Below are 72,089 nucleotides of genomic sequence, written 5' to 3' on the forward strand. Positions count from 1 at the left end.
GGTTGAAGCACATGCGTTCGAGAAAGTAAGAGAGAAAGAAGTTATAGACTTCATCTGGGATCATATCATATGTCGATTTGGGATACCCGCCGAAATAGTGTGTGACAATGGGAAATAATTTATCGGTAGCAAAGTGATGAAATTCCTCGAAGACCACAAAATAAAAAGGATATTATCGACACCGTATCACCCTAGTGGGAACGGACAGGCCGAATCTACGAACAAGACTATCATTTAAAACCTAAAGAAAAGGTTGAACAACACTAAGGGAAAATGGAGAGAAATCCTACCCGAAGTTCTTTGGGCATATCGAACAACATCAAATCCAGTACGGGGGCAACCCCGTTCTCCTTAGTATATGGCTCTGAAGCCTTAATTCCAATCGAAGTCGGGGAACCCAGTGCCGGGTATCGATATACAACAGAAGAGTCAAATCACGAGGCTATGAATACTAGCCTCGAATTATTGGATGAAAAATGAGAAGCCGCTCTCGTCCAATTGGCCGTCCAAAAGCAGTGGATCGAAAGATACTATAATCGAATAACCAATGTTCGCCATTTTAAAATTGGGGACTTAGTGCTAAGGAAAATCACCCTCATCACCAGAAATCCAAACGAAGGAAAACTGGGTTCGAACTGGGAAGGACTGTATCAAGTACTCGAAAACGTCGGTAAAGGATCCCACCAACTCGGTATTATAAATGGCAAACAACTACCAAGCAATTGGAACGTGTCACAACTAAAACGATATTACTGCTAAGGTACGACCCTCCCATATTCATTTATATTTCAAAACTAACCCTTGCAGGAGTTCAATCAAGAACAAGGATGGATCATTCAACACGAAGCCTTAGGTCTGAAAGCACGCGTTGCACTCTTTTTTTCTTAGACCGGTTTTATCCCAAATGAGTTTTTCGTCAAGGTTTTTAATGAGACAACCATTAATCGTGCTAACTTAGAACAATTTAACAGTATCCGAGACCTCTTTACAATCAACCTCGAATACTGGTGGGGCATTATCCTCAAATATATCTAGTTCGATGCAAGAAAGTTATTTCATAACAACAGGGTTCCAATAGGAAAAATTGTAAGAGCCAAATGGTTAAAATGAACCATGCTCATGTAGATTGCTCAATCCCTGGTACAAAATATAAACACATGTATAACAACATGAAAAGAAACTTCTTTGCCTATATATCATGTCTCACAACCCATCCTCTATTTTATGATCTATTATGCAAACAGGCTCAAGAGCCGATGATTACCCCACAAATCAGGGACTGCCACTCTACCATTAAGCCTACGGGCTACTCTCACTTCGAGTTCGAGCAAGCACTCACTCGACTACTAAGCCTACGACATACTCTTATTTTGAGTTCGAGCAACTACTCACTCGACCATTAAGCCTACGGGCTACATTACTTCGAGTTCGAATCACTCACTCGATCATTAAGCCTACGGGCTACATTACTTCGAGTTCGAATCACTCACTCGACTAATAAAGCCTACGGGCTACATCACTTCGAGTTCGAGCAAGCACTCACTCGACTACTAAACCTATGGGCTACTCTTGTTTCGAGTTCGAGCAAATACTCACTCGACCATTAAGCCTGTGGGCTACATTACTTTGAGTTCGAATCACTCACTCGATCATTAAGCCTACGGGCTACATTACTTCGAGTTCGAATCACTCACTTGACTAATAAAGACTACGGGCTACATCACTTCGAGTTTGAGCAAGCACTCAATCGACTAATAAGACTACAGGCTACTCTTGTTTCGAGTTCGAGCAAATACTCCCTCGACCATTAAGCCTACGAGCTACATTACTTCGAGTTCAAATTACTCACTCGATCATTAAGCCTACAGGTTACATTACTTTGAGTTCGAATCACTCACTCGACTAATAAAGCCTACGGGCTACATCACTTCGAGTTCGAGGAAGCACTCACTCAACTACTAAGCCTACGGGCTACTCTTGTTTCAAGTTCGAGCAAATACTCACTCGACCATTAAGCCTGCAGGCTACATTACTTCGAGTTCGAATCACTCACTCGACTAATAAAGCCTACGGGCTACATCACTTCGAGTTTGAGCAAACACTCGCTCGACTACTAAGCCTACGAGCTACTCTTATTTTGAGTTCGAGAAAATACTCACTCGACCATTAAGCCTACGGGCTATATTACTTCGAGCTCGAATCACTCACTCGATCATTAAGCCTATGGGCTATATTACTTCGAGTTTGAATCACTCACTCGACTAATAAGCCTACGAGCAATATTACTTCAAGTTTGAGCAATCACTCACTCGACTACTAAGCCTACGGGCTACCTTATTTCGAGTTCGAGCAAGCACTCACTCAGTTATAAAGGCTACAAAGTCCAAATACGATCAAATCTCCTAAAGCCTTATGAAAATCTTCATAAGGCATGAATGAAATAAAATCTTCACGAGGCAGAGAATAAAACAGAGGAAAGTCGGGAAAAGAAAAGATCTTTATATTTATACAAGAATGTTTACAATGTCCGAACAGGACCATATACAAAAAACCAAAATGAAAACTAAGGGCTAAATTTCTTGGTTATCTACGGGGGCAGTCTCTGCTCCGTCGGGCTCCTCCCCACTCTCGGACCCGCTCTTGCTCCCATCATCATCATCATCAGCAGCATCACCATCATCGAAAGCCAAGGCTTCAACATCGGCTTCGAGCTCTTTAGCCCTTTTTATCTCTTCGGTGAGATCCAAACCTCGAGCATGGATCTCCTCGAGGGTCTCCCTCCGAGATCAGCACTTAGCAAGTTCAGCAACCCAATGTGCTTGAGTATTGGCGGTCTCGGCTGCCTCTCTTGCTTGTACCTGAGCAGTTTCAGCATTGGCCCGATAGACGGCCGCGAATGCATCCGCATCGACCTTTGCCTTTTCAGTGTCAGATTTGGCTTTGGCAAGTTCGGAGGCCAACCAAGCCTCGAGCTCCTCTATTCTTCTTGCTTGAACCGAGCTTTTCTCATTCATTCTTTGAAGTTGGTTTTCGACTGATGATAATTGGGCTCGAGCAGCCTCGTTCTCTGCAGCAAAGCAGTCCATACTTTATTTCCACTTCAAGGATTCCGCCTTATCACATCGACCTCCTCACAGAGTTTCTCGATCATCTCAAGTTTCTGCTACAGTAGTAAGACCGAACAATTAACCATCGTTCTGATATCGAGCCCATAGGCTTTTAATAGTATCATTACCTGCTCGGATAGATCGGTCTGATTTTGGTGAGCCTTGGCCAACTCAGCTCAGAGGTCTTTGATTTCCTCTCCCCTTTGCCCTAAGAGAATTTTAAGGGCGTTCCTCTCCTCCATGACCCGTTGAAGGTCGGCCTCGTATCGACGCAGCTCGGCTCGAGACTGAGAACATGCTTCTCGGTGAACTGCTGCGGCCTACGAAGAAAGAAGAAAAAAAATTAGAAAAGAATAGCAAACATGAAAGTGGTATCAACGAAGGGAGTTAGAGCTTACCCGATTTAGAGCTTGTTGCACTTCACAGAAAAGGCCCGACACATCATTAGGGCCAGCAACATCCTCGATACCAGTAAACAAATCACAGAAGGGGTCCTCCCTTTCATGAGATCGGTTTATCTCGAGGTCCCCCAAAGCTTGGGCTTCCCGAATCACCCCTTCGGAAAAGGCAGGGAGATTGGGCGAGTCTCCGATTACTATTGCCCCAAGCAACTCTCTTGGGGCGTTCTCCTCAGTTCGGAGAGCTTCAGGATCAGCCTCTTCTGATATACCCACGGTTTGTTGACTTTGGTGGGAAGCATCCTCGATCTCTAACAGTTCGGGGACTCTGCCTGAACCTTCCTCCAATATCTCAGTCCGAGGCGGAGCTTTATAAATCAACATCGACGCAGCTGCCTTTGGGGCATCGACGGTTTTCTTCATTCGGGCCACCAGCACGGACCCATTGTTTTCTTCTTCTTCCTCGTCTTCATCCCTTATACGCAGAACTGATTCCATCGTTAAAGGGATGGTATTCTTCCTTGGCTTACGAGCTATCCTCATCTTCGGTTTTGGATCTTCGGAAGCAGAGGCCATTTTTCTCTTATTATCCTTCACCAGTTTTGGAACAGAGATCGAAGCCTCTTCTTCGCCGAGCGGGGGCCTCAAAACTGCATCTTTGCCCACACCTACATACATGAAAATTGATTTAAGTATATAGAAAGCATCTCGTTCGAATTACCAAAGATGCGAGAAAGAGGCTTACCATGATTTTTGGCCTCCCATCGGCCCTTTGACAAATCGTGCCATGAGCGCTCAACATATGTGGAGGTCGAAGCTAGATCCCGTACCCAGTTCTTGAGGTCGGGAATTGCATCGGGCATCCCAGGAAGAACTGCATCACAAAAGGGGATATTGGTGAGAAAAGAAATAAAGGGGGCAAACTAGTAGGAGATAACAACAGAATTACACTTACGCTTCATGTTCCACTCCTCGGGAAATGGCATCTTTTCAGTCGGAATCAGGTCCGAAGTCTTCACTCGAACGAACCTGCCCATCCAGTCTCGATCCCTGTCCTCGTCTATGCTCGAGAACAGAACCTTGATAGCCCGACGCTAAAGGTTTATTAACCCGCCTCGAAAGAGGCAAGGGCAGTACAATCGAATGAGATGGTCGAGGGTGAAAGGCATCCCCTCGATTTTGTTCACGAAGTAACAGATCAAAATAACGATCCGCCAAAAAGAAGGATGGATCTGGCCTAGGGTTATTTGGTATTGACGGCAAAAATCAATAATAATAGGGTCGAGGGGACCTAACGTGAAAAGGTAAGTATACATACTTAAAAACCCTTTCACGTAAGTGGTGATATCTTCTTCAGAAGACGGGATTACTATTTCTTTGTTCTCCCAATTGCAATCTTTCTTTAGCTGTTTGAGGTGCCCTTCGGTTATCGAACACATATACCTCGATACTGGGTCACATCGGCCGGGAACCGACGAGCCTTTATCGACCTTAAAATCGGAGGTAAGAACACACGCCCCAGGAACGCACTCCTCAGGCCGTGGCTCCACCGGTGTTTTGTCGGCGACAGGTTATGAAGAAGAAACTTTTTCTTTCTGAGGAATGGTTTTTGATGTTTTCACCATTTTTGGATTTAAAGATCAAAAATACAAGGAGGTAACAAAGATTTGGTGTTTTTTGAAGAGAGATTTTGTAGTGAAAAAATCACAGATTTACAGATAAACGCAGAAGATGCAAGAAAGAACTTTATAAAATTTGGAGATTGGAGACGCAAAAGTGGAAAATGGTAAAGAATGAGGCTATTTATAGATTAAGCATCGTCGGTTCAGTATCAACAGTGGCCGACTATCGTCTGACACGCATTAAATGCCTTGAAAAACTAATCCGACGGGACATCTATCACGTGCGTCATGATCGAGCCCAATGTAAACGTCAACTTATATCTGATCGAGCCGTTGGGAAATCATATCGTTTCTCGCCACATCCTTCCCGAGAAACGAGGGGACTATTTGTATACAGTCGAAACTGATTTCGGCCTTCGTACGTCTAATCAAGATGGGAACATAATGGATCGAAGAAAGTCTTCATAATATCGAGATGAAATCCGAAGAAGGCACAAACGAGCTTCAAATTTCAGGTATAGATCAAATACCGAGCTCGAAGTCATTATCAAGCTCGGGTCTGAATCGAACTATGATGAGATGTGATGGAATCGAGCTTAAGGGTCAGGGGCCAACCAATACCGAGCCCAAGTCATTACCAGACCCCGAGTGAGCATCGACCTCAAACCCGCATCGAGCTCTAAAACTGGAAACCGACCAATACCGATTCCGATCAAGATCGAGTTCATAGACAAGAGCCGTTGCAGTCGCACTAAGGGAGAGAATCTCAGCGGGAAATTAGAGAAAAACTGATTTATCATGGGTTCCCCACTATATATTTTTAATTATATTTAAAGTAGGATCCCCCACTATAAAAAGGATGGCTATATTTCTATAAGGACGAAGTTTGACATACATTGTAACTAAGATATCATACACTCCTATATTGAACATTTATCCTTTTTTAGCTTCATAGATTGATCCATCTTGCTTAATCCATAAATCATCTTCTTTCCAACGTTGCTTATTTTTCATTCTCTACAGTCAACACTCGATATTTCTATTCATTCTTATGATTTGTGTCAAGTTATACCACATACCCTTAGAACTACGTACAAATTTAACTCTATCCATTTTTTGAGTAAACACGCCTCTAAATTACGGTGCTAAAACAAAGTTAATATTCACGCTCGACATCGTATACATATCCGGATAATCCTAGATGGCTCCATCAAAACTAAAAATAGTTATAGGTCAATCAACAGATCAGACCATTTTTTTTTCTACTTGAAAATATTTCATTTCTCCAATTGGTTTGATCAATATCAATGTTTTAGTTGATTTCTGGTCTATACTTACTGAAAAATATTTTATTTTTTAGTATATTTGAAGAAAAAAAGGTTCCAATTGTAACTATATCCAGTAGCAATTATGAAATGACCATTTCGATATGTAGTGGTGTAAGAAATAGGGTGTACATGGATCGGGTTGGTTCGGTTTTTATTTAAATCAAACCAAATCATTTATATCAGTTTGGATTGGTTTGGTTTTGTCGAATTTTTCGGGTTTTTTCGGATTTTTTTGTTACATGAATAATATGTCTATCTTACTTTGTTAAATTTTATAAATAAATATATTTTAATAAAAACTGAAAAAAATTGATAAACATATGATATATTAAAATATTCTTATGGGAGAATTTTCTTGATAACTCATAATAATATTGTCTGACAATAAATTTTCATTGATGTACACTTTCAAAGTTAACCGAATTTAATAATTAAACATAAAAATCAATATGATACCTAAATAATGATATGTTCTAATTAATTTTTAATTATTGAAATACCACTTCAAATTCGAAAAAATATAAGAATATAATATATCTTGAATTCTTGACATATGAATATGAAAAAACAAAGAGATTGACGCATTTCAATAACATTTTATAAGAAAGTGATTATACAACACATTATTTAAAATTAATAAAAATGGAGCACTTCATATTCTATATAATATTACATCCCATAATAGAACCCCAAATACTTTTTGACATTTTAAAAAAATATATATAAAGTCTTAAAAGTATATATAAAAATTATATATTTATATGTCGGTTTGGTTTGAGTTTTTTTACTCAATACCAAACTAGCCAAATCAAACCTTATTGGACTTTTTAATCTGTTTGGTTTGACATTTCGATTTGGTGCAGTTTTTCGGTTAGATGTGTACACCTCTCGTAAGAATTTCCCTTTTGCTATTTTCTTTTAAGAGTGAACAAATTCAAGTTAATATCTTCAAAAACAAGGTATCATAAGATCATCGAATCTTAATTGTGACCTACTCTTTTTCTAACCAATATGTGCAGAAAGAAAATTCAAATTACTATTAGAAAAGTATAGAGTCAACCAATATTTAGTGGACTAAATAGAAATCAACAATTAGGGGGGAGATTTTTCAAAACGGATATTATGGAAAAAAAGCGAAAGTCATTATCGTACATCTCATCAAGTATAATTTTACACGCAATTTCCAGTTAACTTGTTTTCTTTTTTCCAATAACTCAACTTCTGCTTACATATTTCATCATTCCTCAGCCTCCTCCCCCCCCCCCCCCCATTTTATACGCTGAATGGACAGACACCAGTGATGATATTACTTAACCAAATAAATAATATAAAACGTTTTTATTCTTTCTTAAACAAGATTACTTTAATCTCCAAAGTTTTAGGGACTTATGATTATTTTAGGGGTATTATCACTTTTTGATCGCGCCAGAAACTATTTACATTCAGTAGTAAAATTTATATAATTTTTGTATATAACATACATAATGTATATATATACAAAAAAATATACAAACAATATAAGAAAAATATTTTTTTGACTATTATTTTGAAAGCAACTGTACATTATCATTTTTCTATTATTTTATTCAATTGCCACAAAAAATATGCTTAGTTAGGTAAATTTGCATTCCCCAAACTAGTAGGAAGGATGTATTATCCCTCATCCTACTATTTGAAAGGACAAAGTGAATTATTACCTTTATGTTACTGCTTTCAACCAACCTTGGTTGTATTTTTTTTTTTTTTTTTTTTAAAAAAAAACACAAGCTTGTTTTTTTTAAGTCTTCGGGTAATTCATGCAACCATTTTTCACTATAATTAATTTGACTCAATTAATTTCCAGCACAAGTTTAGAAGTGTGGCCAATTAACAGAGCAAACAAGAACCATTTTTCTGATGGATGAATCCAATATGTAGAACAATTTTTTTTTTTTTTTTTAAAGATAGAGGAGTGTTGCATCTAATTATTTTGGACTCTAATTGAGAAGAAATGAGTGTCGCATGTAGAAAACTGTGAAAAGTAAAATATCTTTTCCACAAACCAGAATTTAAGAAAGTATCGACTAGTCTGCCGAGCGTGTTTATACAAAAGTATTTTGTTAATTTTGTCTATCATGGTTGATAGAATTGAGGTGAGAATGAGTAAACCAACTATAGTTAAACGGTACTGTTTATATAAAACACATGTAATGCGCTTATTATTAGGTAACGTCCACATTTTCTTGTTATAATTGATTTTTCTATTTCACGAAGAAAAAAAAAACATATTTATCATAATTGAGTTTTTCTTTTCCTAAAAGGAAAATATAATTCTTTCATATTTGGCTAGTCCCTTTTCTTGTAGGAAAAGGTTTGGAGTTCTATAAATTAAAGATCCGTCGTTCTCATTCAGCAACATCTACAATGTAACCATATGGGGTTTGAAAGTCGTGTTTAGGGGGAGAACTTTGTTTACCCGAAAAACGGATAGAGTTAAATTTGTATGTGGTTCTAAGGATATGTGGTATAGCTTAATACGAACCGTAAGGATGAATAGAAATATCTTATATGGATTGTAAAGAAAGCGACATAAACAAGATAGGAAAGAAGATGATTTTTAGGACTCAACACAATGGATCAATTAATGAAGCTCAAAAGAACAATTCTTGAATATGGAAGAATATAGTGCTTGAATTACCATGTAAGTAACAACTCTCCCTTTACAGAAATGATATCCATCCCCTTTATAGTAGAGAGATCTTACTTTAGATATAATTAAAAATACATAGTGGGAGACCCGCGATAAATCAGCGTTTCCACAATTCCTGCCAAGATTCTCTCCTCTAGTGGGATTACAACGGCTCTTGTCCATGAGCTCGATTCTGACTCGGATCCTTGAATTGATTCGGGGTCAATGTTGGTCGGTCTTTGGATCATAAGCTCGATAACTTTACTTTGCATCATAGTTCGATTTAGATTCGAGCTTGATAATGATATCGAGCTCGACATCGATCGATCCCTCGGGCTCGAAGCTTGTTTGTTCCATCTTCGGAACCCATCTCAAAGCCTTACTTCTATCCATCATGTTTCGAACTCGATCAATCGTACGAAGGCCGAAATCTAGTTCGACCGTATACAAATAGTCCCCTCGTTTCTCAGGAAAATATGGTGAGAAACGATATGATTTCTCAACGGCTCGATCAGTTTATAAGCTGACGTTTACATTGGGCTCGACCATGACGCACGTGATAGCTGTCCCGTCGATTTAGTCTTACAAGGTATTTAACGCATGTCAGACGGTGGTCGGCCACCGCTGATACTGAACCGCCATTGCTTTAACCTATAAATAACCATTTCCTTTATCATTTATCACTTTTACATCTTCAATCTTCCAAATTTCCCAAGTTCTTTTTCGTATTCTCTGAGTTAATTCACAAATCTGTAATTCCTCTTTGCAAAATTCTCCATCCAAATTACCAATTCTTTGTCACCTTCTTTAAATCCAAAATGGTGAAGACATCAAAAACCGTCCCCCAAAAAGAAAAAGCTTCTTCTTTCCAATCCGCCGCCGACAAAACACCGGTGGATCCTCGTCCTGAGGAGTGCGTTCTGGCGGCTTGTGTTAGGCTTAATGGTCGAGTGAGTGCTTGCTCGAACTCGAAATAAATGTGGCTCGTAGGCTTAGTAGTCGAGTGAATGTTTCGAACTCGAAGTAATGTAGCCCGTAGGCTTAATGGTCGAGTGAGTGCTTGCTCGAACTCAAAATAAAAGTAATCTGTAGGCTTATTAGTCGAGTGAATGATTCGAACTCGAAGTAATGTAGCCCGTAGGCGTAATGGTCGAGTGAGTGCTTGCTCGAACTCGGAATAAGAGTAGCCCGTAGGCTTATTAGTCGAGTGAATGATTCGAACTCGAAGTAATGTAGCCCGTAGGCGTAATGGTCGAGTGAGTGCTTGCTCGAACTCGAAATAAAAGTAGCTCGTAGGCTTAGTAGTCGAGTGAGCGCTTGCTCGAACTCGAAATAAAAGTAGCCCGTAGGCTTAGTAGTCCAGCAAATGATTCGAACTCGAAGTAATGTAGCCCGTAGGCGTAATAGTCGAGTAAGTGCTTGCTCGAACTCGGAATAAGAGTAGCCCGTAGGCTTATTAGTCAAGTGAATGATTCCAACTCGAAGTAATGTAGCCCGTAGGCTTAGTAGTCGAGCGAATGATTCACACTCGAAGTAATGTAGCCCGTAGGCGTAATGGTCGAGTGAGTGCTTGCTCGAACTCGAAATAAAAGTAGCCCGTAGGCTTAGTAGTCGAGTGAACGATTCGAACTCGAAGTAATGTAGCCCATAGGCGTAATGGTCGAGTGAGTGCATGCTCGAACTCGATCCTGTTTGCATAATAAATCTCGAAATAGAGAAATTATTCTTGGATATAAGATATCGGTAAAGAAGAGACCTTTCTTTGCAAGTCATTATACATGTGTTCATGTTTTGCGTCAGGGCTCGGGCCAACTACATGAGCATGGTTCGTTTTGACCATTTGGCTCTTACAACTTTTCCTGTCGAGACACTGTTGTCATGAAATAACGAAGTAACTTCCTTTGCACCAAACTTGATAATCATCACAGATATGTTCAATGATAATGCCCTCAGTATTCGAGGTTGATTGTAAAAAGGCCTAGGATACTTAGCAGTAGTATCGTTTTAGGCGTTGCACATTTCAATTGTTTGGTAGTTGACTGCCATTCTATCATACCGAGCTTGTAGGATTTCCGTTATATGGCCGGTATCGGTCTCTGATCGACCTTTGCTTGGTAGTTCTTTTAGTAACGGACCTAGAAATCAACTGGTCGTCTTCGACTCTTATTTTGGATTGATATCGATTGTGCGCATCTGTCCAAGTAATAGCTGGGTACTCAATCAGATTATGCTTCAGCCGCCGCGAAGCCATCGAGCTTCGCTCGTTTAGACCTTGAGTGAAAGCTTGAACAACCCAATCGTCTGTGAATGGTGGCAGATCCATTCGTTCCATTTGAAAACGAGATACGAACTCCCTTAGCATCTCGTTATCCTTTTGTATTACCTTGAACAGGTCCGACTTTCTAGTCTCGACCTTTATGGCTCCGGCATGTGCTTTTACGAAGCAATCTGCAAGCATAGCAAAAGAATCAATAGAGTTAGATGGTAAATTATGATACCATACCATTGCCCCATTTGACAGGGTTTCACCGAATTTTTTCAACAATACAGATTCGATCTCACCATCTTCTAGATCGTTTCATTTAATGGCACATGTGTAAGAGGTGACATGTTCGTTGGGGTCGGTCGTCCCATTTTACTTAGGAATTTCGGGCATGCGAAACTTCTTCGGGATTGGTTTAGGGGCCGCGCTCGGGGGGAAAGGCTTCTGTACGAATTTTTTGGAATCTAAATTTTTCATTATCGGGGGTGCCCCTGGGATTTTATCAACCCTGGAGTTGTACGCTTCCACTTTTTTGTTGTTTTCTTCGATCCGTTTTGTCAGTTCTTCGAGCATCTTAACAACTCCTGGATTAGTCCCCGATTCTTGCTCGTTTGACCTTGCTACAACTGGCTCTGTTCTGCGGGTGATCTCTCGGGGTGGAGTGGGCTCCGGTCTGCTCGCTACTTGCGTTCGACTCTGCAACTGAGCTATCACTACCTGTTGAGCTTGCAACATTTCGAAGATCGTATGCAAGCTGATTCCGTTTTCCTCAATATTGTGGGTGTCTCGAGGTGCAGATCGAGTGCCGCCATGAACACTATTTTCGGGGTCAGAATGTAGGTTCGCCTCGATGGCAACATGCGAATTGATATCTGTCGGCACTTCGATTCGAGCTCCAACGGCGTTGACACGTGATCTTTCGGTACTGGGCGTCAGGTTATTGTTCTCATCTTGAAGACCAGCTTCGTAGTCGGTAGGTGAAGCCATTTGATTGGTAGTTAGTCGTTGCTAATCTGAAATCCAAGATACTTTCGGAAACAGGCGCAAAACACAACAGTGTGTTTTCGCAGATTCGTATCAAATAACCACTGTTATCCTTAGCCCCACGGTGGGCGCCAAACTATTTACCTGAAAAACGGATAGAGTTAAATTTGTATGTGGTTCTAAGGATATGTGGTATAGCTTAATACGAACCGTAAGGATAAATAGAAATATCGAATATGGATTGTAAAGAAAGCGACATAAACAAGGTAGGAAAGAAGATGATTTTTAGAACTCAGCACAATGGATCAATTAATGAAGCTCAAAAGAACAATTCTTGAATATGGAAGAATATGGTGCTTGAATTACCATGTAAGTAAAAACTCTCCCTTTACATAAATGATACCCATCCCCTTTATAATAGAGAGATCTTACTTTAGATATAATTAAAAATATATAGTGGGAGACCCACGATAAATCAGCTTTTCCACAATTCCTGCCAAGATTTTCTCCTCTGGTGGGATTGCAACGGCTCTTGTCCATGAGCTCGATCTTGACTCGAGCTCGATTCTGACTCGGATCCTTGAATTGATTCGGGGTCAATGTTGGTCGGTCTCTGGATCATAAGCTCGATAACTTTACTTTGCATCATAGTTCGTTTTAGATATAGAGCTTGATAATGATATCGAGCTCGACATCGATCGGTCCCTCAGGCTCGAAGCTTGTTTGTTCCATCTTCGGAACTCATCTCAAAGCCTTACTTCGATCCATCATGTTTCGAACTCGATCAATCGTACGAAGGCCGAAATCTATTTCGGCCGTATACAAACTTTACGGGAGAAGTGTTAGTCTGTCATTTGTGTTTGCCTGTTCGTGAGATTGTTCTCTCAATATTTTTGTACTTCCTTTTTATTATAGTGGATTGCTCATCTCCGCCCGTGGACGTAGGTCAATTAGCCGAACCACATTAAATGTTTGTGTCTCTTTTAGTATGATTCTCTTTTGTTGTATGATTTATCGTTAAAGGTTTACATTACTAACTTCCGCATGACACCTGAGTTTTCGGGGGGAGGGGAAGAGGGAAAGGGGTATACTACGCTACCGATGAAGTTTGAACCCTCCACTTCAACTTGGAAGGTAAGGAGCTCACCAAGTGAGCTAGCTTTAAATCCCGATACATTGAAATACATAATTTTGTATGAGTAACGTGATGAATTGAATTTTGCTCTATTTAAAAATAAAAAATCTTTCACAACCCTTTCTTCACTCGACCTCATTCTAGTTTTCTAGGTATGGACCGGCTCGAAATGGAAAGGTTAAGGAATATATTCCCACCTTGCATCTCTCAAGCTATAATAAGCTACATTCATGATAAGTCAGTTTCATGACAATTCCAGGACCAACTGCTATAATATTTTTGGTTGACATAGATTCGCCTTCTCATTAAGATCACTGGACCACTTCAAAGCCATACTGAATAACTTGTAATTTTTTTTTCTTTCTCTTCTTTTCTTTTCTTTTCTATGTTAAAGCGTTTACTTATGTCAACTTGTATACAGTCAAAATCAAGTTTGCCCTTTGTATGACTAATCGAGACTGGAAGATAATTGGACAAGGTTCGGACTCGTATAATAACGAACCATGATGCAAAGTTAGATTGCCAAACTCGTGACCCAGAGACCGATCGAGATCGGCCAAGATCGAGACCAAACAAAATAGAGATCGAGTGAGACCGTGGAAGGTTAATCGAGCCAAAAGACAGAAACCCGGAATATCCGTAATGGGGCGAGAATCACGGCGGAAATCCTAGCGCATATCAAGAAAATGCCAATTAATTAATCTATCATGGGATTTCTTGCTATATTTAGAATTATATTAAAAGTAGAACTTCCCTACTATATAAAGGGGGTCTGATCATTTGTATAAAGAGTACATTCACATAATATAGAGGAAGACATTGCCTTCTTTCAGCCTTCAATATCTTGTTATTCTGTTTGTATATTAGTAGAGTTTACACTTGGTTCGAGGGTGATCTAACTCGAGAGCTAAGGCTAATTGATCCGTTTGATTTATATTTGTTCTCTTTGCAGTTAATTTCGATATTCATTTATATATTCTCCCAATTTGTACCAATTTATACTACGTATCATTAGAACCGCGTATAAATTCAATTGCTATCCATTTTCCGGGTAAACAGTTAGGCGCCCACAATGGGGCTAAGGATAATAATGGTTATTTGATACAAATCTCTATAGAACACACTATTTTACACTTGCTCTTGGAAGTATCTTTGATTTCAGGCTAAAAATGACGAACTCTCAATTACTGCCCCTACATATCGACAACGAATCTGGCCATCAAGGTGAGAATAACGTGACGCCCGGGGATGAAAGGCCACCCGCTGACCCCGTTGGGACTCTGGCCGTGGATCCGATTGACGTTAATTCGCAGGTGTCCGTCGAAGCGAACCAACATTCCGGTCCCGAAAATAGCATCCATGGTGGAACCCGATCTCCAGTTTGAAATACCCAAAATATTAGAGAAGACGGGATCAGCCTGCGTATGATTTTCGAAATGCTGCAAGCTCAACAGGTGGCGATAGCTCAATTGCAGAGCCAAACCCAAGCACCGAGCAGGGCTGAGCCCGGTCCACCCCAAGAAGTCGCTCACAGAACGGGCCCAGCCGCGGTAAGGTCAAATAAGCAAGAATCGGGGACTAACCCCGAAATTATAAAAATGCCCGAGGAACTAACAAGGCGGATAGAGTCAGGGGAAAATAAGATCAAAGCAAACGATAAAAAGGTCGAAACCTATAATTCCATGTTAGACCAAATCCCTGGGGCACCCCCGATACTGAAGGGGCTGGATTCAAAGAAGTTCGTGCAAAAGCCTTTTCCTTCGAGCACGGCCCCAAAACCGATCCCTAAAAAATTTCGTATGCCCGAAATACCGAAGTACAACGGAACGACCGACCCAAACGAGCATGTAACCTCTTATACATGTGCTATCAAAGGAAACGACTTGGAAGACGACGAGATCGAGTCTGTTTTGCTCGAGTCTGTTTTGCTGAAAAAATTTGAGGAAACCCTGTCAAATGGAGTGATGATATGGTGCCATAATTTACCACCTAACTCTATCGATTCTTTTGCCATGCTTGAAAATTATTTTGCAAAAGCGCACATCGGAGCCATAAAGGTCGGGACTAGGAAGTCGGACCTTTTCAATGTAAAGCAGAAAGATAACGAGATGCTTAGAGAGTTTGTATCTCGTTTTCAAATGGAACGAATGGACTTATCACCGGTCACCGATGATTGGGTCGTTCAAGCTTTCACCTAAGGACTAAATGAACAAAGCTCAGTGGCTTCACAACAGTTGAAGCAAAACTTGATTGAGTACCCGGCTGTTACCTGGGCTGATATACATAATCAATATCAATCGAAGATTAGAGTCGAAGACGACCAACTGGGGGCTCCTTCCGGATCCATTACCAAAAGGGATGTCGATCGAGAACCAAGGTTAAATAGGGATCGATACGTGCCATATAATAGAGATCGTAGGAGCATTGAACCTGGGCACAACTCCGTATGAGGTGAAAGGAGAAGTGATCGAGGCCAGGGTTCTCGAGGGCTCATGAGCAAGAACGGTTTCGACAGGCATACCGGACCTAAGGAAGCACCGCGATTGTCGGAGTATAACTTCAATATTGATGCATCTGCCATCGTATCGGCTATCAGACGCATCAAGGATACTAAATGGCCTCGACCTCTACAGACCGATCCAGCCCAGAGAAATCCCAATCAAGTATTCAAGTATCATGGCACCCATGGCCACAAAACGGAAGATTGCAGGCAGTTGAGAGAAAAAGTAGTCTGGTTATTCAATGAAGGGCACCTTCGGGAGTTTTTAAGTGATCGGTCCAAGAATCACTTCAAAAACAGAGAGTTCAATAGACAAAACGAGCAAGAAGAACCGCAACACATTATTCACATGATTGTCGGAGGGATTGATGTTCCCCAAGGGCCAGTGTTAAAATGCACTAAGGTGTCGATCGTAAGGGAGAAGCGATCTCGGGCCCAGGATTACATATCAAAAGAAACCTTGTCCTTCAACGACGAAGATGCAGAAGGAATCATGCAGCCCCATAACGATGCACTGGTAATATATGTACTCATGAATAAAATTCAAGTTAAGCGTGTGTTAATTGATCCAGGTAGTTCGGCCAACATTATTTGATCGAGGGTCGTAGAGCAACTCGGTATACAAGACCAGGTTGTGCCCGCGACCCTAGTGCTAAACGGATTCAACATGGCATGTGAAACTACTAAGGGCAAGATAACTATGCCAGTAAACGTGGTCAGGACCATCCAAGAGACGAAGTTCCATGTGATCGAGGGCGACATGAGGTATAACACTCTGTTTGGGAGACCATGGATCCACAATATGAGAACAGTGCCTTCGACCTTTCACCAGGTTCTAAAATTCCCAACACCAGAGGGAATTAAAATAATCTACGGGAAGCAACCCGCCGCAAAGAAAATGTTTGCCGTTGACGAAGTGATTCCGATATCGTCACTTTCATCAATAAAGGGGTCAAATTCGAAGGGAAAACAAGAGGCCAAATAGGAATCACAAACGCCGGTCTCGACCCAACTTGAGAAGCAGGGGACTGACAAAGATGATGATTATGTGGTCCCTCGATCCTTCATAGTCCCCGATGATTCCAACGCTACCAAATCAATGGTCGAAGAGCTAGAGCAAATCATACTAATCGAACATTTGCCCGAACAAAAGGTATACCTGGGCACGGGGTTAAATCATGAGCTCAGAAAAAAGCTTATTCAATTTCTTATAGCTAACATGGATTATTTCACTTGGTCCCATCTTGACATGACATGGATCCCACCAAAAATCACCACCCATAAACTAAGCTTGGATCCCACGTTCCACCCGGTGAAGCAAAAAAGAAGACACCATTCTGAGGTCAAACATGCTTTCGTCAAAGACGAGGTAACCAAGCTTCTTAAAATAGGGTCCATCCGTGAAGTAAAATACTCCGAATAGTTAGCAAATGTAGTAGTAGTCCAAAAAAAGGAAGCAAACTTAGAATGTGTGTAGATTACAAGAATTTAAATCAAGCATGCCCCAAGGATTCTTTTCCTTTGCCTAATATCGATCGCATGATCGATGCCACGGCAGGTCATGAGATCCTCAGTTTTCTCGATGCCCATTCCGGGTACAACCAAATACAAATAAACCCAGATGATCAGGAAAAGACCTCGTTCATCACTAAATATGGTACCTACTGCTACAATGTAATGCCATTTGGATTAAAAATGCTGGTGCCACTTATCAACGCCTAGTAAATCAGATGTTCGAAGAACAAAAAGGGAAATCTATGAAAGTTTACATTGATGACATGCTAGTTAAGTCCATGCGAGCAGAGGACCATTTGAAGCACTTGCAGGAAACTCTCAGTATATTGAGGAAATACAACAAGAAGCTGAACCCAGAAAAATGCGCATTCGGGGTCGGGTCAAGCAAAGTTCTCGAATTCATGTTATCCAACGGAGGGATCGAGATTAATCCCGACAAGATCGAAGCTATCGATGGCATCACGGTGGTAGACAGCATAAAGGTCGTGCTGAGGTTAACCGGGCGCATGGCCGCCCTGGGACGATTCATCTCGAGGTCCTCCGATAAGGGCCACCTAATTTTCTCATTGCTAAAGAAGAAAAATAATTCTGCATGGACCCTGGAATGCCAGCAGGCCTTGGAAGAACTTAAACGATACTTATCGAACCCGCCACTGCTTCACACGCCCAAGGGCGGACGAACGACTTTACTTGTATTTGGCAGTATCGGAGGTAGCAGTAAGTGGAGTCCTAGTCTGAGAAGAACGAGGTACGCAATTCCCTATTTATTATGTTAGCCGGACCTTAGGTGAGGCCGAAACTAGATATCCCCACCTAGAAAAGTTAGCGCTCGCTTTGATAAGCGCCTCTAGGAAACTAAAATCATACTTTCAATGTCACCCCATATGTGTTGTAACAACTTATCCACTTCGAAGTATTTTGCATAAACCCGAGCTTTCGGGACGGTTGGCCAAATGGGCCGTAGAAATCACCGAGTAGGATATTAAATATCGACCCCGAACAACAATTAAGTCTCAAATTTTGGCAGACTTCGTAACTGATTTCACGCCGGCCCTAGTACCCGAAATTGAGAGAGAGTTGTTGATAAATTCGGGTACGACCTCAGGAGTCTGGACCCTCTTCACGGACGGTGCTTCGAACGCAAAAGGGTCCGGACTCGGCATCGTACTAAAACCACCCACATGAAACATAGTTAGACAATCTATTAGAACTGTGAAATTGACTAACAATGAGGCCGAATATGAGGCCATGATTGCAGGTCTCGAACTAGCCAAAGGCTTAGGAGCAGAGGTGATCGAAGCCAAATACGACTCCCTCCTCATGGTGATTCAGGTTAACGGAACCTTCGAAGTTAGGGAAGAGCGAATGCAAAGATACTTAGATAAGTTACAAGTAACTTTAAATTGATTTAAGGAGTGGACTTTGCAACATGTGCTTCGAGATCAAAATAGCAAGGCAGATGCCCTTGCAAACTTAGGGTCATCGGTCGAGGACAACGAGCTCAATTCGGGGGCCGTCGTGCAACTCATGAGGTCAGTAGTTGAAGAAGGCCACACCGAGATAAATTCCACAAGCTTGACTTAGGATTGGAGAAATAAATACATAGAGTATTTAAAAACCGGAAAGCTTCCCTCAGATCCGAAAGAATCGAGGGCCCTGCGCACGAAGGCAGCACGATTCACCTTGTTTGAAGATGGAACTTTGTTTAGAAGAATGTTCGACGGTCCATTAGCGATATGTCTAGGACCAGGAGACAACGAGTATGTTCTGAGGGAAGTTCACGAGGGCACTTGCGGAAATCATTGCGGTGCCGAATCACTGATTTAAAAGGTAATCAAAGTCGGCTATTACTGGATCGATATGGGAAAAGATGCGAAAGAGTTTGTTCGAAAATATGACAAATGCCAAAGGCATGCACCAATGATACACCAACCCGGGGAACCGCTCCATTCGGTCTTGTCACCATGGCCATTGATGAAGTGGGGAATGGACATCATTGGCCCTCTCCCACGTGCACCAGGTAAAGCTCAATTCATTTTATTTATGACTGACTATTTTTCTAAATGGGTTGAAGCACAAGCCTTCAAGAAATTTAGGGAGAAGGAAGTCATCGACTTCATTTGGGATCACATCATATGTTGATTCGGGATGCCATCCGAAATTGTGTGTGATAACGGGAAACAGTTCGGCGGAAGCAAAGTGACCAAATTCCTCGAAGATCATAAGATTAAAAGAATCCTATCAACACCTTATCATCCTAGCAGGAACGGACAAGCCGAATCGACCAACAAAACCATCATCCAAAATCTTAAGAAGAGGCTAACCAACGCCAAAGGAAAGTGGAAGGTAATTCTGCCCGAAGTTCTTTGGGCATACTGCACAACTTCGAAGTCCAGTATCAAGGCTACCCCATTCTTATTAGTTCCATTCTTATTAGTTTATGGAGCCAAAGCTATAATACCTATCGAAGTCGGAGAACCGAGTATCTGGTTCCGATATGTGACAAAGGAATAAAATAACGAGGCCATGAATACAAGCCTAGAATTATTGGACGAAAGGCGTAAAGCCACCCTCGTTCGATTGGCCGCCCAAAAGCAACAGATCGAGAGATTGTACAATCGAAGAGCTAATCTTCGATATTTTAGCATCGGGGACTTAGTGTTAAGGAAAGTCACCCTCAACACCCGAAACCCAATGAAGGAAAATTGAGTCAGAATTAGGAGGGACCGTACCAAATCCTCGAAATCACCGGAAAAGAGTCATACAAGCTCGAAACGATGAATGGGGAATAACTGCCAAGTAATTGGAACATATCTCACATAAAACGGTACCATTATTAAGGTACGCCCCTTTTCCATTCCTTTTCTATTGCAGATTAACACTTGCAGGTGGTCTACACGAAACGACGATGGATTTTTTTAGTGAACAGGATGAAGTCTTTTAGGTTTGAAAGCACGTGTTGCACTATTTTTCCCTCAGACGAATTTTGTCCCAAATGGTTTTTTTCGTCTAGGTTTTTAATGAGGCAACAATGAAAACGTGCTAACTTAGAATCGAACCCGATTACGAATCAGCACTGAAGATCAATATAACAATATTCGAGATTCCTTTGCAATCAACCTTGAATATTGGGGGGCTACCCTCGGATATGCACTATCTTCAAAACATTAACTCTAGCAAGAAAACTACTCTATAAAGGGAGGGTCTCGATAGATAGGATTTATTGTAAGGGCCAAACGGTCAAAACGAGTCGTGCCCACGTAGATCGTTCGAACCCTGACATAAAACATGTACGCATGTATGATTGTCTCGATCGAGAATAAAGAGAAGCACTTTCTTGCGATCATATTATGTGTGAAATTTTTTCTCTTTACATCTCAAAGAGTTTTGTACTTCCAAAAATAACAAGTCCAAGGGCAAATACATAAGTACCATACAAAAGATCATCCCTTCACTCGAGGACTGCCCGACTCAAACGGCCCAAGTCATCAGGCCTCGGGAGCAAAAGACCTAATAGGCAATTCCCCGATTTCTAAAGGTCACGACCACTCTACTCGGGGACTATTATCTCGGGTAAGCCCGGATAAAATGGGAAATAAGCCCAATGGGTAACTTCCGAACTAAAAGGCTACGGCTAAATCTAACATGCTTCGGAGACGTCCGAAATCCAAATCCGTAACAAAAATAAGCCTTCGAAAAATATTCTTCCACAACCGGTTCTAAAGGCTACCCTCGGCAAAGTCTCAAACATAAGATATTTTCCGGAAAAAACTTTGGTAACATCGAACCCCAATAATGCCTTAACCCAGAAAGGAAATAAAGGCAAGGTTTGTTCTAACCCTCGAACACCACCCTATTATTTCATGCTAAGGCATTTCAACCTTTATAAATACAAATAAAGCAAAGGAAAAATATGAGAGCCGAACGAGAAAGAAAAGCCTTATATTTATACACAATAGTTTTTTACAAAGAACAAATCGGCCTAATACAAAAATTTACGACGACCAAAAACAGCCTCGGAAAAAATGCAAAAGAAAAAACAAAAAGTCCTAAGAGGCTTGGTCTCCATCGGAGGTCACATCTCCATCCTCGGAATCTTCTCCGTCCTGGATTCACTTGAATTCTCAGAGTCTTCCTTAGGGGAGGCTAGCTTTCGGGCTCTGGCTTCCTATACTCTAGCATTTTCAATCTCAGCCTTGATATCGAAACCCTGGGCCTGAACCCCCTCGAGGGCTTCCCTTCGAGCCTGCCATTTCGCATGTTTCACCATGCCCTTGGCCTTGTCCTGGTTAACTTCGACATCAACCCTAAACTGGGCAACTTTAGCATCAGCTTTTTCATTGGCTATGGCCACCTCAGATCTAGCTACGACCACCTCGGATCTGGCCACTTCGAGTTCATTGGCCAAACTTGCCTTATCAGAAACGACCAAATCTAATCGGTACTGAAGTTCCTTGATCTTCTCGACTTGCACCGAGGCCTTCTCTTTTGCAGCTTGGAGCTGGGCCTCGACCGACTCCAATTGAGCTTGGACGGTCTCCTTTTTGGAGGCTAGGATGTCCGTGTTCTTTTCGAATTCTTCCGCCTCAGCCTGTATTGCATCCACCTGCGTTTGGAGCCGTCCGATTTGTTCGAGCCTCTGTCGGACCTGCAGAATCGGGTCGTTAGTAGTTATCTCCAATTCGTCTTCATTATCGTGAAGCACTCGAAATACCTGCTCAGCCATCTCGGCATGCTCATCCCGAACCGTTACCAAATTTGCCTGAAGCTTCTCACTAAGAAGCTTGTAGGTGTCATTCTTCTCAACGAGGTCCCGAACCTCAGCCTCATGCACCTCCCGAATTCGGACATCCTCCGGGATAGAAAGCATTATCTTCCGCCTACGGTCGGGGTTAACACTCGGGGCCGAGAATCGATCCACCAGTTTTGGGCTCGACGAAGACCCGATAGTGCCCGATGATGGCACTTTCTTCGATACCGATAATCCACCAAACCTGGTAATATCCTCTGAGGCAGCGAACTCAAGCCTATCCAAAAAGGCATGGATATCAGTTGCCCCCTGAATACCCTCGTAAGATCGACTTTCCAACATGTTGGCCTCACAGATCATAGCGTCCGAAATCTGAGGGGATCCAAAAATATTGACCACCCCGAGCTCGTCCCTCTAAACATCTTCCCCTGCCCGAGAAGCCTCACCCCCGGTCTCTCCTTTGACCATCTCGGCTTGGGACGGAGTGGCCTCAACTCTTCCTAGTTCAGGAACTTCGACCAAAGCTCCCTCACCAACCTCCGCCAGTTTGGAAGACTTTTGTATCAAAACATTAGCCCGCACACGGGCCACAAGTGAAGAACTATTTTCCTCTTCTTCTTCGGACTCATCCCTTAATCAGCGAATTGAGTCCGAAGTCATAGCATCGGTGTCCCCCTTTGGCTTGCGAGACCTCCTCGCCGGTTTTTTCTGTTCCGAGCCCGAGGAACTCGGAGCCCGTTCTCTTTTTATCCTTGGCCTGCTTCGGAGCATGTGGTTGGGGAAGAACTTCTTTGTCGCCAGATGGGGGCCTCATTGCAACATCCTTACCGAGACCTACAAAAGAAAAAAGTTGAGTAAGTTCGAGAAAGAAACCCAAACGGTAAATCGATCTAGGGGAGAAACTTACCGTGATTGCGAGCCTCCCATCGACCCTTTGATAGCTCCATCCAAGCACGCTCGGAGTATGGTTTCTGCGATACCAGGCCCTCAACCCATTGCTTGAGTTCCGGCATCTGGGCCACAACTGCAACATCGAAAACATAAATATAGAAAGAAGACAAGAAGTAAAACATCAAATAGAAACATCCAAGGCGGAGTAATACTTACGATGCATGTTCCATTTCTCAGGAAATGACATGTCTTCAGTAGGGATCGGGTCCGAAGTCCTTATTCGAACAAATCGGCCCATCCAACCTCGGTCACGAGCTTCATCTATGCTCGAGAATGGGGCTTTGTTGTCTTGGCGAGCAAGCTTGATCAGCCCCCCTTGATAGAGTCGGGGACTGTAAAGACGCATAAGGTGATCGAAGGTGAAAAGACACCCCTTGATTTTGCTTATGAGGAATCAGAGGAGAATCACTATCCTCCAAAAGGAAGGATGCATCTGGCCGAGGGTCACGTCGTATCTCTTGCAGAAGGCGACGATGACAGGATCTAAGGGACCTAACGTGAAGTAGGGCTGTGCATGGATCGGATCAGATTTAGCATATTTCGGATTCAGATTTCGGATTCTACAAAATGCAATCCGATCCGAATTAATATCGAATCAGATTTTTGAATTTCGGATCGGATTATTATGCCTCAAAGTTGCAAACTCATATGTATATTTTCTTTGTAAAAGAGGCAATACAATAAGAAAAATTCGTGTTTATGCAATTATGAGAGTACTATGGTGCCAATATAGCTAAATCCACCAATTGTAAAGGTAATAACTTGGAGGAAGATATAAAGGAAGTAGTGACTATCCGAAATTAAAGTTTAATATTTATACATGCCCTAATAATTTCGGATTTCGGATCGGATCGGATTACAAGTATACCAATCTGAATCCGATTCGAATATCCGAAATTTTAATAAACACAATCCGAAATCCGATTCAAATATCCGAAATCCGAAATTTGAAATTGAGCGGATCGGTTCGGATATCCGATCCAAATGAACAGCCCTAACGTGAAGGGGTAAGTGTAAACACTTAGGAACCCCTCCACGTGGGTAGTAATCGCTTCCTCGGGCGATGGAACTACGACATGTTTTTTGTCCCAATTGCATTTCTCTTTAACTTTTTTGTGGATTTTCTCGGTGATTGAGCATCTATACCTCGAGACTGTCCTACATAATGCTTCTAGCTTTAAATAAATATTTGATTGACATAGATAAATGCATCTAAGATTTGTATCACAATATTTACGTGATATCATGACAAGCCTCAGCATATGCATTTTTATTTCTCCAATAAGTAAACCTCAACATATACACAGCAATAAAATTTGAGCTAGTTGCCCCGAAAAATATTTGTTCTAAACTTAATTTCCTTCATAACTTTTTTGTAAACGAATGCATAGAGGTCTGATTAACAATGCATAGCAAAAATTACAGGTCTGATTAACAATGCTTGAAAAATGTAAGCGAATTAAAAATGAAAGAATGCATAGAGGAGGAAGATTCCAAGGTAACAACTAACAACAGAGAAATACAACAACAAAAGGAGCTCCAATAACAGTAACAACAGTAAGGAATCTTCTGAATCTTCAAAGGATAAGTCCAAAATTACTGAAGATAAAAAGCCTGACTATATTCATATCAGAGCACGTCGAGGTCAAGCCACTGATAGTCACAGCTTAGCTGAACGAGTGAGTTATAGATTTGGTCCAAGTGTTTTTTTACTACATATTACTACTGTAATAGTGCTAACCTCTAAAACTGATGAAAACACACGAATTACTGATAAAGATTCAATCTATTATGGCCATATTCACTATTTAACTAGCAAAAATACAAAGCACTGTACAAAGCATATTTTGAGGCTATTATTTATGCACCGAGAGTAGATACAAAGCATAAGATCTATTTCACAGTTCGTATTTTACAAAAATAATTGAATAAAAAAGATATTAGGGTTCCGGACGGAAGAGGTACGCATAGAAGAAAATACAGGGAGAGAAGAAAGGTGCTTACCACTCGATTTCTCAACCGAGTTCGCCGGAGAAGGAGATTAAGAAGAGCAGCAGCCGAGCGCGGCCTCAACTCGCCAAAGAAGACGACCGAATTGGAGTTGGAGGTCTTTTCCAGTAAATAAACATAAACAAATAATGGGAATTTTTGAAGGAAAACGAATTACTGCAGAGAGGTGATTGTTTCGAGGTTTTTTTGACTGATTTTCGCTGATTTTTGATCTGATTTCAAGGTGATTTGGGGACTGGAGGAGCTATTTTGCTGGAAGAAGTGGTGAAGATGACTGGAGGAGATAAACGATCTCCTTGTAATTTCCGCCGATAGTGAGCTGATTGTACCCTAATTTTTAGGGGTTTACGTATTTCATAGTACTTTAAAAACTAAAAAATAAAAATTAAAAATCATATGATGGCCATTTTAGCGAGTATATAAAATTTGGGTGAAAAATAATGAGGGAATTAATGACCGTAACAATAGATATAACTGTTACCATAGATTGATTTATTGCTACGGTTATACAAAACGTTGCCATATATACCTCTATCGGAACGGTTTTAAGACTATTGCAACGGTTCAGTTGCTAAGTGTCCCGGTAGTTCCAATAATTATTTGTAACAGTTAAAATCGTAACAATAGACTATATATAGCAACGGTTACGGATCTATAGCAATAAAAAGCGTTGCCATAACTCCAATTTCTAGTAGTGGTAGCTCTTTTGGCGTCTGTAGACCCCGACTCTCCTTCTTTTTCATTATTTAGCATTGTTCTATCTTTCCAGACAATTGTATCCGAAGTCTTGGCTGTATTGTCATTTAGATGTTCATATACTCAGTGACACCCGAATTTTGGGGGATTTTATATTTGAGTCGCAATATTTCTTATCGACTATTTATGAGAGTTGTTACTGTTAAACCGACTTCATCTTGTTTTCAATTTAAAAATACGTAGTTATTTGTGGTTGTCGGCTCGCCTGGTACTGTGATAGGTGCCATCACAGCATGTTAAGTTTTGGATCGTGACAAGTTAGTATCAGAGCCTAGGTTACATAGGTCTCACGAGTCATTGAGCAGGTTTAATAGAGTCTTGCCGACCGGTACGGAGACGTCTGTACTTATCTTCGAGAGGCTACCGAACCATTAGGAAAACTTCACTTTCTTGTACTCTTGTCGTGCGAATTTGTTGATTCCGGAAACTAAACTTCTATTATTCTATTCTCTCATAGAGGGTGGGGACACGTGCTACCGGATCGGGCGGACAGACACTAATACACCAGCTAGGGCCACGAGAGGCCGGGGCTGCGGTAGAGGCCGAGGTGCAACTTATGTAGCAGCCAGAACAGCACCCATGAAGCCAATAGTTGCTCCGGCTCAGGAGCAGATCCCAGGTGTGGTTGAGCCGGTGGGACTAGCTCAGGCACCAGCTGTGCCCATTGTGATTCTAGGCCTTCAGGAGGTTTGGCACAGATACTGACTGTATGCACTAGCCTTGCTCAGGTGGTTTCAGTTCCGGTCGCGACTGCCACTTCTCAGGCCAGGAGAGGTACTCATACTCCCGTCGCCTGTACTCCAAATCAGGTAGTTCAGGGGCTTCAGACTCCGGGGTACTACTAGCCCAGCTGGTTATAGTTGCTCATGCCCAGGTGGGTCCACCGATGAGTGACGAGGAGCAGAAGAGGCTAGAGCGGTTTGGGAGGCTCAGGCCTCCATGATTCAGTGGGACTGAGTCAGAGGATGCTCAGGATTTCATAGACCGATGCCAACAGATTCTTCACACGGTGGATTTTTTGGAGACTAGTGGAGTCTCATTTACTATAGGAACAACCCTCAAGGGGAAGCAATCCTCTTGAAAGTTCACCTTAACAAGTAATCAACCAACATAGGAATTCATCTTTAACACTCTCAATGAGTTTTCATTCACAATATCAAAATAAGCTCACCCTAAAATGAGAGCCTTAAGGGCTATTAATACTAGGGAGCTAAATATTACAAATATAGCCACCAAATGTAATATAGTCTATAATTGTTGGTGAAATTATACATGTAGCCGCCCCATTATGAAAGTAGCCTCCAATGCTCGATGGCTATCTAGATTGTATCATCCTCCCTCCCTTAAAAGAAATCTGTCCTCGAATTTGGACCTTTAAGCAAAAGAAAGGGAGCTTCACTAGTAAAATTTTAACTTGGACATAATCAAGTGCCTCAAACTAATAAGTAAACCATATTTTAACAAATTTATGGTAAATCCAAGCATCCAAACCAATAAGTAAGGCAAATCTACCAATCAAACCAAAATCTAATGATACCCATGGACAAAACAAAGCATAAAAGCTATCTAAAATATGAGAATTGTCATGAAATACCTCCAATATATACACCAAGTGGGCCCCAATATAAGAATCATTAAGAAAAGTATTAACTCTCATAGCTTTATCAAGTCCAAGCATAAGTATAAGCCAAATAAACAAGACATTCTTGAATTCAAGAGGACATGGAAAATCAAGAATAAGAATGGTATGTTCAAATAAAATAAATCTCTTGGCTTCACCAATATTATCATTCAAGAAAGATTTTGCATGCTTTTTCGTAAACTCATCACACCAATCTACATGAAAGTTATCAACTTCTTTTAAACTCAAAGCACTAGTGTAGTAGAACAAATTAGCTCTATCAAATATATGAGTGAAAAAGGTTAGAAAGTTTACATCAAGTAAAGAACTTTCTTCTTTTTCAAAAAGTTTAGCTTCCAAAACAATCTCATTAGTAATCTCAAACGACTTCTCAAAAATAGAACCTTTGATTAGTAAATTCAAATCAAACTCAAAAGATTCCATCTTACAATCAAATAAGAAAGAATCAAATGGCGTAAAGCTTGAAACTTTACCACTCAATTCACCTTCAAATAAGCAATCATCACCAATTAAAGAATGATCCTCAAAATGGAAAGCATGAATAATAGGAATCAATGGATCAAACTCAACAAAATCACATAAAGATGCAACCTTTATACTTTCCTCAACCTCAATCAATGCTTCTTCATAAGCAAATAGGTCATTCATACCATCAAAACAACTAGAATCACTATCTAGTATATCTCCACAATTCAAAGCATCATTAGAATCAATAAATGTGCCCAAACTAACAGTTGAAATATCACTATGCTCATCACAAGAAGAAAAAGTGTTAGGCTTAGCAATCATACCTTGATGCACTTCTAAAGATTCTATTTTACCTCCTTGAAGAATGGAAGAATCTTCACTTTGGGCTAGGGTGGCTTCGGTCACTTCACTTGGAGTTCTTACTTGAAGACTTCCACTTGAATTTTCCTTCTAAGGATCTATACAATAAGCCAAACAACTAGCAAGAAAAGCATTAGTCATGAAAGAATTATAAGAAGAATGCCCTTCACTTGAACTCTCTTGTTTTCTCTCTTCTTTCTTTTCAATCTTTTCCTTTCCTTCTTTCTTGGCTCTCTCACTCAATTCTTTCATATGCCTATAGTCTTCACTCACTTGAAATGGAGTCAAAGGAGTAAGGACTATTTTCTTGCCATTTTCCTCAAAAGAATATTTATTAGTCCTTCCATAATGGAGAGCATCCTTGTCATATTGCCATGGCCTCCCCAATAATAAATGACATGCTTGCATGGGCACCACATCACAAAGAATATTATCAGCATGCTTTCCAATTTTAAAACTCAACAACACTTATTCATTAAGCCATTGAAGTTTATAAGGACGAGTATGTCTTTGAGTCTTCAAGTTCAATTTGTCAACCATAGAAGCACTAGCAACATTAGTACAACTACCACCATCAATAATCAAAGAACACACTTGATCTTTAATCTTACACCTTCCATGGAACAAGTTCTCTATTTGGTTCATATCTTCCATTACTTGTGCACTCAACACTCTCCTAACAACATACAAAGGTAAATTAGGAGTGTCATATTCTACTTCATCATCACATTCGACCTCCTCTTCTTCACATAATTCTCTACTTTTTCCCCTTTCATAAGCTTCTTCCATAAGGATTATGGTTCTTCTATTAGGACATTCACTCATTTTATGACCATATCCTTGACATTTGTAGCACCTATTAGAGTTAGGATTTTGGAAATAAAGTTTAGAATTGTTACCTCCCTCCTTAACCTCCACCTTTGATTTGCCTTTGTCATTTTTCCACTTAGAGTCAACTATTGGCTTGTTTTCATTTGTAAGAGATTGTCAAGTTTTCTTGTTTTTGCTCCATAAAGTGTTGTAATTTTTGGATTTGCTCTCTTTGAGTTGCCTCTCTTCTTTGAGTTTATTTTCAACCTTGATATCTCCTTGGAGTACCTCATGTATAGTAACAAATTTGTGCAAAGTCATTTGGAGAGATTTCATGCTTAAGCCCCGCCAAAAATCTAGAAATCACGAGTCTTCCATTATCATCAAGATGGTCTCTAACCCTAGTGGTCTCCAACTCTTCAAAGTAAGCCTCCACATTCTTGTTTCCTTGCTTCATATTATAAAATTTGGTAAGCAAGTCATTCATATACTCTTCGGGCACAAATCTTGTTCTCATAACCACTCTAAGAAACCCCCAAAAGTCAATGACAATATCTTCATTTCTATTTCTATCCCGTTTCTCTTTCTCCCACCAAGAAAAAGCATAACCAACAAGTTTAGAAATAGAATGCTTGAACCTCTTTGTATCGGATACATTGTTAAGCTCAAACATCCTTTTCATTTGTATTTCCCATTCTAAAAATTTCTTGGGGTCACTACTTCCCTTGAAAGTATGAAGTTAAGTCTTGATGTTATTAAGACCCCGGTCCTCTTCTTCTTCCCACCTTCTACCATGTTCCTCATTACCAACATTTCTATCATAATCATAATCATAAGCATCATTCAAGTTTCTACCTTGAAAATTCCTACCATGCCTTCCACCTCTCCCTGTAAAGCTTCCTTACCCATTCCTTCTAGGTTGGACTCTAACCGGTTTATCATATTGCTCGTCATAGTCCAAATCATCATCAAAGTCATTTTACGGTTGTTGTGGCCTAAGAGGTTGTTGTTTATGCTCAACTCTTGCTTGTCTACCTTGTGGAAGTGGACCTTGTCTTGGTACTTGATTGTTATCAACTTGTGGTTGATTGATTAGCCTTGCAATGTGTGGTGTGGTAGGAGTAGAACTATTTTGTGGTGTTGCACTAGTTCCCACTCCTTGGTTAGGATTAGGTGACAAGCCTTACCATTGGTTAAGAAGGTTTTCATGAGACTTGACCATATGTTCCATGTTGTTAACTTTCATAATCAAAGCTTGTAAAGCCTTCAAAATGGTCTCATTAGAGACTCCCTCTTTTGGAGTTGAAGTACCTCCAATATTCAAAGACATAGTACCTACAAACAAAGAAAACAAGTTAAAAATAAAAGGACCTCTCCAATTCACTCCCTTAGTGTATCTCAAAGAATTGCACTCAAATTTTACCACTCATGTATCACTCTTGTACCCTCGACGTTTAGGCACACACTCTAAGAATCTCACCATTCAAGCCCCTTTTCACTCTTGGATGAATATCCAAAGTTGATATCAAACTCAATCAAGGTACTTTCAAGTGGATCTTCCAACTTCGGGGCGAGAATGGAGTTTATGTGACTCAACAAAGAAGCTAAAATAACTAAAGGACAATGGAAACAAGAAATTAACAACGAAACTAAAGAGAAAAGTACAAATAAAATTAGCACGAAATAAAATAAAGCACCCAAAAACTAGTTTATCATGAAGTATGAACTAATACTTAAGTAAACTAGCTAGAATATATAAGAAAAGAACGGAAAAATAAACTAAAAATGCTATATTTGAAATTGGGTAAAAAAATAAAGTTGTTACTAGCGCAAGGTGGTCACTGGTGCAAAATGAACAAATTTGGGCTATTTTTGCAAAAATAAAAACGAAATTCGAGCATTCTTCCTCAAGTTCTTTATTTTTCAATCCCAAATCCAATAAAAAACACCTCAAATCTTCACCAAACCTCACCATAGTTGAGATACAAGTTCCCTACAACTCCATGAACAAACCCCAAAAAATAATTTCTTCAAACAAACATCGAATCAACAAAACCCATTTTTAAGTTTCTTCTTCCAAGCTTCAAAACCTAACAATGACTACCATGATTTGAGCCATTTTTCTTTACCTTTCAGCTAGGAAATAACAATATGAAGCTCAAGGAACAATATGAAGCAACCTCCAGAATCAAATAACCTCCAACAAATCAATTCGATTTTTTTAAAAGCTACAGATTTGAACTCGAAGAAGCAGCCATAGAGGTCACGAAATTATCCCTCCAAACACGCAACATTCAGTAGCCGATTTTAGGAACAAGCACAATAATTCAATCCCACAAATTTTTAGCTCTCTATTGCGAAGCAGCCGAACCCAACCCAACAATTATTTTCAATCACCAACACTTCTTCAAATTTCACACCCAAACTTTTTGAACCAATGAACCCAGTTGCAAGGTATTTATTTATTTCAAATGTTCTTTCAAATTATACATCTTATTTACAAAACTCTCCTTATAAAATGTAATGTTCCTCCCCTTCAGAGTAGAAGAGATAGTTGCGAACTTAAACACTTAAGCGCGTGCACTCTCTCTCTCACCATTTATTTTTGGAAAATTTACGTAATCTAAGATCTATTTATGGATAATAACTACTCCCTCCGTTTACTTTTACTTGGAATGTATACTAAAAATAGATTTTTATTTTTATTTGTCACTTTACGCATATCAAGAGAAGATAATTTATTTTTTCCTGTTATACCCACAGTATTTATTACTCATTTCAAATTATTTTTTCAAATCCAATAAAATATGCATCAATTAATATGGGTATCATGGTAAATTATGCACTTCATTTATTATTTCTTAAGGGGTGTGAAAAGTCAAAATGTGCCAAGTAAAAGTGAACGGAGGGAGTACCTTTTAATTTAATTATTTTTCATAGCTTTTCAATTTACCCATCGTAGCTATGTCAAATACATGGAATTATTTCAATGTATCAATCTTTTCTCTCAACCATCTCTCTTGTTTTTCCCTCTCTCTTCGCCCTCGGCAAGGTCGCCGTCCATCTCTGTCGTCGTCGGTCATCTTCTGAAGCTCTACCGGAGCCCAACCAAATAACCACCTCTCTCTCTCTCTCTCTCTCTCTCTCTCTCTCTCTCTCTCTCTCCATTCTCTCGTCTCCAACATCAAATCCAGCCGTCTCTCTCTCTCTCTCTCTCTCTCTCTCTCTCTCTCTCTCATCCCACCGTCAGATCCAGATATAAAAATCACGAAGTCGTAATTGGTCCATTATCGGCAGCGAAAACAATGAAGGAAAAAGACCGAAGGCGTCACCAGATTTGGATCTAAGGGAGATGCCGAAATCCATGGCTTCTTCTCTTTCTTTGTATCTCACATCTGAGTGTATTCGTCTGACCAAATTTTGGTAGATACAACATGATAGTGTATTCTCAGATCTGGCCAGATTTTTGTTCGTCTCCATTTTTAGTTTTAAGACAATGTATGCATTGTTTTGCTTGGCCGGAAGACACCATCTGCAGCAAACTTTCTTCTCTTCTTTGTTATTGATACAATGATAAAAATACATTATATTCTGTTCAAATACACTTAAAATTTGAGGGTATTTTGTATTTTTTAATGCAAATACAGTTTATTTCTTTTTTGTATACAGTGAATTAAATACAGCCGAATATCACTGTATTTTTTATTTTTTGTTGTTTTAATACAATCGAATTGAATACGGTGAAATTGAATACAATGTAAAATAGTTAAGAATGAATATAGCTGAATTGAATACGGGGTATACACAAACCAAATTGAATACAACGGCTTATGCCCTATTTCTTTTTTTGTTTTTGTTTGAATACAACTGAATTCAATAGAGTGAAATTGAATACAACTGAATTCAATAGAGTGAAATTGAATACAGTATATACAATCGAATTGAATACAACGACATACATCCCCTGGCAAGCGATAAGTAGCTACAGAATGTAATTAGCTAAATTATAGCTACGTCTGACAATAAGCCTCCAAACAATAATCATTTCTAAAAAATCCTCTCTTTTTTTCTATGATGTTTCATGTAGTTTCTGAAACAGCTTATTAGTGTGCTAGAAAACACTAAAAGAACGAAAGCTTGTTTGAAAAAGAAACCACAACCTAATGGATGTCCTTGAATTTTATCTCACTCTTCATTATCATCATGTGTTTTACTTATTCTGCATGGTGGTACCTTAGAAATAGATGGTGGAAATCAAGCTCAGTGCCAACAAATTGGTCTCTCCTTGGAATGTTACCTGGACTTATCCGAAATGCTCATCGTGTCCTTGAATATGCAGTTGATGTTCTTGTAGAAACTAAGGGCACAATTGAGTTCCATGGTCCTGTTCTTGCCAACATGAACATATTAATTACTAGTGATCCTGCAGATATCCACCACACCCTTAGTAGAAATTTCTCAAACTATTCAAAGGGGCTTGTGTTCCGTAAAATTTCAGACATTGGAAAATGGGATCTTGAATGTTGTTTCGGAGATTCATAGGAAGAACACCATGTCCTTGATGGGACATTGCTAGAAAGGAACACATGGGACACTATTGAAAAAGGGCTTGACCAATTCTTGATGCTTTTGCAGAACAAGGGACCCCATATGATTTGCAAGACATTTTTCGAAGATTCACTTTTGATGCAATTACCAAATTGACTTGACCATGATCCAAGAAGTTTATCTATTGGTTTACCTCATGTGCCATGTGAAAAGACATGCAATAATGTTGCGGATACACTTATGCACAAATATATCTTACTAGAAGTTTGTTGGAAATTGCAAAATTGGCCTCACATTGGTAAAGAGTAAAAACTCGTTCAAGCATGGAAAGCTCTTGATCAATTTCTATATCCTTGCATTTCACATAAGCAAGAGGATTTGATGAACAAAACAATCAAAGACGAGGACTTCGACATATTAGCTGAATATGTTAAAGCATACAACCTATGGAAGAATAGAGTTCCGAGGAATGTACAAGAATTTCTGAGGGAGACTTTCTTGAATTTGATGTTTGCTGGGACACCACAAGTGCAACTCTCACTTGATTTTTGTAGCTCTTACCTAAAAGTCTCTTAGTAGACACAAGGATTAGGAAAGAAATTCAACCACAATCATCTAAAAGAAGATAAAAACCTCAAGTTTCTCAACATAGAAGAAAGACAAACTAGTCTATCTATTTGGTGCTTTGTGCGAAACTCTTTGGCTATTCCCACCAGCAATGTCTTTCATTCACAGATTTCCACTTAAACTTGACATTCTTTCAAGCGGTCACCGTGTTAATCCATGTATGTGAAATCGTTCTATACAAAGGGGAGAATGAAAACTACAAACCTGTACCTTTTTCAATTTGTCATTCGGTCCCTCTGTATTCCACGAAGTTTCATCAAAACAATTCAACTTGATCAAAACCTATGTTTTAAACTCCTGTGACCGTTGACGGAGAATATGTGGCAACTTGAACGCTGAGTTGGACAAAATGTGTATAATTCATTAGATTAAAAAAGAGACCAAAATAAGACGGGAAAACAAAATAAAACATTTGCACCTCGTTTCCCCTTCTTCCCCATTGATGTCTCCACCCAAAATCCCACACCGGAAATTTCATCGGAAAAGCTCACCTCTCCAAATCTAACACCACCTTTGCACCACCAGTAACCTTTACCTTATTCTCCTCCATCCATGGACTCAGAAACAACAGAAGAAAACTTGCATCGCCTGAGGCAGCCCCTACAGGCCTACACCACCGCCAGAGTAGATTGGAAAGGTCATCAACAACACATTCCTTCCAACTCTTCTCGTTGGGAATCATCACTGTCACCGCCGACCTTCACCACTCGTCCATCAGCTTTTTCTTCTTATCATCCACCAAAGAAAAATCAACGGGACAGAGGAGAGAAACCTTCACTTCATACGATTCAATTTTTTTATAAATTTAAAGATTGTATTTTCTTGATCTATTGATTGCAGAAAATGGGAAAAGTTTTAGGATTTTGGTTGCTGAAAAAGGGGGAAGATGACAAAAATTTAGACTTTTATTCTTCTTAACCATTGAACAATACCCTAAAAATTTCAAGAGAGTATGAACGAGTGAAGTGTGACTTTGAAGGTTATTGTTGAGTAGGAGAAGAAGGTGCGAAAAAAGGGAATTAGTCTTAGGGAGGTGGGGTAAGGAGGATAACGGAGAGTATTTGGGAGAATGAAGGGGTGATGGTGTTATCATGTCGTATGTGGCATTCGGATTTGGGTGCGAAGAGTACACAAGATTGTAGGAAGATGGATCCTAATGGGATTGTAGTGCTTCATCAGACTGATATTGGTGAATATTTGAGGATTTAGGATGAGCTTTAATTTTAATTTTTGGTTATTCTTTTTTGACATGGTATTAATTATCTAATGTGTAATGCATGTAAGAGCGAGTGAGGAATATGCAGTGTGGTTGTGGGGGGGGGGGGGGGGAGGGGTTTAAACATAGGTTTTGATCAAGTAAAACTGTCTGGATGAAACTTCTTAGAGTACATGAACCGGGGTGACAAACTGAAAAAAGTACATGGTCTACTAGGCTATTCTGCCAAAACAATACGGGGAAAAGATTGCTTAGAATTCAAGTCAGAGATACAGATTTTGGAGCAAGGATGGATCAAACATGAGTCATTTTCCAGATTCCCAGCTTTTAATGCATGTCCAAGGATTTGCTCGGGGAAGGAAATGACATTCACTCAAATGACAATAGTGGCAGCCACCATCATATAAAGCTATCTTATCCAACTAGTGGAACCACAAAAAATTTCTCCAAGTACTTCAATTATCCTTCAAATGAAACATGATCTGAAAGTTAGGTTCCTCTTAGATCCAGCTAAGCGGCCACAGATAAAATGCAGTACCTTATTCAAAATAAAATGTGTTAAACTGATACCAAATGCATGTATAATCTTTAACTACTTTAGAGAATTCGAATGAAGTTGTTCATTTTCCTTATTTGCTTGAAATTATTGTTTACTACATAGATAGAATATGCCCACATTCAACGATAAGATTGTTTAACCAAAAATAGATTTCTCGGTCAAAGTCAATATTTAGAAGAAAAAAGGTTATTGATAACCAAGATTTACTTCACTTTCCTAACAATTTTAGGAAGAATAGATCGAAGTATGGAAATAATTAACAAAAAAAAATTAGAGAATGAACTGACAATCACTACTCGAAACCAAGACTTAAAACTTGTAGAGTAAGCAAAGAATAATAGTATGTATTTCAGTAATAATCGTAACCTCCGTTTACAAATGAAATTCTTATCCTTATATAGGAGAATATAATCATAACGGTTCTCACACTTAATTTGGACTTATTAAGGGCATTAATTGTATTGATTGCCCGTTATCATAGATACCCATAACTGGCATATTTATGACTAAAGAGTCCTCATAACTACTCTGATTCCCCTTCCTTATTTATTCCTAGTTCATGTATCTTCCCTTCTTTGCAGCCTTCATTCATTTCGTTCCCGTTTCTCTTTTGACAACTGGCAGGCCCGGTTCTTTTCTCTATGCTACCCCGTGGGTGGTTTTCCCGTACCTTCCTTGCATTCTTAATTCAATTAATTGAGAGTTCCACTTGTCGCTATATCGACGCTCCACGCGTCATGCCTCGTCATCTTACTGATGTTCCACATGTAATGTCTTTTTTCCACCAATATAGATAGTCCCCCCACTTTCTGAATATTCTCAACTGAATGTTCGGGAACTGGTAAGTTTTTATGGCGGGAATTCCTTGCCGCCATTTCTCGAGTATCATCATGTCTCCTTCAAAATCGATGTGACGTAAGTCACGTCTATTTAATGCCCATGCCACGTGGCTTCTCACAATTGGATCTGCAGTTTCTCAAGGCTTTTTAGGGTTTTTCCGCGACTGCGTCAGTCACGAAGTGACGATTCCATTATGACGCTTCATAATGATCAATTTTAACGATGGTCGTATCTTCTTATAAATACTTCATTCTTTTTTATTTCTTGGAGTCTTCCTTCTTCAGTATCCATTACATTACTCCTTTGTATTTCTGCACCCTTTCTTCCTTATTCCCTTGGATAACCATGTCTTCGTCAACACCAGACCCCCGCAAAGTTGTGATTGTTGATGAACTTTCTCCTTCTACTGCCCCTATTAGACGTAGGAGAGGTGGTAGACTTCATAGCCTTGTATCACTAGCTAATCGTGGTTGTTGTTTCGTGAATGATTTTTTTCTCTCGTGGCTAGAAGTAAGAGAGTATTGGTTAGTCCCGAAGATGACCGAGACTGTGACTGGTATGCCCGCTTTGTTGCTGCCCCCACTAGTGGATTAGTGGGTGAAGAAAACATGCCTTTTCCAGAAAAATGGAACTTTGCACGTAAGTTTTCATCTTTTTTTTTTTACATGTCTCGAACTATTTCATGTGATCACACATTTATTTTTCAGCAACCATGGAAGTCTACGATGAGATTCCCGACTTCCGTGCTTGGGTAGAAAAGATGTTAACTGTTGCTCTTATAGACAAAAGATCGTGAAAATTTCTTTCTCAAAAGTTTGACTGGAAAGTGAAAACACATGGTACTCTTTACCTTCATTATTATTCTTCTTCTTTTACTCGTTCATATAAAAAAAATTCATCCTCCCTTTTTTTCCTTTATCAAGGTTTGCTATTCGTGGTATTAGTCCCGCGTATGTTACATCAACCAGGCTTTCCGTGAATCTTACTCAGGAACAGAGTTTAGGTGATACTTCCTCCAAAAGGAAAACTGATGAAACTTGTGGCTCTAATGATGAGGAAAAAATAGAATAAGGCTCTTTAGCGAGAAATCGTGCGTTAGGAGACGCGTGATTTCTGATGATGAAACTCCTGCTTCTTATGAACCTCCATCAAGCTCTGTTCCTTTCAGACTCATAGATGAGCCAGAAAGTGCTCCTTTAGTGATTTCCGATGAAGATACTGCTATTCCTTCGTCTAGTCCTGTTGATAGGTTGTTTGCCCATGGCTTCGAGGGTGAAGAAGGTTTCGGGCCTGTTTCTGATGAATTGCCTCTTGCTTCCCTTATAATTTCATCTACCATCAACCCCTCTGTGCCTTTACCTGATGTTGCTCCAGTTGTTACTCCTGTGGCTGCTTCTCATGTAGAAGCTGAACTTTCTGGCAGCAGAAGGGAGATGAAAAGAGTTGTAATTGAGGTCCCTGAAGGTAAGAATTTATTGAAAAAATCTGGTCAAGCTGACGTGTGGTTGAAGCCACTGCTAGGCCCGTGGAGAAGGGGAAGTTAGAAAGCCATAGCTCGCTAACCTTAATGAATGACATTGTTCATTCTTCTTTGAAGATATGAGTTTAATTACACTTCCTTCTCTTTCCTCATTCATAACTTTTCCTTCCTCTTTTGCAAATTAATTTGATTGGCACAGAGCTTATGAAAAGAGTTTCTCAGGCTGACCAGCAAATTATTGAATTGTGCATCGAGGTTGACAACCGGAAAGAGCAATTCGAAGGTCTTCAATTGGAAAGGGACGTTCTTGCAGGAGAGAAAAGTGCTTTGGAGCGACAAATGAGAATGACTTCCGCTGAGTTAGCAGTCGAAAAAGCTTCTTCTAGTCAGGTCGAGAAGGATAAAGATAGACTGGAATCCTCTTTTGCTGAACAACTTTCCAAGGCTACTCAAGAAATAAGGGGTTTGAAAGAACTCCTTAATCAAAAAGAGGTTTACACGGGTGATTTGGTTCAGACACTTACCCAAGCTCAGGAAGATCTCCACACCTCTACTGATAAAATTCATTCTTGGAAAGTTCTCTCGCTCCTTTAAAGACAGCCTATGAAGCCTCGAAAGAAGAAAAAGAAGAGTTGAGAGCTAAGATTGATCAGTGGGAGAAAAATTATGAGGCCCTCGAGGATAAGTTATCGCTGGATGTTAGCTGGGCTTTCTTGAACACTCGCCTCGAGACTCTAATTGAAGCCAACCAGGAGGGTTTTGACCTCAATGCTGAGATTGCTAAAACTCATCAACGTCAAAGCTTTTCCTCACCCGAAGATGAAGGTTCCAAAGGTAATGGAGATGGACTTGTTCCTGGCGGGGTTGATGTTCAAGCCTCTTTTTCTCAAGTTAATCCTTCTTCTCTCGTTGATGATGCTCCCGTTAATGATGCTCCTTAGCTTTTTCCTTTTCCCACTTTTTGTTAGATTTTATGCTATTTTTCCCTTAGTTTAACAACTTTTTTGGAAGGTTTGTTTTTGGCTACCCCTGTCTTCTTTTTGGGGTTTAATGACAAATTAGCACCTCTGTTTTTCAAGGTTAACATATATAAATATTTCGGTTGCCTTTGTCTCATATTATGCTCTTTGTCTTTTTGATATTTGAGCTTTTTTTTGCATTTACAAATGCCTTAATAACCCATGACTTTGATAAAGACGGGTTTTTATAAAAGAGGACCCTTTTATGTTAACGACACTGATGAAGATGACGTCTCATCTTCATATTGGTGCAAATATATGAAACATGAAGTAGACATAAAAAAGAAATAATTTGAGAAAGTTTTATGTTTTGAACTTTCAAATAAACTTCGTACATCATTTTCATAACTGTTCGTACAACACTTTCATAACTACTTTCATTGTAGCAGATTTTAAAATACAAAATCGGGTTTATTATCCCGTGACTAAATTTTGGCCTTAACCTAAAACTCGTAGGAATCTGGAATATCTTGCATCTTTTTCGCGAGTTCATACTCCTTTGAAAAATTCAAGGTTTCTTCAAGGTTTTTGATTCATGCTGAACTGAAATATGCCTTTTTGGTTCTTTTGCAACCTTTTTGAGGACGAAGTCTCCAATCTTGAAGTATTTCAAATTAGCTTTCTTGTTGTAATATCGTTCAATCATCTGCTTTTGAGTTGTCATTCAAATTAATGTTGTTTCTCTCATTTCTTCTGATAGATCCAAATTTACTCGCATCTCCTCCTTATTTACTTCCTCAGTAGCATGTGTGTATCTCGTACTCGGCTCGCCTATCTCTACCGGAATCAAAGCTTTTGCACCATATACAAGTGAAAAAGGAGTTTCACCCGTACTTGTTTTTGTTGTCCTTCGATAAGCCCATAACACTCATGGTAATACTTCTGGCCATTTGCCTTTTGATTCTTCTAATCTCTTCAAGTTATTGATAATAACTTTATTCGTTGATTCAGCTTGTCCGTTGGCCGCAAGGTGGTAAGGTGCAGATGTAATCCGTTTAATCTTCCAACTTTGAAAGAATTCTGTGATTTTCGTGCCTATGAACTGCGGGCCATTGTCACATAATTTACTTTGGAACCCCAAATCGGCATATAATGTTTTGCCAAATAAAGTCCCTGACTTTTTTTTCCTCACCTGTTTGAAAGCACTTATTTCTACCCATTTTGAAAAATAATTTGTTAAGACTTATAGAAACTGTACATTTCCTTTAGCATGAGGCAGCGGCCCTACAATGTCCATGCCTCATTTCATGAAGGGCCATGGTGAAATAACTGAATGCAACAGATCTGCTGGGCGGTGCATGTTATTGACATATCGTTGACATTTATCGCACCTTGCTACAAAGTTTTCTGCTTCTTCTTCCATTTTTGGCCAATAATATCTTGCTCTTATTAATGACCTTACTAATGATCTTACCCCGGCGTGATTGCCTCAGTGTTCCTCATGTACTTCTTTCATCACATACTCCGTTTGTGATGGACCGATGCACCGTGCTACGATATAAATTTTCACGAATTAAGCAATACCAAACAGCTTTTTAACGAAGCAATTGTGACTTCTTCTTGTCCTCAGGTAAGATACCATACTGCAAAAAGTTCACAAATTCGTTTCTCCAATCCCAAGTTAGATTATTAAAGTTTACCTCACTCTTATATTGGTCAAGTGCTGAATGAAACAAATGTATCACGATAGCATTTTCTGCATTTGTTACATCCGTGACAGACGCGAGATTTGTCAACGCATCTGCTTCTGCATTCTCTTCCTTGGGTCTCTGCATGGCCTTCCGCGACTGAAATTGTCAAAGCAATTCCCGTACCTTTTTCACGTATTGTTGCATTCGTGTTTCTCTTGCCACGTATGTCCCCTGCATCTGGTTAACCACCAACTGCGAGTCACTTTTGATCACAATCTGCTCTATATCAAGTTCTAGCGCCAGTTCCAAATCACAGCTTCGTATTTTGCCTCATTGTTAGTGATTGGATAACATTTTATTGCTTGTCTTATGACTTCCCCGGAAGGTGAAATTAGAACAATTCCTAAACCCGCTCCTTTAACGTTTGAAGAACCATCGGTAAATAGAGTCCAAGTCCCCAGATTAGCTCCGGCAAATACCTGTAGTTCCTTTTCTGCTTCAGGAAGTAAATTCGTGCTAAAATCTGCTAAAACATGCAATTTTATTGCAGTTCTGGGCTGATATATGATATCATACTCGCTGAGTTCTATTGCCCATTTAGCTAATCTACCAGATAGCTCATGTTTATGCAGTATATTCCTCAGGGGGGAAAGCAGTTATTACAGAAATAAGATGACAATGGAAATAAGGTCTTAAATTCCTAGATGCCATAATTAACGCTAAAGCATGGTTTTCCAAATGGGGGTATCATGTCTCAGCATCTAGCAAAGACTTACTAACATAATAAATTGGGGATTGTTTACCTTTATCTTCTCGGACCAACACCGCACTTACCGCCACTTCTGACACAACGAGATAAATGAGAAGCCTTTCACTGTCTTTTGGTTTAGCTAGCAAAGGAGGATTTGACAGATACGATTTTAGGTCCTTGAGCGCTTGTTGGCGTTCATCAGTCCATTCAAACTGATTCTGTTTTCTCAATACTGAAAAGAATTTAAAACTCTTTTCTGACGATTTTGATATAAAACTCCTCAGGGCTGCTATCCTTCCTATTAATCTCTGCACTTCTTTTTTGCTCGTGAGTATATCTAGTATTTCCTTGATAGCTTTGATTTGCGCATGATTCACCTCAATACCCCTGTTAGAAACGAGAAAACCTAAAAACTTACCTGAAGCCACACCAAAAGCGCATTTTTTCTGGATTTAGCTTCATATTATATTTGCGGAGAATCTCGAAAGTGTCCGATAATTGTTGAAAATGATCTACCGCATGTGCTGACTTGACTAGCATATCGTCAATGTAGACTTCCATAGTTTTTTCCAGATGTTCTTGAAACATTTTAGTCACCAATCTTTGATACGTGGCTCCAACATTTTTTAAAGCAAATGGCATGACTTTATAACAATAAGTCTCCCTGTCTGTGATAAACGAAGTTTTTTCTTCATCTAGAGGGTTCATTTTTGTTTTGTTATATCCTGAATATGCATCTAAAAAATTCAAAAGCTTATGTCCTGCGGTAAAATCAATTAGTTGATCTATATGTGGCAAAGGAAATGAATCTTTAGGACAAGCCTTATTTAGATCAGTATAATCTAAACAAACTCGTCATTTTCCATTCTTACTGGGAACTACCACGGTATTAGCTAACCAGTTAGGGTACTTTACCTCTCGTATCGACCCAATTTTTAAAAGCTTTTGTATATCATCTTGGATTACTTGATTTTTGAAAGATCCTTGCTTCATCTTCTTCTGCTTGACAGATGGGTATGATGGGTCCTCATTTAGTTTGTGGGTCATTATCTCCGGTGGTATACCTGTCATATCTGAATGCGACCAAGCAAAGCAATTTGCATTAGTTTGTAAAAATTCAATTAACTTACCTTTCATTTATAGGCTTAAATTTGCTCCGACGTAAATTTTTTTGTCTAGACAATGTGTAAATAGCACTATAACTTCAAGTTCTTCGGTAGTTGTCTTAATATTTTCATTTTCCTCTGGCTGTTGAATAACATCGGGTCTTGAATCAATATCAGTTTGTCCTGGTATGCCTTCAGTTTAGGTCTTTGTAACAACGTCCTCAACCGAATTATTTCGTGTCTGCATCATTGGTTACCGCGCTTGCAATTACCACTGAATTGATACTTCTTGAAGCTTGCTGATCTCCACGGATTTGACGGATTCCCCACTATGAAGGAAATTTGATAACTTGATGCAATATGGACAGGACAACATCCATATCGTGAATCCACGGTCTTCCCAGAATTATATTATAGGCCATGTCCGCGTCTATCACCTGAAACTTTGTATCCTTGACAACTCCTTCTGCGAAAGTGGTGAGTACAACTTCCCCTTTTATGATAACGCTGGAATTATCAAACCCGGACAAGGACCGTGCCTTTGGTATCACCTTGTCATTAGCTTGCATTTCATTCACCACCCTCAGTAAAATGATATTCGCTGAACAACTTGGATCAATCAAAAAACTCGTTTTACGTTAGTATCGTGTACAAGTAAAGATATTACTAGTGCATCGCTGTGAGGAATCATCAAGTCGTCCGCATATTCATCATAAAATATTATACTGTCATTATCCAAGACCCGGTGAACTCGCTTCCCGTCAGTGACCGTGACTTTTGACTTTGCAGACATATATGTTACATCATTGACCTCATCTCCCCCAGTTATTACATTGACTGTTGGGGGTTTCTGGGGTTCCTGTCTGTTCTTCATATATGATTATCTTCCTTTCTCATTGAACAAGTCAATAAATGCTCGACTTCTCCCAGAAGTCTACAATCTGCTATTCTATGGCCATGATCATTATGAAACTCGCACTAGAAATCTGGATTTCTTCTTATTGGATTTGATCTCATTTCTTTAGGCCACTGCACCTTATCCCCCATACTTCTTAAAACAGCTACTAACTCGGATGTGCTGATATTAAAGCTATAATCCCATATCCTTGCTTGATTATTGGAATCATCGTTTCGGGCATCTCGTTCCTTTTTGAACTTAGATGAAGAACTCGTACCTTTTTGCCTTGGTCTTGAGACGAATCGTGCGTTTTCCTGTTTAGATCGAGAGACTCGACCTACAGGTCCCATGTATGGCTCATACCTGTCTTTTTCAGACCTTTTTTTTATTCTGACCGTCTCAATCCTAATCTTTCATTGACCCTTGGTTGTGCGACTGTATCCTCTTTTATCTGCAACTTCATACTGTACATGTTGTACACATTGTTGTAAATTCTCGCAAACTTTCCTTCAGCCTTCTCGTGGCTTCAGAACTTTTCTTGTTCAAATTGCTCGCGAATGCCATAGCTGCCCAATTACCAGGTACTCGAGGTAACATCACCCTCTCCTGCTGAAATCTATCTACGAAATCTTTGAGCAATCTTGTACTCCCCTGCTTAACCTTAAAGATGTCTTCCATCCTTTTTCAACTTTTTGAGCTCCCGAATGTGCTTTTATAAATAAATCTGCAAGCTCAGGAAAAGAATCAATAGAATTTTCATATAAAAGAGAATACGATGTTAATGCTCCCTTCATGAGTGTTTCACCAAACTTTTTGACCAGAACCAATTCGATCTTTTGCTTAGTTAAATCGTTGCCTTTCACGCCAGTAGTGAATGCAGTCACGTGGTCCCGAGGGTCAGTGGTTCCATCATATTTTGGAATATCAGGTATCTTAAACTTTTTAGGAATTGGTAAAGGTGCTGCACTTGGCTTCCAGGGTTGTTGTGAATACTTGTCAATATTCACCCCTTTGATCACGGGAACCACGCCAGGTATTTGTTCTATGCGATCATTTTGCTCCTTCAATTGTTTTGCAAAGTTAGTACTAAATTTTATAAATTAGAATTATTTGGTGTACCTAACCCTCTATCACGAGATTCGTTAGGAATTTCTCCAGTTCCAGAATTGTCAAGCCTGAGCGCGGGTTTTCTAAGGTTGTTGTATTGACCGGTGAAGGTGTTTGTGGCGTATTGGGCAATCCTATGACAAAAGCTTGTAGTGCACTATTCACGTGTTCCACAATCAATTGTTTTAGAGCGTCTTGCTCTACGGTTTGTTCGTCCCCTTGTTGATCATCAACGCGTGATGTAGACCTTTCAGGTGAACCTCCACGGGATTGCCGAGGGGACCACGTTGGTAAGTGGTGTGGTGGAGTTTCACCTTGTTGGTTTAGATGGTTATTCTCGTTAGTAGTTGACATAACTGGTTGTCAAAAAAATGAAATTTGGAAAATGAAAAGATTATCAGATTCCCGGTAACGAAACCAATTTGTTTAACCAAAAATAGATTTCTCGGTCAAACTCAATATTTAGAAGAAAACAGATTACTGATAACCAAAATTTACTTCACTTTCCTAACAATTTTAGGAAGAATAGATCGAAGTATGAAAATGATTAACAAAGAAAAATTAGAGAATGAACTGACAATCACTACTCAAAACCAAGACTTAAAACTTGTAGAGTAAGCAAAGAATAATAGTATGTATTTCAGTAATAATCGTAACCTCCATTTACAAATGAAATTCTTATCCTTATATAGAAGCATATAATCATAACGGTTCTCACACTTAATTTGGAGTTATTAAGGGCATTAATTGTATTGATTGCCCGTTACCATAGATAACCATAACTGGCATATTTATGACTAAAGATTCCTCATAATTGCTCTGATTCGCCTTCCTTATTTATTCCTGATTCATGTATCTTCCCTTCTTTGCAGCCTTCATCCATTTCGTTCCCGTTTCTCTTTTGACAACTGTCAGGCCCGGTTCTTTTCTCTATGCTACCCCGTGGGTATTTTTCTCGTACCTTCCTTGCATTCTTAATTCAATTAATTGAGAGTGCCACTTGTCGCTATATAGACGCTCCACGCGTCATGCCTTGTCAGCTTACTGATGTTCCATATGTCATGTCTTTGTTTCACCAATACAAAGATAAAGGTGATTTGGTTATGTCTTACAGCATACAGCTGGAGACTAGTACACACATTCATGCGGAGGTTGCTGCTATTTGTTATGCTTCATAGTAGTGTCAGTCGAACACATCAAATAATTTTTTGGAATTGTCAGCAACTCCAAGCATTCAACTGCCAGAAAATGTCATTATTGAAACTATTTCTCATAAGAGCTTCCATAACATCTTCAATTCCCACTTTTTTACAAGAAGTCTCAATATCTTTCTTTTGTCCAATTAATATAAAAACTTCAGTGCCCAAAGATAACTGGTTATAGTTAACAAGCTTCCCAGGGGTCCCAAGTCTCCTCATTCTAATTTTGAAATAACTCAACAGATCAGGACAACACCCTTGACCCATAAGAGATAATCTTTTTAGTTCTAGGTCTAAAGAGTTTCATTGACAGCTCGATTTCCTCCCTAAGCCCTTTAATGAAACTAGATAAGAAATTAGCATCATAAAGCAGGATTTCTAACCAAGAAATGAGCCAAGTGTTTCAAATTCCTCTAAATAATCAATATAGTATATATTTAATTGGTTTGAACCAATTTTCTGATTATCTTCAATTTGTACGGGCGTGATTCATAATGCAAAGAAATTGATATACCTCTAGTTCCATTAGTTCTGAAGATTTGTTCCCTTCCCCCCTCAGAAACTTTGTTATTCTATAAATTTTGGTCCTATAAGCCCTTCAAAACAACATATCAATATTTAGCACTCTTGTTGAGCAACATCATAATATTATTGTCATATCCTAAAACAAAATAGATCCATTATAATATACAGGGGCTGATGTAGTCTTTTGGCCACGGATTCATCTAAAACCATAACTTTCGACAAGAGCATATACACATATACACCAGAAAGGTTTTAGTCTCTCCAAACTAAATCCATATACTCCATTCATCTTGCAGCCTAATTACATCAGCTTTTGATTGCCGTAACCTTCAATGCCAACCAACAGTTCCTATCATTTAACAATGCACATTAACATCCCAAAGCCCCCTGAAAATGAAATTTTACTTCCTCGCATGGGTGAAACTTCCAAATCAAACTTTCCACGAAAACTACCGTAAAGATGTTACTCCACCATTAGGGCAATATGTTTAATAATGGAGAAAATAGGGACAAGTTTTTTCGGCTAGTATATGTAATAGTTTAGCTAGACTTGGTAATCCTGGTATCCTAATTGATGTCTCTTCTATTATGTATTATCCTTGAACTTTTTATGCTATAATATTATCGTTCTTCCTACCACAATAAAATTAAAACAACTAGTCCTTGAGAATTGAGAAGTGAATAGTAAACTGAGATGCAATTATTCTCTACTTATCATTATTAAAGAAAAAAGTTAACTATACAACAAATTTTAATCAACATGCATAGCTCAATGTATAAAACATTCCCCAGTGTACATTAAAAAATGTCACAGATAACAATAATAGCATAGCAACTCATAATATACTTGTTGATAGAACAGCTCTGCAGACAGTTTAACCATTATAATTTACAAACCGATAAGGCTTTTTGCTGCTCCGTTCCAACAAGACTGTACAATTCGCCTTATGGTTTCAATTAACTTTCAATCCACAAACAACGGTCCTTAATTTTCAGTTTTCATACCTTGAATTTATTTTTTTCCCATGCTTGAACTGATTTATAGAGGAAGATGCTATTAGCAAACTGTTATTTGATCATGATCCAAAACGTTTAATCCAATGTTGGTTTACATCACGTGCCATGCGAAAAGCCATTCGACGACATTGTGGATGCAATTTTTTACGGACATATCTTACCACAAGATTGTTAGAAATTGCAAAAAAGGCTTCACATTGGTAAAGAGGAGGAGTTCATTCAAGCATCAAAAACTCTTGATCAATTTCTATATCCTTGCATTTCACGTAAGCCAGAGGAGTTGATGAACAAAACAATCAAAGACGAGGACTTCGACATATTAGCTGAATATGTTAAAGCATACAACCTATGGAAGAATAGAGTTCCGAGGAATGTACAAGAATTTCTGAGGGATTTTCTTGAATTTGATGTTTGCTGGGAGAGACATCTCAAGTGCAGCTCTCACTTGATTTTTCTTGCTCTTAGCTAAAAATCCCTTAGTAGAGACAAGGATCAGGGAAGAGATTCAACAACTATTGCTTTTAAAAGAAGATGAAAACCTCAGGTTTTTCAACATAGAAGAAACACGTAAACTGACCTATCTACAAGGTGCTTTGCGCGAAACTCTTCGGCTATTTCCACAAGTGCCTTTCAATCACGAAGTGCCATCTTCAACTTGACATTCTTCCTAGCGGTCACAGTGTTATTCCAAGTCCGAGAATGGTGCTATCGTTCTAAGTAATGGGGAGAATGGGAACTATATGGGGAAAAGATTGCTTAGAATTCAAGCCAAAAGATGGATTTCGGAGCGAGGAATGATTAAACATGAGCCACTTTCAAATTCTCGGCATTTAATGCAAGTCCAAGGACTTGCTTAGGGAAGGAAATGACATTGATTCAAACAAAAATAGTGACAGCCACCATCATATACAATTATCACATCCAACTAGTGGAACCACAAACAGTTTCTCCAAGTGCTTCTATTATCTTTCAAATGAAAGATAGTCTGAAAGTTAGGCTCGTCAAAAGGGTTCCTCTTAGGTCTAGCTAAGCAGCCATAAATAAATTGCAGTACCTTAATCAAAATAAAATGCGTTAAAACTGATAGCAAATGCATGTATAATCTTTAAATATTTTAGAGAATTCAAATAGTAGTTGTTATTTTTCCTTATTTGCTTTAAATTATTGTTTACTGCATAGGTAGAATACGCCCACACTCAACGATAAGACTGAAAGCTGTGCTAATTTGGGAGCGATTACATGTTTCTGAAGTGTACTCTACCCTTTACCTTCTTTGTCTCTTGAACTAATTTTTGCGGATCTGAATTGCGTTATGAACCCGATAAGCTCTCAATCGCGCAGTCATAGACTTGAGCGACCAGAGAGTTAGCAGTGTGCAGTAGTGGTGTCATTTTCTTCAGAAGGCAACACAATGCTATATCCCAGAAATTAGGATAAACCCTCAATAAACATCAGTGATTCAATAGGTACCTCAATAGCGGCATCATTTTCTTCAGAATGAAAGGAATGACACGGCTTTGGCATTTGCAAATCCATGTGGAATGCAAATAAATGTTTTCGTTTGAGCAAACGAATACATCAACCAGAAATTTAGGGGTGTCAAAATGGTTAAAAGAAAACAGTTAACCACCCATATTATCCATTAAAAATGGGTTGGATAATGAACTTTTTAAAAACGGGTCAAATATGGATAAGAACCATATTATCCATTTAGAAAATGGATAACCCATGGATAACGAATGGGTTTACCTTTTACATTTGTAAAATCTCAAATTCGGGGTTCCTCAAGTTTGGGATACTGTGAATTCTCCCAAAAGTGATCATATTTATGAAGCCATGGATAATATGGGTAAGAATGATATGGCTACCCATATAATCCGCCGGTTAACCCGTTTTTTATCCGTATTAAATATGGGTTGGGTCGGATAATTTATCCTTTTTTTCATTACCCGTTTTCGACCCATCCCATATCCGACCCTACCCACCTGTTTGCCACCCCTAAACAGAATTTGCATGATGGCAAGTGTTTGGAATTGTCAGAAACTCCAAGCATTCAACTACCCATACAATGTATTAAAACAATTTCTCAAAAGAGCTTCCATAACATCTTCAATTCCCATTTTTTTACGGGAAGCCTCAATATCTTTCTTCTGTCCAATTAATATTAAAACTTCACTACTTAAAGGTAACTAGTTACAGTTAATAAGCTTCCCAGCGGTTTCAAGTCTCGCGTGTCGACAGTTCCTCATTCTAATTTTGAAATAACTCAAAGAACAGGACACCGCCCTTGATCCATTAGAAATAATTCTTTTTGGCCACAGTTCTCCATCTCCGGCCTTAATGCCATATTCCTTTTGTTCCTCCGAAATTTTTGCATTTTTATTATGCAAATCAAAATCAAAAACTCTTGAGCTTACTTTGCATTGGGCTATAACCCAAAGTACAATCAAAGAAGGCAACAATAGCTCCTTCTAGGAGGTTGTTTGGCACTTGCATTTGCAATAAGTTTCGCGGCACTACTTGTGTTATATTCCCTGGAGCAGTATCCACATTTGAGATGTCTGCAGTTTTCAGACCAGTTTCATCTCTCTGAGGACCTTTATCTTTCTGCCCCTTATTTTCCATGATTTCAGTAGCAGGAAATTCTAGTTCTAGAGTAGCCTTTCATTTTTTATCATTGTAGTATGGTTCTTCCTCTTCATCCAAAAATAATCCTTGCTAAGTACTTAATAGGTTTAGATGCTTCTATCACCTTGGAAGTAAATTGCAAGGAACCATATTGATTGTATGATCCTACAGTTTTTATCATCATTCTCCTATTCTTAAGAATAGACACAATTGCCTTTACTTGAATTCTAGCTTGTTCTACAGCATGACCTAATGTACAAGGGCAAAACAGTTTTACGGACAACTTGAGTTCCTCCTAAAGCCCTCTTATGAAACTAGATAAGAAATAAGCTTCATTCAAAGCAAGATTTCTAACCAACACTTGAGCTCTAAGTGTTTTAAATTCCTCTAAATTATCCTCAACACTTCCCTTCTCAGTCAATTTATTAGAATTTCAAATACATAGATAGACATTTAAAGTCTAAACCTAGAAAATTTCTTGGTAACCTAGAATTTAACCGTTGCAATACAGGCACCAGAGCACTACTATGCTGAAATTGAAACTAAAGAAAGAATGATCATTCAGATTTGGCTCAAGATTTATTTGAATACAAAGAGAAGAAACACAAAAGACCACGTAGGATATACTTTAAGTGTTCATATTCATAAATGATTCAGATATTTCATGACCTGAATTTTATAAAAACGTTAATATCAGAATAAAAAATTAGAGTAGGACATAATATGCCTATCCCCGTGAGATACAAGAGGGACGAGGAAGATTTCGCATAGTTTACGAACCTCGAGAAATCTCGCGAGAGAACATCGCCGCCGCCGACCGGCAAAACTTTTTTGCATCGGAGTATCGCCGCCGACGAACTTACATGTTGAGCTAGGGCTTTTAGTATGCCCTAAAGTTCCTTCTCCCGATGAGGGAGAGAGAACGTAAAAGAGTTTTCATTGTGTAAATACCGCTTTGAGTCATAAAGTTAAAAGACTGAACACTTTCTTCCTATTTTAAGAACGTTTATTTCAAATCCATTTACCGCCGTTGATACCCAATTTTTTCTTCATATTTTTATAAATATTATATATACTTTCAAAGTGTAAAATAATAATGGGTATATTGTTGTTATTGTATATACTTTCAAAATATTATTTTGCACTATTGTCTAATTTATTGGGGTTATATAAGTATTTTCTGTATTTCTTTCATATTTTTAAGGCCTTAAAATTGATTTTTCTTGCATTTAAATTATTCAAATATTTATAAATTACCCTTTCAAATTATTTATGATGACCTAATCATCTAAATTTATTATTTATACCCACATATATGTTTATAAATTTTTTATTTTATTTCATATAATTATATTTGTATTTTTGAGCTATTTACATTTTTGGCAATAATAGTCTATATTTTACAACTAATTATATTTTATTATTTTTATTTAGGGTCAAAATAACTTTTTATATGTTTACAACCTTCAACTATTATTTGTATATAATTATTTGTTTAAATAATAATTTATACTTATTTAGCTATTTTATTAATTTATTTCTCTTAATTTCATTATTTTAAAATATGGCCCAAGTGATGTCTAATCTTCGGACCAATTAAGGTCCAAACAAATGAGACCATTCCTGATCGACCCCCAGAAGCCTAAAACCAAATGACCAATAGATCCGCCCCAATTCACGACCCGTTACACCCGACCCAATTTATTTAAATCTCAACCGTTGATAAAAAATGATCAACGGCTCACAACACTTCCCCATTCCTCCTTATATCTCCTCAACCTAAACCCTAGCCCATTCTCAACCCCGCAGTCGCCCTCAAACACTCCCTTTTCGTCTCTCAAACCTAAAACCTAGCGACCAGAATTTTCTCGCCCTTTTCCCTGCATTTTCCAGGGAACCAGATATCTTCTTACCTTTTCTGAATGCTTACCACTCTGATATGGTAATACTAAGTGTTGTTCCATCTATGGAAGGTGTATTTCGTATAAATCATGTCCAAACAGGCTCGATCTTGAAGATCTTGCGGGATTCCGTTTAGGTGCATCAAAGGACAAGGAGTATCTCTCTGATTGGGCACATCTCCATTGATTCCGGCTTGATTAGGGTTTTCCTTACTCGTTTCCCTAATCCGATTTGAAATCGGTTTGCATGTGGTCTTTTCTTTATTCTGTATGACTGATTTTCTTTTCTTATTCTACATAATTGGGTTTCTTTTCATTTTTGTTTACCTGTAATTAACACTATATAAACCCCTTCCCCTTATTCCCCTAGATGGACCTTAATCATTGTTATTATTCTCTCACTCTCACTTATTCTATTGTTCTGAAACTTGAGACCTTGGCCGATTGAAATCCAAGGCCACCGGAGTTCGATTGTTGCTCTTTCTCAGTGTGAGTACTGCTTGAGGTTCACTTGAAACCCTTGGGAACTTTGACGCACTGAGATTTTGGGAGTCCTACTGTTCTTTCTCTACTACTGTTGTCTGAACTACTCTTGGCACTTGATTTTTTCTTTACATTCTCGTTAATATGCAACTGGTTAGTGTTCTTGACTCTTACATTTTTCCTTCACTATGTCATGTGTGTTTTGTATACCAATATTGGCTGAACATTTATGGGTAAGCATAACTCAGTTTCCTTGCTATTCGTGAATTTTTGTATTATTATGCCTCACTACAATTTCCCTATCTTAATGTTGTTCTGCGAATCCATATTTACTAGTATTAAGGTCTGCTTAAGTCTAAAACCATTAAGGCAAAGTTGACACACATAGTTATTCTTATGTGACTAGCTCGAATATGTTCTAACTTTCTTAGAACTAGGTATTTATCTGCTTTATTGTGCTTATGATCCTATTGGCTATGCGTTTTTGTGATAAGCCTTTTCTGTGGGTATTTATGATTGTCAGGACCCTAGCATTGAGTTCATAGATGTGTCTTGCCTTGAATATCTATGTTGAAAATCTTTCTCTAGATTTATACGTGAATTACTACTTACTAGTTATCTGGACTAGCCCTTAACCATGCCTACCCTAGAATTTCATGTTGAATCCTGACCTGTGGAAAGTGCTTTTGTTATCGTAACTTGTCTGCCTTAAAGTTCATGCTACTCTTCCTTATAGGGATTCTTGTTTGGTTATAGGATCAATTTTGACCATATCTTGCCTAAGATCTTCATGCTAAGTCATTTATGCATAACTTTCTACTTTCTCAATTTCTTAAAATGATCATGCCTATGTGAATTCTGAACTTTTCAGACTGCATATTTCTATGCTACTTGTGAACCTCAACATTGTACTATAGTTGCATGTTTTACTATAATTTTGTTGCCACAATACTGTTCTATAGGCCATGCCTGCTAGTGCTAGATTTTCTCAGTTTAATGCCTAGTGTTATCTTTGGTATGTATAATGGAACTTGCTATATGATAAGCTTTCATTCTTAGAATTAGACACTTTCTTGCTAATTAGTTGTTGTGCTGAGTTTGTGATACTATTGACCTTTAATTTTCTTAATAAGCTTTCCTTATTAATACCCCTTCTTACCATGAACTGACCTACAATGCTTAGTTATGTTTTGCCCTGCATTCTTATGTTGAGATCTTCTTGTGAAGATTATTGTTGGTCCCTCCCTCTCGAACATGTCATTGCTACTTGTTAACCTTCCTGGAATTAATGCATAACCTTGCCTGCTTGGAACTCTCATGCTTAGTTCTTTTGCCTTATAGATTTTTGTATGCCAGATTCCTGCAATCAAATCATGTGTAGTGCAAGAAGCCTGTTACTTTGAACTTGTTTGCTAATCTGAAAGCCCCTGTATATGTTAACTTTATGTATTCTACACATCCCCTACATCTTATGTGTGTTTATGTGATATTCAAATGTGTGCCTTGTCCTTCAGGTATTTTCTTGCTCCTGCTAGGTGTAATATTAGGGTCCAAATGTGTGTATGCCCTTCCTTAGCATTCGAGTTACCTTAAATGATTTTGGTTTGCATGAGTTGCCATCCATGTCTTCATTATTTTTAACTGGTAATGGATGGGCAAGAGAATTATTTTGTTGTTGGGCCTTGATCTGATTCTTGGTTATGTGGTTTTGAGCACACTATCTGTGCCTGGGATATGGTCATGTCCGAGCTTTAAAGCCTATTTGAAGACCCAGATGCATCGCTGGGTTATTTCACATTTTGTGTTTAGGCATGTATTTATTCTATTTTGGCCTGTAATAGTCTGTAACAATGAATGATGGGGAAATTAGTAAAAAATGGGGGTTAGAGTATTCCAATGCTTGCATGAACGGGTAGAAAGCATGCCTATAAGGTTTAATTACCTTATTTGATATTTGCTTTGATGTGCTTTGATTCTACACATTAATAGAAATCATGTCTATAGGAATCGCACATACTTCACTTAATTTGTCTAAGTACCTATACACTATTCAAAGTATGTTGGTTTGAGTGATTGTTGTACCCGTTTCCATGCCTACTGTTGTGCGCTATTAGACAACATGTTTATAGGAATCAAACGTCAATAACTACTTGTCTAATTATTAGACAGCATGCCTATAGGATATAATAATGCACGCCTTTGATAATACTCATCTAGATACCTTGACAACAGGGTTTTAAATAATTAATCAGTTGCTTTCTGCTACTTTTTCACTTAGATGACATGCCTATAGGGATAAAGTATTATAAAATCAAGTCTAATTTTCAATTGTTAAAAATCCTGCCTATAGGATATTTTCACCCGCATAAGAAACCGTTTACGAAATCAACGCTTCTAGGCTCTTAGAGTTGTTTTACCGTCCATTGCATTCCAATTAGATATTATGCCTATAGATAGGGTTTGTAATGTTTATAATCTGTAAATCTATTAGCCTAAAAGTTGTAACGCTACTACACACTACTGGGAATCAGAATTACCTAGAAATCACGCTTATAGTATTTGATGACTATAACGCTTCTCAACTCTGAAATTTGTTATTGCCTAATCTTCCGCGTGCATTCTTTGTTTATGTGTGGAGGCGAACTGGAGCCATTTGTTGCCTTTATGTGAAGTCCTATATGTTTTGAATGCACGCCTAGTTTTATCATTTTGAGCATCCTAAGTAAAGTCTAGAACCACCCAATAGTAGGTCCAAAGACTCCTGGACCATAAGCATGGGACGAGTAGTGAACGCATAGGATACGACCTAGAATTGAATTAGAGCGGCCTTAAGTAACAACTTTAACATAGTAATCGGGTAGCAGGAGATGATACTTTGTACCTATAATAACCCGACCGGTCGTTTCGAGAGTTATAGCCATGTTTTCCCCATTTCTGCTTCCTTTTATGCTTTTCAGCTATATTTTGATATATCGGGTTAGTTGGTTTGGGTCCGGGGTGGTTTCGGAGTGGATTGAGATACTTAGTCTCTAAAGTAAAAACTTAAGTTGGAAAAGTTAACCGGACATTGACTTATGTGTAAACGACCTCAGATTTGAATTTTGATGGTTCTGTTAGCTCTGTTAGGCGATTTTGGACTTAGAAGCGCGTTCGGAATGTGACTTGGAGATCCGTGGTAGAATTAGGCTTGAATTGGCGAAAGCTAGAATTTTGGTAATTTTGGCCGGCAATGAAAATTTTGATATCGGGGTCGGATTGGATTTCCGAAAGTTGGAGTAGGTTTATGATGTCATTTCAGACATGTGTACAAAATTTGAGGTCATTCGGACGTGATTTGGTAGGTTTCGGCATCGTTGGTGGAATTCGGAAGTTTAGAAGTTCTTAGGCTTGAATCCGGGAGTAATTTGGTGTTTTGATGTTGTTTTGAGTGATTCGAAGGTTCAACTAAGTTTTATGGTATTTTAGGATTGGTTGGTATGTTTGGTTGAGGTCCCGGGGGCCTCGGTCTTGTTTCAGATGCTTAACGGGTCATTTTTGGACTTAAGGAGTTGGCAGATTTTCTGGTGTTATTGTAGACATTTTTCTTCATCGCGTTCACGAGGGAGATCTCGCAATCGCGTAGGTCATCTGAGAGGTCAGCTAAAATTTCTCTTCTCATTCGCGAAGACGAAGACGCGATCGCATAAGGTTATCAGGCAGTGCACCGCAAACGCATGGGCTAGGCTGCGTCCGCAAAGAAAAAGTGAGGCAACAGTGGAGTTAGAGTGTTACTCTTCGCGGTCGCGTGAGGACAATTGAGATCGCGTAGGTGTGAGCAGCTAGTGCATCGTGTTCGCGTGAGGTGTTACACATTCGCGTAGAATAAATTTCTGAGGGAGCGAAGTTGTTTTTCGCGATCGCGATGCCTTTTCCGCGATTGCGATTAAGGAAATCTGGGCAGTAGTGTTAAATTTCAAAATCGAGGGTTTGAACCCATTTTTCATATTTTGAGCTAGAGACCACGGATTTAGGCGACTTTTGAAGGGATGTTCAGGGAGTTGATTGAGGTAAGTGTTTCTCACTTGATTTTGATTAAATTCCATGATTACATCTTGATTTTTATCATCTAAATTGTGATTTGGGGTGAAAATTGGGAAAAAAGTGGAAGAGTTCTTGAGATGGAATTTTGAGATTTTGAAGGGGATTTTATTGTCGGATTTGAGTAAATTTGGTATGACTACACTCATGAGTGAATGGGCTTTCGTGTTTTGTAACTTTGTCAGATTTCGAGACGCGGGCCCGGGGGTCGGGTTTGAGCCGATTTCGGATTTTGGTTATAATTTGGCATTTTTCTTGTGGAATTGATCCATTTAGCCTATATTGATCGTATTATATTGCTTGTGGCTAGATTCGAGACATTTGGAGGCCGATTCGAGAGGCAAGGGCATTGCGGAGTAGAGATTTTCTCGATTGAGGTAAGTAACGATTGTAAATCTGGTCCTGAGGGTATGAAACCCCAAAAATTTGTATCATTTTACTATTTGGAGGTGGCGCACATGCTAGGTGACGGGCGTGTGGGCATGCACCGTTGGGGATTGTGACTTGGTCCGTCCCGTATCAACTGTAACGTTGAATATTTTGTTGAAACTATATGATTCTTATGTGTTTTAGAAAGAATTTATGTAAGTCAGGCTGGATGCCATGTTTAGGCCTTATGTCAATGTTGTTTGGACCCTTAGAGGTTTTTTCTTGCTATCCTCTCATTGTTTTTGATTAAAAATCTATACTCAGTCATGTTTATACATATTTACAGCATAACTCGGTCTCTATTACTCTATTTTGATGCATCATATAAATGTTGTTTGGGCTGAATACTTGGTTTTCTGAGAGCCCGAGAGGATGGAGAGGTTTATGAGTGAGTGAGGTCTAGGGACTGATTTGTGAGGATATTTATGGGATCGGGCTGCACACCACAACATGTTTGATATAGGTCGAGGGCCTCATTGATTTATTCCATGATTTGCTTGATATAGCGCTTGGGCTGAAGGAGCCCCTCCGGAGTCTGTACACACCCCCATTGAGCGCATGTACCTACTAAGTGCGAGTGCTGAGTGCTGAGTGCTGAGTGCTGAGTGCTGAGTGACTCGGAGGCATGAGTGATGGTGAGGTCTGCCCAAGGGGCTGTATACGAGTGATTGTGAGGTTTGCCCGATGGGCTGTATATGAGTGATGTTGCCCGAGGGGTTGATTATGATTTCATTATTTTTGCTCACCTTTACATTGAGCCTTTGTTTGAAAACTATTGAAAGATGTCTTTAAATAATTTTACTGGAACTGGATTTAAAGAGCCGATTTGATTCAAACCCTGGTTTTAAAAGCATGTTGTATTTTACTGAATATTTTTTGTGATATGAACTTTAATTGCATTATTGCTTGTCACTTCTTCTCAGTCTTTATTTACTGTTGTTACTTACTGAGTTGGCATACTCACGTTACTCCCTACACCTTGTGTGCAGATCCAGGTGTATCTGGACACGGTAGCGGATGTTGACTATTCCGGTTGTAGATTTTCTCGGGGATAGCAAGGTAGCTGTCTGGCGATCGCAGCCCTGCTCTTCTCCCTCTTATTTTTCTTTAGTTGTATTTAGCTATTTTCCAGACTATGTTAGTCTCGATATTGTCAGACTAATTGTAGTAGATGCTCATGACTAGTGACACCCCGATGTCGAGCTTTTCTTTTCCGCACTTTTGTTTTGATTTGAACTCCTTTACGAAGGTTTTTATGTTAAATAGCCTTGAAATTATCTTTGAAATGAAAATATCGGTTTGTTTTGGAAACGAGTCGGCTTGCCTAGTTCCACGATAGGCACCATCACGAAAGGGTTAGTTTGGGTCGTGACAAGTTGGTATTAGAGCCTAGGTTACATAGGTCTCACGAGTCATGAGCGGGTTTAGTAGAGTTTTGCAGATCGGTACGGAGACGTATGTACTTATCTTCGAGAGGTTACAGAACCCTTAGGAAACTCCACATTCTTGATTTCTTGTCGTGCGAATTTGTTGATTTTAGTAACTAAACTTTTGTTGTTTCATTCTCTCACAGATGGTGAGGACTCGCACTACCGGACGGGAGGACCAACCACCAGCCAGGGCCGCCATAGGGTGAGGCCGCGTTCAAGGCCATGGTAGGGGTAGAGGTGCAGCCCGCACAACAGCTGGGGCAGTACCTGCAGACCCACCAGTCACCCTAGATCAGGATCAGATCCCAGTTGTTGATGCCCCAACTCAGGCACCACCTGTGCCTATTGTGATTCCAGGCCTTCAAGAGGCCCTAGCTCAGATTCTGACAACATGTATCGGCCTTGCTTAGGCGGTCTCTATCTTGATGGCCGCAACCACTTCTCAGGCCGGGGAGGCACTCAGACTCCCGCCGCTCGCACACCCGAGCAAGTTGTTCATGGACTCCAGACACCGAGGGCACCACCAGCCTAGCCAGTTGCAGCTGCTCAGGACTATGTGGTTCCTGCTATGCCTGAGGATGATCAGCGTAGGTTGGAGAGGTTTGGTCGACTCCAACCTCCACCTTTTAGTGGAACATAGAGAGGGGATGCCTTGGACTTCTTGGATAGGTGTCAGAGGATACTCCGTACAACTAGTATTCTGGAGACTTGTGGGGTCTCATTCACTACTTTTCAATTTTTCGGGGTTGCACTTAGATGGTAGGAGACTTACGAGAGGTGTAGGCCTGTTGGCGCAGCATCCCTTACTTGGCAGCAGTTCTCCGTGGTCTTTTTGGAGAAGTTCGTGCCTCAGTCCCGCATAGAGGAGCTGCGCAGACAGTTTGAGATGCTTCGCCAGGGTGATATGTCTATGACATAATATAAGATGCGGTTCTCCGAGTTGGCACGTCATGCGATTTGGTTGGTTTCCACAGACCGAGAGAGGATCAGGAGGTTTATAGATGACCTCAGTTTTCAGCTTCGGTTGCTTATGACCAGAGAGAGAGTGTCTGGTGCTACTTTTGATGAGGTTGTCGACATTGCTCTACAGATTGAGATGGTTCGCGGCCAAGAGAGGGTTGAGAGGGAGGCCAAGAGGCCTCATGGTCAGGGTGGATTCAGTGGTGCTCCTCATGGAGGTCAGTTTCAGCACAGCAGAGGCCATCCATTCAGGCATGCTCAGTCAGCTCGCCCAATTCGCCGTGGTGCATCATCGGGCCATGGTTCTCACAGTTCTCATCAGGTCCACTCATCACTTAGCTCCCTCCCAAACAAGAATTTGTCCCGTGCTCTATCAGTTTAGGGCTCCTCCATGCTAGGTTCTTCTACCAGTTATCCCGGTGCTAGGGGTTCCCTTCAGTCCTCGCCACCAGCACTAGGGAGTTGTTTTGAGTGTAGGGAGTTTGGGCATATGTGGAGGTAGTGTCCTCGTCGTCATGGAGGTCTATCTCAGTAGAGGAGTTAGCCTTTGACTTCAACACCAGTTACTTCACCACCCACCTAGTGAGCTCGGGGTGGAGGTCAGTCAGCTAGGGGTCACCCTAGAGGGGAAGGCAGATCAGGGGGTGGCCAGGCCCATTTCTATGCCCTCCCTGCTAGACCAGATGCTATTACTTCAGATGTTATGATTACAGGTATTGTCTCAATTTGCCACAGAGATGCCTCTATATTATTTGACCCTGATTCCATTTATTCATATGTTTTCTCGTATTTCGCTCATTTTTTGGATATGCCCCATGAGTCTTTAGTTTCATCTATTCATGTATCTACTCCTGTGGGCAATACTATTATTGTGGACCGCGTACATCGGTCATGTGTGGTGACTATTGGGGGTCTGGAGACCCGAGTAGACCTTTTGCTACTCAGCATGGTTGACTTTGATGTGATATTGGGTATGAATTTGTTATCTCCTTGTCATGCTATTCTAGATTGTCACGCTAAGAGTGTGACGTTGGCGATGCCGGGAGAGTGGAGCAGTTTTGTAGACTATGTACCTAGTAGGGTGATCTCATATTTGAAGGTTCAGCGGATGGTTGAGAAGGGTTGTCTATCCTATTTGACTTTTGTGAAGGATGTTAGTGTAGAGACTCCTGCCATTGATTCTGTTCCGGTGGTACGTGATTTTTCGGATGTGTTTCCTGCAGACCTGCCGGGCATGCCGCCTGATAGGGATATTGACTTTGGAATTAATTTGGTGCCGGGCACGCAACCTATTTCTATTCCACCGTATCGTATGGCACCGACGGAGTTGAAGGAGTTGAAGGAACATCTTCAGGAACTCCTTGATAAGGGGTTTATTCGGCCTAGTGTGTCACCTTGGAGTGCACCGGTTCTATTTGTAAAGAAGAAGGATGGTTTCATGAGGATGTGCATTGATTACAGGCAGTTGAACAAGGTCACAGTCAAGAACAAGTATCCTTTGCCTCGTATTGATGATTTATTTGACCAGCTTCAGGGAGCGAGGGTGTTCTACAAGATTGATTTGAGGTCCGGGTATCACCAGCTGACGATTCGGGATTCAGATATTCTTAAGACAACTTTCAGGACTTGTTATAGCTATTTTGAGTTCTTGGTGATGTCTTTTGGGCTGACCAATCAGTAGCATTCATGCATCTGATGAACAGTGTATTCCAGCTCTATTTGGACTCATTCGTTATTGTATTCATTGATGACATCCTGACGTACTCTCGTATCCAGGAGGAGCATGCCCAACACTTGAGGATTGTATTACAGAGTTTGAGGGAGGAGAAGCTTTACGCAAAGTTCTCCAAGTGTGAGTTTTGGCTCGATTCAGTAGCATTCTTGGGGCACGTGGTGTCCACTGTGGGTATTCAGTTAGATCCGAAGAAGGTAGAAGCGGTTCAGAGTTGGCCTAGACCGTCCTCAGCCACAGAGATTAGGAGCTTCCTTGGTTTGGCAGGCTATTAACGTCGCTTGTGGAGGATTTTCATCTATTGCATCGCCCTTGACCAGATTGACCCAAAATGGTGCTCCATTCAGGTGGTCGGATGAGTGTGAGGGGAGCTTTCAGAAGCTCAAGACTACTTTGACCACAACTCCAGTGTTAGTTACGCCATCAGCTTCAGGTTCTTACACCATGTATTGTGATGCCTCGAGGGTAGGTATTGGTTGTGTTCTGATGCAGGAGGGTAGGGTGATTGCCTATGCCTCACGCCAGTTGAAGACCCATGAGAAGAACTATCCTATCCATGATCTTGAGTTAGCAGTTATTGTTCACGCCTTAAAGATTTGGCGTCATTATTTGTATTGGGTTCATTGTGAGATCTATACTGATCACCGGAGTTTGCAATATATGTTTAAGCATAAGGATCTTAATTTGCGTCAGCGAAGATGGTTAGAGCTTCTCAAGGACTATGATATCACTATTTTGTACCATCTGGGGAAGGCCAATGTGGTAGCCGATGCCTTGAGTCGTCGGGCGGAGAGTTTGGGGAGTTTAGCATATCTCCTAGTAGCAGATAAACCCTTGGCATTGGATGTTCAGGCCTTAATGGGCCATCTTGTCGGATTGGATATTTTGGAGCCGAGTTGGATATTGGCTTGTGTGGTCTCCAGGTCTTCTCTTTATGATCGTGTCGAGGAGCGTCAGTATGATGACCCCCATCTACTCATTCTTCAGGACAAGGTTCAGTGAGGTGATGCCAGTGATGTGACCATTGGTGATGACGGCGTGTTGAGGATGCATGGCTGGATATGTGTGCCTAATGTAGATGGGCTCAGGGAGTTGATTCTTGAGGATGCCCACAACTCGCGGTATTCCATCCATCCGGGTGCCGCGAAGATGTACCAGGATTTGAGACAACACTATTAGTGAAGGCAGATGAAGAAGGATATAGTTGGGTTTATGGCTCGGTGTCTCAACTGTCAGCAGGTTAAGTATGAACATCAAAGACCGGGTGGCTTGCTTCAGAGGTTAGAGATCCTAGAGTGGAAGTGGGAGCGGATCACCATGGACTTCATAGTTGGCCTCCCACGGACTTCGAGGAAGTTCGATGCTATTTGGGTTATTGTGGATAGGTTGACCACGTCAGTGCACTTCATTCTAGTTGGCACTACTTACTCTTCAGAGCGGTTGGCTGAGATTTACATCCGAGAGATTGTTCGGCCGCATGGTGTCCCAATTTCCATCATTTCAGATAGGGGCACTCAGTTTACGTTGTAGATTTGGAGGGCCGTGGAGCGGGAGTTAGGTACTTAGGTTGAGTTGAGCACAACTTTTCACCCTCAAATGGACGGGATGTCCGAGCGCACTATTCAGATATTGGAGGACATGTTGCGTGCTTGTGTCATTGACTTTGGGGGTTCATGGGACCAGTTCTTGCCGCTCGTGAGCATATAACAACAGTTACCAGTCGAGCATTCAGATGTCTCCGTACGAGGCTTTATATGGGAGGAGGTGTAGATCTCCAGTAGGATGGTTTGATCCGGGTGAGGCTAGGCTCTTGGGTACAGACTTGGTCCAGGATGCATTAGATAAGGTAAAATTGATTCAGGAGCGGCTTCGCACGACGCAGTCTAGGCAGAAGAGCTAAGCGGACAAGAAGGTCCATCATGTGTCCTACATGGTTGGGGAGAAGGTCTTACTGAAGGTTTCACCCATGAAGGGTGTTATGAGATTTGGGAAGAGGGGCAAGTTGAGCCCCTGGTTCATTGGGCCTTTTGAGGTGCTTCAGAGGATATGGGAGGTGGCTTATAAGCTTGCCTTGCCACCCAACTTGTCGAGTGTGCATCTAGCATTTCATATTTCCATTCTCCAGAGGTATATTGGCGATCCATCCCATGTTTTGGACTTCAGCACGGTTCAGTTGGAGGGTGATATAACGTATGGTGTGGAGCCGGTGGCCGTTTTGGATCGGCAGGTTCGGAAGTTGAGGTCAAAGGACATAGCTTCGGTGAAGGTGCAATGAAGAGATCAGCCTGTGGAGGAGGCCACCTGGGAGACCGAGCGGGAGATGCGTAGCAAATATCCACACCTATTTGAGACTCCAGGTATATTTCTAAACACGTTCGAGGACGAATGATTGTCTAAGAGGGGGAGGATATAATGACCCGACCGGTCGTTTCGAGAGTTATAGACCCGTTTTCCCCATTTCTGCTTCCTTTTGTTCTTTTCAACTATATTATGATATATCGGGTTAGTTGGTTTGGTTCCGGGGTGGTTTCGGAGTGGATTGAGACACTTAGTCTCTAAAGTAGAAGCTTAAGTTGGGAAAAGTTAACCGGACATTAACTTATGTGTAAACAACCTCGGATTTGAATTTTGATGGTTTGTTAGCTCCGTTAGGTAATTTTGGACTTAGAAACGCGTCCGAAATGTGATTTGGAGGTCAGTGGTAGAATTAGGCTTGAATTGGTAAAAGGTAGAATTTTGGCGATTTTGGCTGGTAGTGAAAATTTTGATATCGGAGTTGGATTGTATTTACGGAAGTTGGAGTAGGTTCGTGGTGTCATTTCAGACCCGTGTGCAAAATTTGAGGTCATTCGGACATGATTTGGTAAGTTTCGACATCGTTGGTGGAATTCAGAAGTTTAGAAGTTCTTATGCTTGAATTCGGGGGGTAATTTGGTGTTTTGATGTTGTTTTGAGTTATTCGAAAGTTCGACTAAGTTCGTATGGTGTTTTAGGATTGGTTGGTATGTTTGGTTGAGGTCCCGGGGGCCTTGGGCATATTTCGAATGCTCAACTGGTCATTTTTGGACTTAGGGAGTTGGCAGATTTTCTAGTGTTATTGCAGACATTTTTCTTCATCGCGTTCGCGAGGGAGATCTCGCGATTGTGTAGGTCATCTGAGAGGTCAGATCAAATTTCTCTTCACGTTCGCGAAGACGAAGACGCGATCGCGTAAGGTTATCAGGTAGTGCACCGCAAACACGTGGGCTGGGCCGCGTTCGCGAAGAAGAAGTGAGGCAGCAGTGGCGTTTGAGTGTTACTCTTCGCGGTCACGTGAGGACAATTGCGATCACGTAGGTGTGAGCAGCTAGTGCATCGCGTTCGCGTTAGGTGTTACGCGTTCGCGTAGAGTAAATTTCTGCGGGAGCGAAGTTGTTCTTCGCGATCGCGAGGCCTTTTCCGCGATCGCGATTAAGGATATCTGGGCAACAGTGTTCAATTTCAAAATCGAGGGTTTGAACCCATTTTTCATATTTTGAGCTAGAGACCATGGATTTAGGCAATTTTGAAGGGATTTTCAGTGAGTTGATTGGGGTAAGTGTTTCTCACTTGATTTTGGTTAAATTTCATGATTATATCTTGATTTTTATCATCTAAATTGTGATTTGGGGTGAAAAATTAGGGGAAAAGTGGAAGAGTTCTTGAGATGGAATTTTGAGGTTTTGAAGGGGATTTTATTGTCGGATTTGAGTAAATTTGGTATGACTACACTCGTGAGTGAATGGGCTTTCGGGTTTTGTAACTTTTGTAGGATTTCGAGACGCGGGCCCGGGGGGCGGGTTTGAGCCGATTTCAAATTTTTGCTATAATTTGGTATTTTTCTTGTGGAATTGATCCCTTTAACCTATATTGATTGTATTGTATTGCTTGTGGCTAGATTCAGGATGTTTGGAGGCCGATTAGAGAGGAAAGGGCATTGCGGAGTAGAGATTTGCTCGGATTGAGGTGAGTAACGATTGTAAATCTGGTCCTGAGGGTATGAAACCCCAGAATTGAGTATCATTTTACTATTTGGAGGTGGCGCACATGCTAGGTGACGGGCGTGTGGGCGTGCATCGTTGGGGATTATGACTTGGTCCGTCCCGTATCAACTGTAAAGTTGAATATTTTGTTGAAACTATATGATTCTTATGTGTTTTAGAAAGAATTTATGTAAGTCAAGCTGGATGCCATGTTTAGGCCTTATGTCAATGTTGTTTGGACCCTTAGAGGTCTTTTCTTGCTATCCTCTCATTGTTTTTGATTAAAAATCTATACTCAATCATGTTTATACATACTTACAGCATAACTCGGTCTCTATTACTCTATTTTGATGCATCATATAAATGTTGTTTGGGCTGAATACTTGGTTTTATGAGAGCCCGAGAGGCTGGAGAGGTTTATGACTGAGTGATTTCGAGGGCTTTGATTTGTGATGATATTTATGGGATCAGGCTGCATGCCGTAGCATGTTTGATATAGGTTGAGGGCCTCTTTGATTTATGCCATGATTGGCTTGATATAGCGCTTGGGCTGAAGGAGCCCCTCCGGAGTCTGTACACACCCCCAGTGAGCGCAGGTACCTACTGAGTGCGAGTGCCAAGTTCCGAGTGCTGGGTGACTGGGAGGTATGAGTGATGGTGAGGTCTGCCCGAGGGGCTGTATATGAGTGATTGTGAGGTTTGCCCGAGGGGATGATTATGATTTCATTATTTTTGCTCACCTTTGTATTGAGCCTTTGTTTGAAAACTGTTGAAAGATGTCTTTAAATGATTTTACTGGAACTGGATTTAAAAGAGCCGATTTGATTCAAACCCTGGTTTGTAAAGCATGCTGTAATTTATTAAATTTTGTTTTGTGATATGAACTTTACTTGCATTATTGCTCGTCACTTCTTTTTAGTCTTTATTTACTGTTGTTACTTACTGAGTTGGTGTACTCACGTTACTCCCTGCACCTTGTGTGCAGATCGAGGTGTAGCTGGACACGGTAGCGCTGTTGACTATTATGGTTGTAGATTTTCTCGGGGATAGCAAGGTTGCTGCCTGGCGATCGCAGCCCTGCTCTTCTCCTTCTTATGTTCCTTTAGTTGTATTTAGCTATTTTCCAGACTATGTTAGTCTCGATATTGTCAGACAAATTGTAGTAGATTCTCATGACTAGTGACACTTCGATGTCGGGCTTTTTCTTTTCCCCACTTTTCTTTTGATTTGAACTCCTTTACGAAGGTTTTTATGTTAAATAGCCTTGAAATTATCTTTGAAATGAAAATATCGGTTTGTTTTAAAAATGAGTTGGCTTGCCTAGTTTCACGATATGCGCCATCACGATAGGGTTAGTTTGGGTCATGACAGTACTAATAGTCTGTTCCCATTGAATAATATGAGCAACCCCTACCTTAAGGGAGTTGCAAAGTATTATTTATATTGCACGGGGTGATCCTTTAGGCTAAAAAACTTAGGACCCCCCTTTCTTTTATATGCTTGTCGTTCACCCTTAGTCATTAAATACAGACCAACACAGTTGTGTCCTCTAAGACTTGTACTGATTATTTATGTAGTTTAATTCTCATGTTGTTTTCTTTACACTTGCTTATGTTACAATAGGACCTTCAACTTCAACATCTTTCTTCACTTATATGATCACATAACTTAATAATCCACATAGCGTAAACTTCGGCCGGGACCCACAGTTGTGGACCTCGAAGAGTGCTTAACACCTTCTCTTTGAGGTAATTTGAGCCCTTACCGGATCTTTGGTGACATGGACTAATCAAATCAGAGCTATTTGCAAATAGGTTCCCTAATGCACCCTAATATCGCTAGGTTGCGACTCTTCTCTTTTAATACCTATTTTAAAAGAGTTGTCACATGTCAAAACCCACTTTCGCGAGAAAACGGGGTGTGACAACTGGAGATTTACACTTAGGCTCTTACCATAACGAAGTTGGCTTATATGGATTATTTGATGACATGTACATCCCTTCCATTATTTTCCTTTTTTTGTTTAAATTGGTATGATATGCACATCCTTTCCCTTATTTTCTTTTTTGTCTAAATTGCAATGACATGAACATCCCCTCCCTCTTTCCTTTTTATTGCTATGACATGTACGTCCTCTATCTCCATTTCCTTCATCTTTCAAAGAATGCTATATCTTGTCTCTCCCATCCCTATTTCCTTATCTGCTTCATTACGTTCTTGCACATTTTCATAAGTTAAACTGACTTCTCTCTTTTGTCTTTCGTTTTTCTTTTCCTCCTCCTATTCATCTTTACCATATTATTTACTATTTTTTTGCACTTTTATCATGCAAATATTTGGCAACATGTTACTATTTTGCATAATGTATGCTCCACATCATACTCCACTCGTAATTATTATCAACATAACGACGCTTGATGAGTGTCTGCGCTTTCCTGAAATCACCCTTTTAAACTGGAAAAACTTATTTGTGGTAGACTAGTCAATCAGCAGTGCAGTCGACGGTCCCATGCCTTCCTTCTCAATTTGTCCACTTGAGAGTACCAGTCTAGACCTTTCTAAAAAATCATACTCCGATTTGAAATGTACATGCATCATGCCAAACCTAGTATGGATTGAGACGTCATTGACGCAACAACCCGTTTAGATGAACCTTGTCCAAAGTCCAACAGGATTTCCCAAAGTACACCATCATATTATGTGCATTAGTTGGAGAAAAACGTGTTAGCATGCAGATCATTATTGTGTAAATAGTCGAACCTGAAAGGGGAAAGTGCTAACTTTTATTTGTTTGTAGAAAATGAAGCACAAAATTCCCAAGTTCGGAATGGTCCAGAATATCCCTCCCCTACTAATTGAATGGTGGAATGACCTTGCGCTTTGTGACAGAAATCATGTGAGAAGAGTATTGGGTGACCTGCCATCTTTTCTGAACATTTAGCCAAATAGGGAACTGATCAGGCCGCTACCATATTCTGGGATGAGAAGAGAGCAGTTTTTCAATTTGGCAATATAGAAATGACTCCTCTCCTAGAAGAAATAGGGGGTTTCGCCAAGTTACCATGGGATAGTCCAGGACTATTGGTGCCAGAAAATCGCACTCCACGCGGTTTTCTAAAAATATTGGGTTATAAGAAAAACGACGAACCGGTCTGTCTGAAGAAATCGTACATCCCTTTTGAATTTATATATGAGCATTATAGGCATAGCAAATCATATCGCCTTCATCATGAGGAGCTAGCCATTACCTCTTTGGGATGGGTGCACCGCTGGGTATATGTCTTCATAGTTTGTTTCTTGGGTCTGTTGATCTTTCCAATACAAGGGGAAGGATCCATACTCGCTTAGCCATGGTCGCCAGGACTTAATGGAGGGTATTTAGGGTCAAAAATACACCATCATCCCGATGATCTTAGCTGAGATGTACCGAGCTATGGATTGGTGCAAGCATGGATTCAGGCACTTCGAGGGTTGTAATCTCTTACTACAAGTTTGGTTACTAGAGCACTTTCAAAGGGGTGATTATCGCCACGAGCTTCTACGAAGGCCACTGAATGACTACATAGCCAATCACCATCCAAAGAAGATGATATTCATTCCAGACAAGTTTGCAAATCCTGGAAATGTTGTAGGCTGGGTGCATTTTTTTAGCAATCTGACAGACGAGTAAGTGCATTGGATGTTTGAATAGTTTCCTAGTAGTGAGTTCATCATCAGATCTAAAGTAACTACTCACTTACTGATTGGGCTATGAGGCATCTATCCTTACGCTCTTATAAGGGTAATGAGGCAAGCTAGTAGGAAACAAGTCATACCTCGGGTTTCCAACATGGCTTAGTATAAAGCAAATTTCAAAGGAGATGTCATCCCATTCAAGTTTGAAGCCAACACTTGTGAAACCAAAATATCACCGTGAAAGGAGAGACTATTGAGCTAGACAGGTATCACGTCGGACATATGTAGTACTTTCTCTGGTGGTTGGAGGACGACATAGCTGGGGACATCAAACCAGAGGTCAATATGAAAGATAGGATCATAGATGAGGTGGCTGAGGCACATGTGAAGTATAAGAGGCTATGCAAAAGGGTGTTCAAATCCGAAGCTAAGCATCTGGAGCAACATAAAATAAACATGGAGGCGATCAGAGAATGGAAGGAGATTGTCAATAAGTCGACAGAGAGGTTAGAGTATCTAGAGCAAGGATTGATGGAACTAGCGGGAAAGATGAGAAAGAGGCTTTGGGATTGTCAAGGCATGGACGATGATGGAGGAGGGAAGCTGGCAAAAGTTTACTTGCTATTGGACATGCGTGATCTTGGGAACATGATTGATGGGGTCAATAGAGCCAATCATGGAGAAGGTAGACTAGGAGATATTGTTATTTACTGCTTTCTAGACTAGAGTATATTTCAATGTAATAAGGCTTAATGCCATTAGTGACTTTATAATTATTGTCGATTTAGTGAAAGTGTAACACCCCGATTTTTTTTTTGAAGAACTTAAGTGTAAAGCCCGGTAAAATTTGCAAAGAAAATAATATTTTATGGTGCCGGACTAGGCTTACGTGTTTGAGGGTTATAGAAATTCTTCGCGGCGAGCTTGCTCGCCGCGGCTCAGACTTTTTGGGTTGAACAATGCACGAGAATGAAAAGGAAAAATTTTGGCAGAAAAATGTAATTCTGTGGTCCATTATGCGACCGCAGAATCACTTTGCGGGCCGCATAATGGCCGCAGAAGTGAGCAGGAGAAGGGCCAGTCCGGGGAAATTATGCGGTCGCATATGCGACCGCATAACTGTTTTGCGGTGCATTATGTGATCGCATAACAGTTATGCAGACCGCATAGTAACCGCATACACAGGCAGATTTTGACCGATATGCGGTCCGCATAACCATTATGCGGTCGCATATGCGACCGCAAAACCTGTTCCGGAGCTTCATTTTTGGGTTTTTAAAACCCGACCCTACTTCGTTAAATACACGTTTTGGGCCAATTTTGAGAGGTAATCTGACATTTTAGAGTGAGAGAGGGTGCCCTAGAGTGAGAAGGTGTTCTCTAGTAATTGTTCTTCAATTCTTGCCCAAGTTTTGGAAGATTGAGAAGGGAAACTCACTAGGTCTTCGTCCTAGAGGTAAGATTCTACACCCTAAACCCTAATTTCGAAATCTTCTGAAAATGGGTAACTATCAAGGTAATTTTTAGGCATGAGAGTTGTTTATTTTACATGCATGTGTTATCAAAGGGTGTAGGAAGATTGTTGAGCTAAAAATGGTAAAGCTTGGGTTGTGGGATGATGGAATCCTTCATAAAAAGGACATTGAAACCTTATGCACATCTAGTGTTTGATAAAATGCTCAAGTGAGCTAGAACCATGATCATCTTCCAAATTTTGATTCAATTTGTTATATTTCTACAATAGATTGAAGTTGCTAAGAATTCCGGAATGTTTTAGAGTTTAAGGAAGCTCAAGTGAGGTATGTTGGCTAAACTCTTCTCTTAGAATTGAATCCCACGATATTCATGTAAATTATGTAAGTCCCGAGTGATTCATTATGAAACTGGCTATTCCGAGTAAGATTGAGTTGAAAGATATATGTTCAACAAGCATCCCAAATGCTCTATTCATGTTATGTTACCAATTGAGGATGTGTCAAAATATGGGTTGTGCATTAATAATGTTTCGACTTTATGTCAAGTTCAAATGAAGGCTATTATTCCAAATTTTGTGAAGTATCTCTCTGTGCATTAGACTCTAAATTGCTCACATGTGTACTACACACTTTGATTTGAATTGTGTTTATTGTTGATGATGAGGATGATATTTGAAATTGATAATGTGAGCATGAAATACTGAATATGGCCAACATGCCAAGAATGATCTTATAATTATGGCAACTAGTGTCAATGAAATGAAAAGATGTGAAAGTATTATGAAATGCGATGATTGATATAAAAAGGTTGATGTCTCAAATAAGATGGCCTAGCCGATCGGGTCGTGATCGGACACCATACCGCACATATGGTGGTGATTGTGTTAGAAATTGGTAATGATAGTAATTGTGGTTGATGTCTCTAATGAGATGGCCTAGTCGATCGGATTCCGTGTTGAAAACGGTGGTATTGATATTGAGAGTAATTGTGGTTGATGTCCCTAATGGATGGCCTAGCCGATCGGGTTGTGATCGGACTCCGTGCTAAAAGTACGGTGGCATTGGTATTGTGAACACTGGTATTGCGAACATGGGTATTGTGAATAGTGATATTATGAACAGTGGTATATCGGTGCTAATGATCTCCCAACCAAAATTGCATATTAGAGTTGCAGTTTTAAGCTATTCTGCTGGTGTCTGGTGTAATGTGCTTCGCGATCGCGAAGGAAAATCTGGGCTGGGGAGGAATTCCTTCAGCGCGAATGTTAGGAGATGGTCGCAAACACAAAGTACTAGGGGGTTTACCCTTCGCGAATGCGTAGTGTTAGGGAGAGACCTGGGGGAGCTTGTCAGTTACTCTTTGTGAACGCGTTCGTTAGATCGCGAACGTGAAGGAAGGGGGAAGTAAGCCTTCGCGAATGTGAAGAGTGGCTAGCAAACGCAAAAGCCTTTGGCCGCCACTAATTCATGATCTCGTCAGGTCCTTCGCGAACGCGAAGAATACCTGA

General features: G+C 40.1%; 1 protein-coding gene, 1 long non-coding RNA gene and 1 pseudogene across 6 annotated transcripts; 1 reads left to right on the plus strand and 2 right to left on the minus strand.

Moving 5' to 3' along the window:
- Positions 1 to 21,447: 21,447 nt before the first annotated feature.
- On the minus strand, positions 21,448 to 25,556 carry LOC107765403 (uncharacterized). 4 transcript variants are annotated; one of them, XM_075251775.1, is made up of 5 exons: positions 25,226 to 25,556; positions 23,378 to 24,374; positions 23,178 to 23,294; positions 22,235 to 23,104; positions 21,448 to 22,168 (listed from the first exon to the last, which is right to left on the minus strand). In XM_075251775.1, the coding sequence occupies exons 4-5, from the start codon at positions 22,628 to 22,630 to the stop codon at positions 21,689 to 21,691; spliced, it is 876 nt and encodes a 291-aa protein (XP_075107876.1). In that variant the 5' UTR covers positions 22,631 to 23,104; positions 23,178 to 23,294; positions 23,378 to 24,374; positions 25,226 to 25,556; the 3' UTR covers positions 21,448 to 21,688. The 4 variants fall into 3 exon arrangements, with proteins under 4 accessions (XP_075107876.1, XP_075107875.1, XP_075107877.1 ...); XM_075251774.1 differs by having other exon boundaries at positions 21,448 to 23,104; XM_016584042.2 differs by lacking the exon at positions 23,378 to 24,374 and having other exon boundaries at positions 21,448 to 23,104.
- Positions 25,557 to 33,067: 7,511 nt separating this feature from the next.
- Positions 33,068 to 36,111, plus strand: LOC142180289 (alkane hydroxylase MAH1-like; annotated as a pseudogene).
- Positions 36,112 to 45,664: 9,553 nt separating this feature from the next.
- LOC107765402 (uncharacterized) lies at positions 45,665 to 51,376 on the minus strand. Of its 2 annotated transcripts, none has more exons than XR_001643425.2 (2): positions 51,199 to 51,376; positions 45,665 to 46,287 (listed from the first exon to the last, which is right to left on the minus strand). It is a non-coding gene; the product is annotated as an uncharacterized LOC107765402 (long non-coding RNA). The 2 variants fall into 2 exon arrangements; XR_012708651.1 differs by lacking the exon at positions 45,665 to 46,287 and adding an exon at positions 46,853 to 47,160.
- Positions 51,377 to 72,089: the final 20,713 nt, after the last annotated feature.

This window comes from Nicotiana tabacum, chromosome 4 (genome assembly GCF_000715075.1).
Source record: "Nicotiana tabacum cultivar K326 chromosome 4, ASM71507v2, whole genome shotgun sequence".
In the NCBI taxonomy this organism is placed as follows: domain Eukaryota; kingdom Viridiplantae; phylum Streptophyta; class Magnoliopsida; order Solanales; family Solanaceae; genus Nicotiana; species Nicotiana tabacum.

Coding starts and splice junctions, on each gene's coding strand:
- LOC107765403 (XM_016584042.2), bottom strand. CDS start 22,630: ATGATCTGTGAGGCCAACATGTTGGAAAGTCGATCTTACGAGGGTATT.